This window comes from Conger conger, chromosome 4 (assembly GCF_963514075.1).
Source record: "Conger conger chromosome 4, fConCon1.1, whole genome shotgun sequence".
Classification (NCBI taxonomy): Eukaryota; Metazoa; Chordata; class Actinopteri; order Anguilliformes; family Congridae; genus Conger; species Conger conger.
The window spans coordinates 59222010-59294098 of record NC_083763.1 but is presented as its reverse complement, the minus strand read 5'-3'; the positions used below and the strand labels follow the sequence as shown (position 1 = coordinate 59294098).

Genomic DNA, 72089 nt, shown 5'->3' with positions numbered 1-72089 from the left:
AATCGTCCCAAATCAACCTTAACTACTGCATCTATCTGTCTTCCCTTAGCTATGCCCTTCTCATTATAATATTGTCAGTCACCAATTTTGAATGATATGTTCCGCATAGGCAGTGTTCTGTTTAGTCATACACTTGGTGACCAACCGATGATGGCCCTTGGTACCTATTCTGTTAGGATTGAGATAAGCCATATCTTCCAAACATGTAAAGACCTTCCATGTTGCATTTTGCAACAAAGATTGAACTGGTCATGGGGTGAGGGCAGTTTGGTCAGTGTCTGTCAGGTTGGGGAGCTGCCTCACCATTTTCTTTTTTTCCATCAGAACACAGAACTCTCATACACAAGTTTAGACCTATATTGGTAATGGCCAGCTAAAAAAAGGAACCATACTGCTCTTTTACTCTAGGTTGTATATCTGTACATTAGGCTAAAGGTTGAGATGAGATTAATAAAAATAGTTTCACATACAAAAGCACACCCCAATCTACATAAAATGCTCGACATCCTCAGGACAGAAAATAACTCCCTGTACCATCTGTACATCCCTGCATGCAAACCCTAAAGAGGAAGCAATTCAAGGATACATGGCGCATTCAGGTATCAATGCAAGCTTGTTACGGCGGGGAGGACAGAGGAACCAGAAGCAGACACAGGGGTGTGGAAAATGGCAAGTTTACTCACAGGTGATGGGGCAGACAGAGCGTAGTCACAAAACAAGCCAAGGTCAAAATCCAGGGGGTCAGTCCAAACAGGCAGAGGTACAGAATTCCACAAAACACAAAGAATAGTCCAGGGAAGCAGGCAGGGGTCAAAACAAGATACAGATAAGCAAGGGCAAGGGCAAGGGCAAGGGCAAGGGCAAGGGCAAGGGCAAGGGCAAGGGCAAGGGCAAGGGCAAGGGCAAGGGCAAGGGCAAGGGCAAGGAAACAAGGAGGCTAGAACTTGGGGAAGGAATCAAGGGCTCGGGAACAGAAACAGGACAAGACGAACTAGCAGCGTGCAACTGAAAAGGACAGGTATAAATACACAGGGAAATGAGACAAACTAGGCGGGGCATGGGAGTGAGGGTGGTCTAACAAATGAACATCAGGTGAAACGCATGAAAGGGTAATAGGACAATAACGAGGGGGAAAACGAAAACGCGGACTGGATTCACAAAGACACACATGTAAAACAAACGGCTCTGGACTAGAGAGTAGACAATGCATAGATTGAAGATGTAGTGATAGTTAAGAGACAGGTGCGAACACTTCGCTGAAACAAACGAGTAATAAGGGATAGCATAGGAAGGCGGAGTTATAGAACAGCGCAGAAATGCTAAGAGATGCGTTAGTGAGTTAGTAACGTGAATATTTCTAAACTACCCAATAAAAGTGATTGTTAGTTAGTTAGAGAGACAGTAAGTGTATTAATCGGATTAGTACTGTACAAAACCTAGATTAGTAGTGGTTAGTAAGAATAGTGCTTTACAACATTTAACTATCAAGAAAAAGCAGGAAGTAAGAAAAAATGTTGAACCCCGAAAACTACCGTAACCACCCGAATAGTGGGGCACGCAGACAGTGGGAGTGACTCGACTGGAAAACATTCAGACGCAGACATAACAGGGGAGGACGAGTGCAAAGACTAATGAAAATAAACAGAACCAGACATGAAATATGAAAAATAATAAATTACAAGAATAAATAATACTAAACAATGATACACTAACACACAGAACACAGGAACATAACAAAGCTATCATCATGCCAACCACTGTATTTGAGATAATCTATGGAGCAGTTTTAAATCAGCATGGGTAGGAACTGAATTTACATTCTAGAGTGAGAGTCTATGCTGCCCTCCATTCCTAATGGAATAGGACCACTTTTCATTGACAGTAGGGGTTAAGAACACTGCATCATAAATGATGCAGTGCTTTTTTGGGGAAGTAAAAACAGCCTTTGGCAATGTCACAGTTTGGGAAGACAGCATTTTCTATGGCTTTGTTATCCAATGCGGCAACCAATAACCTAAACAATAAAGATTGAAAAAGCTATGTACCTCAGCCCTTAACACTCTTTCTTGCAGAGGTAAATGGAAAGTGAAAACTACAGTGTAATGTCACACCTAGTAGATTTTGGTTCAAAATCACTCTGAGAACATAAGATTTGTTGATTTAATTCCACAGAATGTTACTGCGATTTTTATCTGATTGTGTGGTTTTGTGTATGAGCTCTGTTAAATATTAATCACAAAAAACTAAGTTTTAACCCTCCTTTTATGTTAAGAGTTTAAGACCACTTTTATGTTTGGGGAAATACACTTCAACATTAGTCAGAAAGCAGTCGCGGCTTCATAACCAGGTGGGATATTTGGTTCCATGAATATGTCTGTATCAAATAATTTATATATTTTGTATATATAACGTATATTTCTGCCAAAACAGACCAGACATGCAATATAAGTGAGCTAAGAGAAAAAGTGTTTTTTCATGCACCTTCTGAATTGTATATTTCTGTTCTTATATTGAAACATAGAAAAATGGTATCAAGGATTGTTAAAATATTGTCTGAGTCTGTGGCGAGGTGAGGGTTGTAAACCGTGAGCATTGCAAGAGCAAGGCTGGAGTTTTAGTGCCCTGTTTTGCAAATAAGAGGCTGATAAGCATCTGTTAGTCTCCGGTCCACAAGTTTTGTTCACCAGACAGAACTCTTGCACTTATAGACACAAATCAAGACCTGCATTGGATAGTTTCTGAATTATGTAGAAGCAGAGGCAATCTGTTGCTCTGCATCCCTGCTTGCTTACAAGCATTAGAAGTCATAGCAGTGGTTTATAGTTATCACTGCTATTAACCAATCAAGTTGCAAGATTTGTACAGCACCATGTAGGTGTTATTTAAGCCATTTTTTTCTCCTTCATTTTGATCTTTGATATAAATAAAAGATACAGATCTGTATGCACATAATGCATGAAAACAAGGGAAACCCTGAGCTGTAGCAGCACAGATGCTCCCAGCCACTGCAACTGATGTGCAATAAAAGAGGCCATCTCACTCAGTTGGGATTCAAATCTTCTATGTTGCACTCCTGTACTGTTACACTGGTATTTTATTATGTTCTTTATCTGGGAATAAGGTCTTCTGTGAGACATATCATTAAACGTAAAAAGATTTGAGTTATTTACATGTTTGTGTGAAGTTCAGTACATTCATTCTGTCACTGTATCTGTACACATTCAGATTTTGTCACTGTAATTTGTGGACAGCATATTATTTCCAGTACATGTATTTTCTAGAAAAGAGCCTAGATTTTCAATAGCATATTTCTGTCAGAGCGTGTGTGTTTGCATGTGTTGGGACTAAGACATGCCTGATTGCCTGTAAATATATCTACTATATGAGCTTTCTATTGTAGCCCATCCTTGGCTTTAACAGTTCTTGGTCAAAAGAATCATAAAGCGACCTGACTTCTCACTGACTATTATAAACTGAATGCCATTTCAAGGTCCCAACATAATTGTGTCTGAAGCAAAACGCTGCTCCTAAGGCTATTATAAATTGTCTCATATTTTGACAAGTTTTACTGTTATAATTCAAGAAAAAAACTAAATGACTACCTCTGCAGAGGTTAAAGCAATCAATTGTACATAGTTCATTCTGCCTTAATACTGCAATGTGGTACTGAATAGATGTAGATATTCTAGAATTATAGCAGTAAAAATTTTTTGTGGCAAATGAGGATTACTTGGTGCAATTAACAATCATGACTCTGAAATGTAGCCTTATTAATCAACAGATACATCAGTGTAATAATTGTATTGCCGATTTGAACCAGAAATATAATATGCTGCCACATTACATTTACATTTACATTTTATTCATTTGGCAGACGCTTTTAATCCAAAGCGACTTACAAGTGCATAGGTTCTACCACAAGTCAAAGCATCACATCCAGAACTAGAAAAATACACCTGGACTGCTGTTCTGAACATATAGTCGTCATATAAGTGCAATATATTTTTTTTTTTTTTTTTTTTTTTTTTTTGGGGGGGGGGGGGGGGGGTTAGACAGGGATAGGGGTATCAGAAGGGGGGGGCGGGGTAAATCAGGAGGGGGGACTAAGGTAGAGTTTGAAGAGGTGTGTTTTGAGTCTGCGTCGAAATAGGGGGAGGGATTCTGCTGTCCTGACAGTGGTAGGCAAGTCATTCCACCACTGAGGAACCAGAACGGAAAACAGGCGTGAACGTGCAGCTCGACCGCCAGGTGCCCGTAGAGAGGGAATCGTAAGGCGACCAGAGCTGGCAGACCGGAGTGGTCTAGCTGGGGAGTAGGGAGTGATCAGGGATTGTATGTAATGTGGGGCAGTCCCCTTAGCAGCCTGAAATGCCAACACTAGGGCCTTGAATCGGATGCGTGCGGCAATAGGAAGCCAGTGGAGGCCAATGAGAAGCGGGGTGACATGAGCCGACCTGGGCTGACTGGTGATTCTGGACCAGCTGGAGGGGCTTGATGGCGCACGCTGGGAGACCGGCTAGGAGGGAGTTGCAGTAATCCAGGCGGGAAATGACGAGCGCCTGGATTAGGAGCTGGGTGGCTTTCTCCGTCAGGAGATGACGGATGCGGCGTATATTAAACAGAAAGAACCTGCAGGTTCTGGCAGTGGAGGATACTTGTGGAGCCAGGGAGAGGCAGTTATCAAGAGTCACCCCAAGATTCTTTGCCGTACGGGAGGAGGAAACTACAAAGTCCTCCACAGTCAGTGAGAGGTCGATTGACGGAGAGGACTTAGCAGGGATGTAGAGAAGCTCAGTTTTGGCAAGGTTGAGCTTCAGGTGATGGGAAGTCATCCATGCAGAGATATCAGCCAAGCAGGCAGAGATCTGTGTGGTGATTTGGGTGTCAGGGGGGAAGGAAATGAAGAGTTGGGTGTCATCAGCGTAGGAGTGATAAGAGAAGCCGTGGGAAGAGATAACAGAACCAAGAGACATGGTGTATAGCGAGAAGAGGAGAGGCCCAAGAACCGAGCCCTGCGGGACTCCAGTTCGTAGGGGTTGAGGGTCGGAGAGTGCGCCCCTCCAAGTCACCTGGTAGGAGCGACCAGAGAGGTAGGAGGAAAACCAAGCGAGTGCAGAACCTGTGACACCCATCCCAGACAGCGATGAGAGCAGAATCTCATGGTTGACTGTATCGAAGGCGGCCGACAGGTCGAGGAAGATGAGGACAGAGGAGAGGGATTTTGCTTTAGCAGAGTGGAGTGCCTCAGTGACCGCGAGCAGGGCGGTTTCAGTGGAGTGGCCACTCTTGAAGCCAGACTCTTGAAGCCAGCCATAGTTATCTTTCATAATAATATTTGTTAATGCAGCAATGATATGCAAGCCAAAGCAAGTAAAGATGTATGCAATGAACTTTTCTGGGGTATAAAGTGTTTAATCTCTTAAATTTAAAGTTTCTTCTCAGTTTTGTAACCCAGCTGACATCTGTAACCAAAAAAGTTTGCTATGCTGTCCTGTTCTCAAGCAAGAATGCTCTGGTGAGCTCAGCAATGGCAAACAACCTGGTAGACCACTAAAGACTACTGAAGTGGATAACTAAGCAATATTTTCCATTGCGAAGAAGAAGCCCATTTCAATAGATCAGCATGCAGGCATAGACGTGTCAAAGACTACCATAAAGAGTCTACCATAAATCCCATAAAACTACGTGCCACTGGTAAGTCTCTAGAAAATAATGGCCAGGTTAGATACAAAATGGAATAAAGTCATATGGAGAGATGAGATAAGCATTAACTTGTACCAAACTGATGCAAAGAAGAAAGTGAGGGGAAAGTAAGGAACTGCCCATGATCCGAACCCACCTGCTCAGATCCAACCTAATGTCTGAAAACACGTAAACATACTGCTAAAGCAACCACGGTGCTCTTCCAGACTAAGTGCTCTTGACTGTTTAAGTCAGGGGTGTCAAACTGAATTCCCTGGGGGCCGCAGTGTCTGCAGGTTTTTGTGGTTTCCTTTCAATCAGCTCTCAATTAAGTACTTGAGAACAAGGTGTGTGGATCCTTTAGCCAATCAATGATTTGAATGCACCAAGGTGTCGAGAACAACCCAAAATCTCCTGTGGACACTGTGGCCCCAAGTCAATCAACCAACTGAACATGCGTTTCACTTTCTGAAGACAAAGCTGAAGACAGAACAACTTAGAAACAAACAGGAAGTGAAGATGGCTGCAGTACAGGCTTGACAGGGCATCATCAGGGATTATATGACTGAGGTCCACCGTATTGGGGATGTCTATGGGTCACAGGCTTCAGGCAGTCATAAAATGCAAAGCATTCACGCCAAAGTGATAAATATGCTGACTTTATTTCAGATTATGTTTACTTGTCCCGTTAATTTTGGTCCCTTAAAATGGGAGGACTGCAGGGCCCAAAGTTTGGAGATAGATTTCAGAAAATGTATCTGTACTGTGAAAATTTGTTTTCATTCTGCGGTTAGTGTCCCAGCACTTTCACCTATATGCAGTCACTATGCTATGCAGTTAATTGCATCTCGCATTGGCTAACATTTCAGAAACATGTACATAGATTAGTGAACCGGATATGTTGCTTCATATTATCTGAGTTAATATTTCCCAATGTTCAGTGTGTGCATTTAAAAAACAATGAATTACTGCTGTAATAAATTAAATTGTTGGTAATAAATATGTCCTTTGGAAATAGTAGGTTGAATAAACTCATTCATGCACATACTCATACACATGCACATATTCACATACTGAAATAATGGTAGCATAATCGTAGTTATGCTATGATATGTTATCTACCGTCTACCAGTTATCTACCGTCCTCCAGGGCCCCTGGGAAACTTCCTTGATCAGCTAGACACCCTTCTCAGCTCCTTCCCTGAGGATGGCACCCCACTGATTCTCCTTGGAGACTTCAACATCCACCTAGAAGCCTCCCAGGCTGCTGCCTTCCTACCGCTAATCCACTCCTTCGGCCTCTCCCTGCAACACTCCTCCAACCCACAAGGCGGGCAATGTCCTAGACCTTGTCTTTGTGAGGAACTGCTCATGCTCCGATTTCACGGTTACCCCTCTGCATACATCTGATCACCACTTCATCTCATTCTCCCTCCCTCTTCCTCCCCATCCTCCTCCCCCTCCTCCTACCCACACTTCCTCAGCCCGCCGTAACCTCCACTCCCTCTCACCCTCTTCCTTTGCCAGCACCGTCACCGCCTCACTCCCCCCTCTCGAATCCTTCTTCAAACTCCCCACTAACTCTGCATCTGCCACCCTCCTTTCATCTCTCTCCTCCGCCTTTGACTCTCTCTGTCCCCCTGTCTCAAAGCCACCTCGCACATCCCCTCCCAGTCCTTGGATATCTGACACCCTCCGTACCTCCAGGGCCAGCCTCCGCGTAGCGGAGAGGAAGTGGGGGAAATCCACGGACCCTTCAGACCTCACGACTTACCAGTCTCTCCTGGCGGCATTCTCTTCCGCTGTCACTGCCGCCAAAGCAAAATACTATCAAACACAAATTCAGAACTCTGGTTCTAACCCCCGGAAACTTTTCTCTATTTTCTCCTCTCTCCTCAACGCACCGTCTCCTCCTCCTCAGTCCTCCTTCGCTGCTGATGACTTTGCTGATTTCTTCGATGAGAAGGTCACAGTAATCCGCAGATCCTTTACAACCACCGCCCCCCTCACTGTGCCCTTCCCCCCCTCTAGGCCCATCTCTTCCTTTTCCACTTTCTCCCCCTTACAGACTCTGATGTTTCTCAACTCCTGCTCTGCTATCGCCCTACAACCTGTGCCCTTGACCCTATCCCCTCTTCTCTTCTCCAGACTATCACACCAGACATTCTCCCATTTGTCACCTCCCTTGTCAACTCCTCCCTGTCTTCCGGCTGTTTTCCAGCATCCTTCAAGAGGGCCCACATCATTCCGCTGCTAAAAAAGCCTGCTCTGGATCCCTCCATCATCCAGAACTACCGCCCGGTATCTCTTCTTCCTTTCCTTTCTAAAACTATAGAACGAGCTGCTTCTACTCAACTTTCTTCTTTCTTTTCTAACAACAACCTGCTAGACCCCCATCAGTCTGGCTTCAGATCGGGCCACTCGACAGAGACTGCGCTCCTCTCCGTCAGTGAGTCACTCCATGCCGCACAAGCAGCCCCCCTCTCCTCTGTCCACATTCTTCTAGATCTCTCTGCTGCCTTCGACACTGTGGATCACTCCATCCTCCTGTCTGCCCTGTCAGCAATGGGCATCTGTGGCACAGCCCTGGACTGGATTGAGTCCTACCTCTCTGGTCGCTCCTTCCAGGTTGCCTGGGCTGGTTCGGTATCGACACCTCAGCCCCTCGCCACAGGAGTTCCCCAGGGCTCAGTCCTTGGCCCGCTTCTTTTTTCTCTTTACACTCGCTCCCTTGGCCCTGTGATCACTGCACATGGGCTATCCTACCACTGCTACGCGGATGATACCCAACTCTTCGTCTCGTTCCCGCCGTCTGATACGCAGGTTTCAGCCCATATCTCTGCTTGCCTGAGGGACATCCAGAGCTGGATGGACAACCACCATCTAAAGCTCAACCCAGGCAAGACTGAAATTATATTCATCCCTGCTAATACCTCTCCCCATCTGGATCTCTCCATTTCCCTTGGGGATACCACACTCACGCCGTCACCCAGTGCAAGGAACCTCGGCGTGGTGATGGACAGCAGACTGTCCCTTTCCGAGAACATTGCGGCGGTGACCCGGTCTTGCAGGTTCTTCCTATACAACATACGGAGAATCCGCCCCTTTCTCACCCCCTACTCGACCCAGCTCCTGGTCCAAGCGATGGTTCTGTCCCACCTGGACTACTGCAATTCCCTCTTGGCTGGCCTCCCAGAGTCCGCCATCAGACCCCTCCAACTCATCCAGAATGCAGCAGCTCGTCTGGTCTTCAACCTTTCGAAATACTCACACGTCACCCCCATGCTTACTTCCCTCCACTGGCTGCCTGTCATGGCTCGCATCAAATTCAAAACATTGGTGCTAGCCTTCCAAGCAGTTAAAGGGTCTTCCCCAGCTTATCTACAAAAAATCATCAGACCCTACACCCCTGCCAGACCTCTTCGTTCAGCCTCCACAGGCCGCTTGGCACCTCCCCCTCTCCGAACCTCCACCTCACGCTCACGACTACTGTCTGTTCTGGCTCCACGGTGGTGGAACGAACTCCCCGTTGAGGTCAGAACTGTAGAATCTCTCCCCACCTTCAAGCGCAAACTGAAGACACACCTCTTCAAGCAGCACCTTTCTCCCTACCTCCCTGTGAACCTTAATTGTTGTCTCTGTGACTTGCTTTGTGTATCGGTATTTTTAGTTGGCTAGGTAAGCAGTGTTTGGATAATTAACTTTTGTCACTTTTGCTCTGTTTCTTTGTTTCTTTGTTCAAAAAAAAAAAAATGTCCCTCGTCCTTATCTTTGTTGTACAGGTAGCAGTTGAAATTGTACTTCCCTCTAGGGTCTTTCAGCACACTTATCCCTGGTTATGGGTATGCACTTTGTTGTACGTCGCTCTGGATAAGAGCGTCTGCCAAATGCCAATAATGTAATGTAATATGTTATGAGCCATGTTTGTTGGAGAAACATTGATATACAAGGAAATGCATAAACTTGCTTCCCCATCACTATAGTCTGCAGGATATGAGTCACAAAAACAAACTTGACTTTTGTTATCTGTTGCAGGCAATCTAGCCTTTGGGTGGGGCACTATTGTCTGATAACATACTGAACCACACGCAAATTTGGCTAAATATCTTATAATCTGCATAATCTATACAATTTCCCTTTTCATATGTGCTGTGTTTCTCCAAGCTAGTTAAATTTTAACTATTTGGGCTATTTAGCATAAACTACTTAAGCAACTTAGGAGAAGCCTAGATATCTATATCCTTGCCTTAGACAAGAAACAGTATATCCACAAACAGCTGTACTGGAAGACATTGAAATTAGACCAACATAATTGCTCACATATTATTGATGCACAGACAATGTATAATATATATGCTGTATATACTATACTATACTGTTTAATGTATAATATATAATGAGTGCTACAAGCTGCATGAGTATAGAATAAAAATGAGTATTAGAAAAATTATATTATCCTAATGTCTTTAGATTTTACAGGAGCAAATGTAAATAAATGAATTTCCATTCCAAAGTCTAGCAAGGCAGTGTTTATGAGGCAAACTAATGGCTTAATATGTAATACAATGATAAAGAAAAAAAATATATATATTCCATTTCCAATGTGTAGTTTTATGAATGACCCATGTAGAGTGGCTGTCTCCCATTCTAGTAATGCTTGTTTAATCAATAAAGAGATTTTTAAAAATTAATTCAAGGCCCCAGAGGAAACTGGAAATTAAAAGGCTACAGTTCAGTGCTATGGTATTTACAAAAATCTTCTACAACATGCTTTTAAATTGTTCCAGATATTATCAGTGCTTGTGGAGAGGGGTTTTTGAAGCAGTATGAATGTACCCTTTGGCTTGGTGATTATTATAGAATAGAGAATAGTGAGTTTGTTTACTTTATTTCGGCAGGGTAGAGACTCAACCAAGAGCCTTTCTGATGAATGAGTGACTTGGCCGAACCATGCATGAGTGCATTAGTGGTAAGCACCACTTGGAAGACCCAAATAAATCATTTTTAGAGTTCTATTCAGAATTTTAAATGTCATTTATTGTATGTATATGTGAGTGCTACGATACTTGCAAAGGGAAATTGGAAGTAGAGTCCAAATGCAAGGTCACAAAATGGAGGTAATGGAGAGAACTCATTTTGGAGTGAAAGTCATTAATGGAGAAAACTCATTTTGGAGTGAAAGTCATTTCTCTGACTGCTTGCAAATCGATTGAGAGGTGATTTGGAGATAATTTATGAATGAAAATACATTAAGAGTAACATGTTACCCTAGAAATAGGAAAAGTTAATTTCTGATAATTGTATATCTCTAGAAAATGCCTTGTATATGGTTATGTGTATGATGTGACATGTGAATGTTGTTGTTCAGTTCGAATGTTCTACATGCATATGCAGCCTCTCTGAATCATCCAAATGCGCGATCAAGTATTTATTTGCATGCTTAATATTTGTCCTTGAGACAGTTCTGGGGTTACATACAGGGGTACACAGACAAATGTTAGATATTGGATAATTTTGTTTTATTTCATAGTATGGATCTGCAAGCACAAATGGCAATGATGGTCTGGCTCTCCTGTGACATCTACTCCATCAGCAGAACAGACTATTTGAGTTATCATGACCACACTGAGAAAAGTATGCATGAGGCTTGCAGTCATTATAAAAACCAACAATGTTGTCTGAGAAAGGGGGAGACTACTGCTGAGTCAAGGTTAGGACAAATGGTAGCGGCGCATAATCATTTTGCCATCATCATCAATCTGAAAACAGTGTAAATAATTTTATGAAGCATTTTCTGCTCAGAAGGTTTTGTATTTGGTGCATTATTTAATACCTTCAAGAGACAAGCAAATACCCTTTCAGTTTCCAAGTTAATAATGTAAGTACTGAGTTAAGTTTTTAATACCACATGAATATCTCAAGCTATAAACATTTGTGTATGATTGCCTCAATTATATAGGTAAATGCAAAATTGGAAATACAGTGATGAGAGGGGTGATGCAATCCGTCATGTATGCTATTAAAAATATAAAAGCATAATGCAGTTCTGTTCTTTACAAGTTATATTTGTTTTGTAGTATTTCTGTTTGTTTTATATTTTACCAAACCGTAGTACATGACAGTACATGGTAGTAGCATCATACCTCAACTGTATGACCTGGCAGGCTGTTTCAGATAATGATGGCATTCCATTTCAAAACATAATGTAATATAGAACAAAAGCCTTCCAGGGAAGACTATGGTGAAATCATGGGCCACACCTGGCACAGGCAGGGTGAGGGTTTGATTCCAGGCCATGGGGTGCATCACTGCAGTGATCTGGATTGCCTTAGCTGCTCACAGGCCACAAGCTATGTTTGATAAAGCTAAATCATTGGCTGCTGTAAGAGCAGAAAAATAGCATCTGTGATATATCACTATTTTTCTACAGGAAAACATTCATTGAAAAATGGATGCAATAATTGAACTTTATTTTCTGTTCTGAAAAATTAATATTGTGTATAATAAATAATAGTCAGCCTTTGGCTTTCATTATGCGAATCACGGTCCTGTTAACCTGTCTTTGGCACCAGTCACTTTACCTTATCTAACCTTCCCTGCCCCTGCAAGTTTTACAGTAAGAAGTGTTGTCTTTCAACTCAGCTAATAAATCTGCAGCTGCCTCCTTGTGAGAAGCATGCACTGATATTATTGTGCAAGATTCAAACAAACAGCCTCCATTAGGAAGTGAATGGGATGAATGCAGTGCCATACATATTTCTTGTTCCAAGCCAGTATCCATACACTTTTGTACCTGTATGATCCTGTCACTCTCAGTACACAGCAACAACATGTGAGAGCAATGGCCATTCAGCCAACCATTATAGCAGGCCTGCAGAATCAGAAAACAGGGACTGTAATTGAACAATGTTGTGATGCAAAGAAACCACTGAACTGTGTATTATCACCTGGACAATGAGGAAAATAAATACAAAATAAAAATCAGAGGAATAAATAGCAAATTACCATGGCGGAATCCATGCACTACATAATAATTCACAAAAAAAAAAAAATTGCATACTCCTACTCAAGAACCTTGGGTGTAAAGGTAATGACAATAACATACTTATTGACATTAATTGCATGGATTTTAAAATATACATTCATTTAGGTTCAGTTCAGTTCAGGCTTATTGGCATGACCACTGTTAAACAATCTCTCTCAGACACTTTGACAAATTACTCATCCGGTCCAAAAGAATATGCACCCCTTGCTCCACTTGCACTGCTTTCAAATCCTTGTAATCATGGTCCTTTTAAGCAAATATTTAATTGGCTGTTGGTAGACCATTAGTAGTCTAAGCAAATTCTATTTTATTCTTAAATTTCAAAATATTTTCCAGCTTGAACTCTATGTGACCTTCAAAAAAGTATTTTTTAGATATATATTTTAGTATAAGTACGCTTGGTCTATGTACTGCATTGCATTTGGTATTTCATTTTGTCTGAAACACAATAGATAATGGAAAACAGCTGAAAACAGGAAAGAATAGGCAATTATATATCAGTAACAGGAAGCAAGCAAAGGAAATATGGTTGCAGTTTGTCTTTATTAAAAATACATATTGGAAGCCATTACAATATTCATAATCCTAAATATGGTACATTCCAAATCGCCAAAGTAAATTCTACTATTATAGTCTACTCGCCCTATTATCATCTAATAGTATAGTCTACTATTACTGATCGAGCTCTCAGCCAGAGCCCAGAGCACGCAGTATGGAGCTGCATACTGACGTTTCATCAACAGTCACGTCCTGAAAAGGAACAGAGCCTATTATTACATACTTCACAACACCTTCGGTAGGCAGGACCGTTGGAAGGATCTCGCGCTCTGCGCTCGTACAGAAGCTCCACACAGAACTTTGAAAGCCAGATTCCAGTTGCAGCATGTTACACATTTGGCATGCAGTGTCAAAACATAACTGCGTAACATCCATCTAATTTTCCGAACTGTTTTGGAAAACAATTTCTAATCCGCTGATGCGATATTACCCCCTTTGGAATGATGTGGACCTTTCACGACTGTGTTGGATTTGTTTTCGTTTCCAGTTTCTGTATCCAAATTGGATTCTCATTTGAAGGTAATCACAGTTATATCGAAATTAAATGTTTTCATTTTGCACTACGCGTGTATGCATGTGAAACCTTTTACTGGAATTTGATTATATGGAATGTATTTAACATAGGTAACCAAGGCTAAATAGTGTTTTCGTGGGAGGAGGAATGATGCATTTGAACCGGATGACGGGAAATTAATTAAGTAGCCAGCTACAACTGTTGAGTGTGGGAAAATACCACTGATGCAGCTGCGGTATGTGGCATTTGATGTTGTTTCTACCCATTGGCTGTATTCTTTTGTTGCGTTCCATAATTTTCGTTACAAAAGCAACTTATTTGACTGCACTGCAACTTGGATGACTGCACGTTTTTATTACGATTATGCCAAACTTGACATTTCAAAATCTGTTTCATGAAACGTGTATATGTTTGCGTTACACTAGGAGCAAATTGAAATGTAAAATGCTTTTTCATGTTTATAAATTCACGTTTTGAATGCGTATAGCTTAAGAAATACTCTCCTTGGCAATGGATGATTGTGCTCAATTGTCTTGACAATCAGCCCGAGCGTTACCATTTGACTTTTTTGTGCCAGCCTATTTTGAACGTCGCCTGTTGGCTACCATAAGTGGTCCACTAAAATAATACCACGCAGCATCTTTATCAGTGCTGTAATTATTTAATGCATCAAGTTTTCAATCAAAATGTATCATGCATAGTCACACAAAATGTGTCATGCACAGTCACGCTTGTACTGTGACATTGGACATGACAACAATGATAAAAAATTACTGCAATCTTGCCAACTTTTATTTTTTTCAACATGAGATAGACTATGTTCTTTTAACTGAGAAAAAAATACGTTCGTCCCCAATGCCATACGTTACTCTACGTGCACTTATGTGCCGATGTAGCGTTTACGTCGCAGAACGGGGAAAACTTTAAAACCAAGTCGTCATTTTTATTTATAAACTCACCTAATGGGTATTTACTGTTGAGTATCGCAGTTACAAAATAGCTACACTTGTGTGTCAGAGTCTACTTTGCGCATTGGCCGTGATAGACATAATGCCAACGTGAGACATAATTCAGTTATTGAGTAAGAATTTAAAGTGTGTGTTGTTTTATTTCAGTTGTTATTCTATCTGGTTTACAGGAAAGTTCACCGATCTACCCTCAAATATAACGGCAAAGGAAGGTCAGAATATTGAAATGGCGTGCGCCTTTCAAAGTGGAACGTCTTCTGTTTATTTGGAGATTCAGTGGTGGTTCATAAGAGCTCCAGAAGAACAAAACACTAGCGAAGAAGATACTGGCACACAGGTACAGAAATGCTTTCCTCATAACACGGTGCAAAACGGCGTTCTCAATATTACATTCGCTCATACTGTTCCATACTTTACTAAGACTAGCAATACTACAAAATGCATATACAGTGAGCATGAAAAATACAGCATTGTAAAGAGGACAATGCCCTAAATCGAATCATCTTTGTAACATTTTGGTTTCATTTTACTGAGTCAACATATTAATTTACAGGGAAATGTCTGAATTATATGATGTTTCTTGATGGAGGAAATACAATTACAGAAGTCGCACTACATTTTGATTTCCCAGTGACATTTTTATTCATTCAAAATATGGAACAATGTATGATCCCACAAACACCAGAATCATTCTGTATATTGCATGATGTGGTTTTCCTTGAGAAACAGAATTATGGAAAATGTTAGTGGCAAAGCAGTGCTTTGGTTAACAAGCTTTTTCTTTTTTGCGTATGTTTTCAGCATCTATAGACTAAATATTTAATTTTAAGAGTAATTCAAATAAATAATGGTAGCTATGGTGATAGTTAAGGTGTTGGACACTACAATGATTCACTTGGGTTTCTAAAGCAAATATATTTTCCAGCTGGGATACTAAGATGGCTTAAGCAGTGATTTCAACACGTCTATCTAGCCATACAGTCCCTTGTCTGTGGCTGGTCATACCTGGTCTGTGGCTTGTCATACCTGGTCTGTGGCTGGTCAAAGCTGGTTAAAGCTGGTTAAAGCTGGTTAAGCTGCTGGAGTAAGCTCAACCTTTCTAACCAGCTAGAAAGGCTGAGAACAGCTTAAACTAGCATGACCAAACTGGAATTGTCAGCACGGATAGCTGAACAGGTATGTTCAGTATGGTAATACAGTATGCATACGGACATATTTTATTTATCATGTTATTGCTCTTTCCAAAGCAATACCATCTTTACTTCTCACCCTCATTTAAAGTGGTGTATTTTCCCAATGGCCCCATACTTATGAAAGATTCAGGAATTGCTCCTCAGGTGAATAATTATGTGATCAGCTACAAGGTTTTTGCATCTACCCTGACTGTACTCTATATTCATTGTGTACGCTCAAGTGGGGTTGGGCAAGCTGTCATTGCTGTTATCAAACAGAAGGATGTTTCCTTTGATAAAAGATTTTTCCTCAGTAGTATCACAATAAGGAAAGGGCTCACCTTGGACATTTATTCATATGGCTCTTAAATGGCTTCAGCTGTTGCATTTCTGTGACTCATCTTGTCTATTGCCAAAACTTTGAACCAACAGTGTTTCATATCCCTCACCATAGCCTTCGTACTTTGTAGTTGATTTTGTCATATTGTACAAATAATATCTAGCGCAAATGGAAAGCACAAAGTACATCATGTATTTAGAAGCATCAAAGCACTTGGAAGATTATAGAGGTGGGTTCAGGTGATTATGGAGTCACATGCAAACATCACAAGGTACTTGTTTGGGGTATGAAAGGGCTTGATATTCTCTCCACAATTATGTTGTTGTACGTCACAAGAGTGAATGAGAGGAAGGATTGAGCATTGAGCAGTATTGAGTACTGACAAAAATGCAGTTGGGATTGATGAGATTATGTTAGATTATATTTGGTTTCACCCCATATAGTATACGACCCTTTAAGCTTTTACCAATCTTTAGCTTCAGCTTTGTCGCTGATCTAGTTATTCTGATTGGTCAGCCTCATGATGTTCTGTTTTCCTGGTGTTGACACTTCACTGGTCCTCCTGTTGAGGACAACAGCAAGACTAAATACAAAGGCCATGTTTAGAATAAACTCTAGACTTTTTGTTAGATTTGCTGCTTTGTTTTTCTAGCTTTGTGCACAAAGTAATGATGCAGCAACACACAACTGGCCAAAAAACAGCTGAGTAACCAACTGTCTAATTATTTTTGGTCTCCTAAAATCAGGGGATTATGTATAAAATGGGATGCTATTCCTTCTTAGACCCCAATATGGATCTGCATACCACTCTTAGCTATATTTAGTTACTACATTGTATGATTAGTGAAGTACAGTGCAGTCTGTAAGCTTTTGAACAACGATACAATTGTTGTTGTTTCTGCTCTGCATTCCAGCACATTAGATTTGAAATTATACAATGAATATGCAGTTAGAATGGAGACTTAATTTGAGGGTATTCATACGTAGGTATTCATAGGTATTCATAGGTATTCATATATTCATATTGGGTGATCTCTGTAATAATAACAGTCCCCTCCCCCATTTCAGGGGATCAAAAATAATTGGACAAATGAACATAATCTTAAGTAATTTCTTTATATATAGTACATTAATGATCCTTTGCATTTGATGACTGCCTGAAGTCAGAGACACATAGACATCAGCCGATACTGGGTATCTTCCCTGGTGATGCTCTGTCAGGCCTGTACTGCAGTGATCCTCAGTTCCTGTTTGTTTTGCCTTCATTCTTGTTTTCAGCCAGTGAAAAGCATTTTCACTTGGATTCAGTTCGACTTAGCCTGTCAAGATCAATCCACTTAGCCCTGAAAAACTCCTTGGTAGCTTAAGCAGTATGTTTGTGGTCCCAAACATTATGGTGCCCTGAAATGGGGAGAATATGTATATGTACGACATCATTTCCGTATGGTGAAACCAAAATGTATAAAATGTACCTTAGATAAAAGCTGAGACTCTGCACTGTGACCAAATGTGAAATGTTTCCTTGACAATCTAAAATTGTGGAGTACAAATCAAGTGCAAATCAAGATTTCTTTCTTTTCCCAAATATAATGGATCTCACTGTATATGCCTGTATTCTGGATTGTGTTCTTGTTCTGTTTGACAGTTGTAAAGGGTTTTTTAATGTTTTCTTTAGTCATCTGCTACAATTGTGTGCTGGGGTCTACCAGGTCATTTGCTATTGCTGAACTCAGCACTGGTTTTTGTTAGCTTAATATAATGATACAGCAACACGCAGCTGACCAAGAACCAGTTGAGTTGCCAATTGTCTAATTGCTTTTGGTCTCCTAAAATGGGGAGATTAGGCACAAAACAGGCTGTTATTCCTAAATAGACATATGGATGTGTTTGACCTCTAGTTAAAGATTCAAGTCTGCACTTTAACCTCGTTTTCATCGTTTAATTTCAAATCCAATGTACTAGGCTACTGAGCCAAAACAGCACAAGTGATTTCATTGTCCGAATACTTATCTTTCATATCTTTCTACATCGCCATGAATAGCTGCTCTCCCATTTAAGCCATAAAAGGAAATTGGAAATAGAAGTTTCTCCCATTCTTTGATACTTCACACTCACACCAAAGACAATTATAAGCCTAGAATCTACAGTAAGGCTGTAGATATAGTAGTGGTAGTTGTGTCAGCTTCAGGATGGATGCACAGCCAAAATCTAACTGTAAATATAGTGCAGTCTTAAAGAATGTGAATGTGGCAAATGGAAATGTTTTGATAGTCAAATATACGGGCATTAAGTGCAAAGTGCTGTGGATGGAAAAAGTGCAGCAGATGCTTCAGGCAATGCTAGGGCTGGTGCAGCAGCATTTCCCCTTGCGCTGTAAAGTAATGCAAGTCACCATGTTGTCTAGTTGCTGAGAGGTGGCTCTGTGCCTCTGCACATAGGCAAGAAGGAGATTAACAATGAATCAATTACAGGTTGAAGTACTTGTCAAGCACGTGTCAACTTACAGGCTCAAGGAAGTCACAAAGTCTATGTACTATAAATATACTAGTTAATACAAAACTAACACAACATTAAGATAATATAACTAATATAACCCTGAGATGCCTATAAAAATGAATTATTCACCCCTAAAACCATTATTCATTTTTATGGATGTATTCTACATGCACAAACATGAAAGTGGCATTTAACCATTCTTCAGCAGATACCACTGACTGGTTTCAAAAGCAAAGCTGTTTGTTAAGCCAATCAAGAGATGTGCAAATTTCACTCCTAAACCCTCCATAGTTTTTCAGATGTGTCAATACATGAGGAGAAACAGAGTTCTCCATTAAAGGTGACAGAGTAATTGAAATATGATTGCATATAAACTTCAACATGTTCCAGGAACTCTACAGACTACAGAGGGAGAGATTTTGAGTACTCTTGTAGTTTAAAGATAGAACCCTTTTTTTGATAGGAAACTGGTTTCCCTTAATTAAATGTCAACAAATATGTAATTGCAAATGCTTGAAAATGTGTCCCATACACAATCTAAAAATAAAGTGTTTCTTTAAAATGGCTGCCATCTCGCAGACAATCTAGCTGAAGCACTGATAAGGCACTGAGAAGGCATTCTCTCCACCTTTTAATTCCTCTTTCACTGTCATATACAATAAATGATCAGGCCCTGTCCCCGATATTATGAATAGTGCTCCCATATAAGAATGATGGACCTGAGTCAACTGAATGAATTTTATGCCCAGGAGTTGATGAAGCCTCGGCATATTTAATTTCTGATGGAATGGCATACGTGAATTCTGAAATATGTGAATAAGAAATCTTTGCAATGATCAAGGCTATCGTCATCAGGCATGAACAGCCTAAGCCTAATTCTTGCAGTAGTTGTCCTTATTAAGATAGCAATTTTCTGTGCAGTATGTAACTGCAGTGTAAGTAAGGTGATGATTTTTCCTTCCACACCTACTCTAAGGTGGTGTGGAAGGATTCCTGTTCTATAATCCTAACAGAGATGTTTGCTATCACATCATTTATAGAGCAAATCTTTACAATCCAGTTAACTGTTAATTATATTTGGTGTGGGATTTAAGGTTGTTAAGTAAAGCAGTCTTAGTGAAATGATAAGGCATTGAACCTGAAAATTATAATGTAGATAATCTGAAGTGCACTTATTTCAACAAGTATTTTCTTATTCAGTGGAAGAATAGAAAATATGTCAACGTTGTTATTTCAAAATAATGAAACTAATTTTCCAGACTTTCTTGAGTTGGGCTCTACTGTAGTGCGTACATCGATTGAATATTCACCATTGCTTTTTCAATTTAACAAATTGAAGCCCCTATTTTAGTCTTCTGAAAGCAAACATTCTAAAACAAACTGAGTCTAAAACAATTTATCTAATTATGTGTACTGCATTGGTGAGGCATCATAAAACGGAAAAGACAAGGCTATTCTCGTTATATCGGAGGAGTAACATGTCATGTGACACACTTATCATTCCAGGTGGAAAGCAGTTTGTTCTTGTGTACATCCCTATTCGTGAAGCTGAAATAAGTGGTCTGTGAAACGACCTTAATAGATGTTGTGGATGTCGTCAGTGGATGCTACTTTCCCCTTTTTTCCTGTGGCCATCTTTCAAACATTAATTTTGACCTGACATTTTACATAGTTAATTGCAAACCACAGACAGTGTTGCATTCTGAGTGTAGCTGACGGCACCGTTCCATTATTTTCATCCATGTGGCACATTCAGAATGACCAGATGTGTTTTCTGTAATTATGCTTGTGTGCTCTGGATAATGTCCAATACATTGTTTACACTGTGTTGATTATAGGCTGTCACTCTTTTCAATTGACTTTCAACATCAACAATTTAAACGTACATAGAAAAGCAAAACTATACTGTACGAACTTGGAGTAGTAGCGTTAGCTGGAATACTGAGATATACCACTTGCCTATGCACCCTTGCATCAGTGTAACATCCTCTTTCAGTTGCCCCAAAAACAAGTTCATATGTACACAAGTTCTAAAATAGAATGCATTAATTCAATGGTGTTTGCCTCAGCGAAAATGAGAAATCCATACACCTCTGTCTCCTTCAGTCCAGCCTTCTTACCAGTCCCTGCTATTGCCCCATGGGCCTTCTTCACCAACCTGCCAAAGATAATAACATTTAGACTCAATAAGAATGCCCAACCTTGATGACTACTATTGATCTTTGTCTCATTAAAGAGGATGTACACTCAGTGAACACTTTATTAGGTATTTATTAGACTTATTTTTTAGACTTATTAGACTTCTGCTGCTGTGGCCCATCCACTTAGAGGTTTGACGCATTGTGTTTAGAGATGCTCTTCTGCATACCACTGTTGTAATGACCAGTCTGGCCCTCCTCTGACCTCTCACATTAACAAGATGTTTTTGCCTAGCAGAACTGCATCTGGTTTTTTGTTTTTTGTTTCTTGCACCATTCTCTGCAAACTTTGGTGCATGAAAATCCCAGGAGATCAGCAGTTTCTGAGATACTCAAGCCATCCTGTCTGGCACCAACAATCATTCTACGCCCAAAGTCACATATTTGGTCTGAAAAATAGCTGAACCACTTGACCATGTCTGCATGCTTGTATGCATTTAGTTGCTGTCACATGATTGACTGATTAATATTTGCATTAACAAGCTGGTGTACATGTCTTCCAATTAAAGTGGTCACTGAGTGTATTTATAATCGATGTAGTGTTTGTTACAGAGATCATATTTTCGAGGTGTGGCTGTTTTCATTATGGTCTTCTGAGACATGGTTGAGTCAACTGTGGACTCTTTTTAAAAGTTTTTTAAGTTAATTTACTCCACAATGAAAATGGTACAGCAAAAAAGTAACACTAATCACTAATTTCACATCAACCATGTTGCATAGGCTTAGTGGACACCATAAAATGGCATAGATGTCATGGACTTTTTTAAAATGCCAGTTAATAGAATATAAATTGAATCCCATAATGGCCATGTGATTTGAGCAGTTCCTATCTCTGTGTGAGCAAGGGTGTAAAGCACAACCATTGCCAAGTGTCTCTGTACGACCTATATCAACCTATTTTTCATGAACCATAGTTATATTGACTATGTATAAAAGGGCTGCATTTCCTACATGTTCACCCGATATAGATATAAATACCCTCAAATTAAGTCTGCACTTTATATTAATTTTTTTATTTGGAGTGCAGAGTCAAAACAACAACAATTGTTTCTCAGTCCAAATACTTAGTAATGTACTAAACATAAAAATGTGAGTCATTTGTGATTGCTTTCCAAACTCTCCAAATTGTAATTGTAGGAAGGAATCCAGATTGAATCCCGGACACATCTTTACTGAATGAAAATGTTTCCCCATGGTCCAGTACTAAATACATACTGGACCAGTGCTGACTGTGGCCACCACAGCAGGCATAGGTGGATCTTCCAACAGGCAAACTAGGCAGCTGCATTTTTATTCCAATTTTAATTTAACACATGCACGCCAAATATGGAAAAAATATTTTAATATTAGTTGCACGCGAACCTCTGGTTCATTACGTTCAAATGTAGACGTTAGAAATGTCAAGAGACCCTTCTCAAGTTCATCTAGCTCAATGCTTTCAGGGGCATGTAAGAGGGAAAAAAACACGAACAGGCAGAAAAGAAAAAGTGAGACACTGTGATGGAAAAGTCTTCTCCCCTGGAGCATTGAAATGTTAAGTTAACTTTACAGAAAATAACCAGTACTCAATCGAACATGAGGCCTCCTTACTGTAAACACCCCAAAATATTCCCGTTATAATAGGTTGTCATTGGCCACTAGAGCAGTTTTTCCAGTCATTAAATCTGGTAGTCAATACAATGGTTCTCCATTCAGTGGTCCCTGGTTAAACATCAGCTGATATATCCATAGTGGCAGCCTCGTGTTCGGTAGGTTACAGGTTGACAGGCTTTTGAGTAAGGCCCTTAACCACACATTGCTCCTGGGGGAATCGTCCCTGGCCTAATCAAATCAACTGTAAGTAGCTTTGAATGAAAGCGTCAGCTAGATTACTGTAATGTATGTTATGACCGTCTTACTGCTGCCAGACATCCACAGTCTGCTTGTTCAAGCTGTACATACCTCCAACTCATATTTGTGGAAGTTCAGTGTTTGGACTGCCATGTTGGAAAATCTGTGGGTTGACATCATGTGTTCTGGAGGAGATAAAAGGATGTCAACACCCCCCCCCCCCCCCCCCCCCCCCAATGAGGCTGACCATGTTTTCCCACTGTGTTACAGCAGAATCCCTGTCCATCTTCCAACACAAACTGAAGACACATCTTCAGATTGCACCATGACTCTCTCCGAACCCACTTTAGATGTAGATTTATTTCTCTCTTTCTTTCCTTTTGGATAATGTTACACGTACAGTAAAGCTGTGTAAGGGTTAGCTGTCTAATCACACATTCTTGTTACAATACAAATTGTTGTGTGTTATGTTAACATTGTACTTACAAAGTATAATGCACCTCTGTGCCTTCTTGGTAATACTTCATTTTGTATTCCTCTGAGTAACAATGCTGTTCTTCACTACGTTCTACACTTGTTTGTCACTCTGGATACCAGCGTCTGCCAAACAATTCTAATACAATGTACTGTAATGTAATGAATTTAATTCCTAATGGTTGTAATTTCAATGTCTGATTATAATTTATTGTGTTTACTCTTTTGTACACATTTAACAGTAAACAGTCAACATGTTTAACATCTGCTTCAGATTCTTTTACAAGGCTAATATTTTACATTTACATTTTAGTCATTTGTCAGACGCTTTGAATCCAAAGCGACTTACAAGTGCATAGGTTCTTCCACAAGTCAAAGCATCACATCCATAACTAGGAAAATACATAGGAAGTGCTGTTCTAAACATATAGTCATCATAAGTTTTTTTTGTTTTTTTTTGGGGGGGGGGGGGGGGATGGTGGTTAGACAAGAGGGATAGGGATATCAGAAAGGGGGCGGGGGAAATCAGGAGGGAGGACTAAGGTAGAGTTTGAAAAGGTGTGTTTTTAGTCTGCGTCGAAATAGGGGGAGGGATTCCACCACTGAGGAACCAGAATGGAAAACAGGCGTGAACGTGCAGCTCGACCGCCAGGTGCTCGTAGTGAGGGAACCATAAGGCGACCAGAGCTGGCAGACTGGAGTAGCTGGGGAGTAGGGAGTGATCAAGGATTGTATGTAAGGTGGTATATACTGATTAACAGACACCTTTTTAGGAGTAATACTTTTTGCAGGTATCTTGCAGCAAAACATATTATTTTTATTTACAATAAGCAGATTATTACTATAGTGATAATCAGAAAAGTGACATAGTTCAAAACATCATAATTTGTTGCCAGGAGCAACCAATTTGCTTTGCAGCTGGTGCACTGCAGTCGAGTACTGAGTGCAATTTCTATGGAATAGTTCCATAAACAAAAATTACATTTTATCAGTTCATGTGGAATATACTTAAGGATTTTCAGAGGCTGCCAAACTTCAGCTGACGTGTAAGTACTGAAATAGTGAAAATATTACTGTTGCCTAACTCCATTATTGGAAATGGAAGATCAAAACACCCTAGCAGTCAAATGTAGTTCCAAATGAAATGGGGCCCAGAACACGTTGGAGTTAGAGAGAAACACCCGGTGCTGCATTACGGCTTTGTCTGCAGTGATTGACTCTCCAGTGTCCTACGTGGAAGAGAGGAGGAACATAACCATAAAGAGCACAAGGGAAGCTCCGCCGCTGCCAGCAGCCATGTCTGATTCAATTAACTGGATCAAAACAGAAACAGCCCGCTTTGAAGATGGTGGGCAGTGGGACTCTACTCACAATTAGAGAGTCATTATAATTTGATCTGCTCCTACTACTAGTGAGGGCACTGGAGAACACTTTAGCTGCAGTTTTTGTTTTTTGTTTTTGGTTTTCTCCAAGCTATGTATGTGCGTGCACACAGTTTTAAATACTTAGTTTAGTAATGCTTGAAAAGGAATGCACCTAGAATAGTGGAATAATATACATTATGCCTTTTCAGTTTTTTATTCATTTTTCTGATCTTGCAATTGAAATGAAACATTTGTAGAGAGGCACTGTAATGCATAAAGGTTAATACTGTTCCTGGCAGTAACAGCATATGTGTGTTTTGTTTTTCTGAAATGCTGATTTACTGCTCACAGGGTTGTGGTTTGTGATGACGACAGCAACCACAAAGTGGAAACTCATGCTGTGACCCCTGTGGTTAGAAAAAGGAAAGTGACGTTTTATTATTTCTGCTCTGATATAATTGGAAACAGCTTACCCAAACCTCAGCTCGGCAGGAAATTAAACTTGGAATGGGATGGTTGACATGTCCAATATATAGTGGTTTCGTGTTTCATTTGGTGCTTCTGCCTCCGGAGATCTTCCGGGCAGCGGAAGATTTTCCGTTTCTTCCACAGTAATTACAGTTGTTTGCACAACCGCCACCAGGTGGCAGATGTTAGCACACTAATCTACAGTATTGACGTACTTACAGGTTCCGACAGTAGTGGGGCAGCAGCGTCCTTTTTCATCATGAGAAGCTTGCATTGTCATGAAAGAGCTGGCAAGTCTGTTTCCAGAAGTAATACAGCACCAAACAGATATTTGAGTCATGGTTATGTTTTATTTTCCTGGTGAAATCACAGAAATTAGCTCAACTTGTAAGCGAGCTTCTTGTCGATAAACAAGCCATCTTTGTAAGAAGAGTTATAGTTCTATGGTAGTAAACAGTGATGAAGCCATTTTCACATTATGCTATGCTTTCTTATGATTTTTAAAGGTAATTTCCATTTCCATCATCAACATATGCCTATGAAATTACCATAATGAAGAATATTTCTGTCCAAATCACAGGTAACTATGGATGGGTATTTCAAAACTGGGCTCATCATTTTCGGGGTTTATTTTTTATTTCAAAAGCAGGTGAAAATCTGAAAATATGATCAAAATGGGTGAACATTGGATTTGGTTTATTTGCAGTCCATTTTTCACAGTGAAATTTTCAATCAATCTAGTTACAGCATGTATCATTTGAAAGAGATAAAAACAAACCTCTTCGATCTATCATTGTTTTAGTGACAACGGTTCTTTATTTTGTAAAATATTGGGTGGCAAAGCATGAGGGGACCTCACTTTCTATACATTTTGGAATTCCACACAATATGAATCAGGGTAAGGTCAATATAATCAAATCCACGTTTCTTTTTAATTCCAAAAACGTGCTAACTCAGAGAAACATCAACATGAAAAACATAAAGTTTTTCTTGGTAACATCCTTTTCACTTGCATCCAAGACAGCTTGTGGCTACTGTTGATACAGTATACTGTCTGTATATGGTGCTTCATCCTACACCAAGGCAATGATCTCAAACATACAACAATATATTTTGTCATATTTATCAAACTTATAATGGCTTCCATGGCGGCACAGTGGGTAGAACTGCCGCCTCACAGCAAGGAGGTCCTGGGTTCGAATCCCCGTCGGCTGGGGCCTCTCTGTGCGGATTTTGCATGTTCTCCCCGTGTCTGCGTGGGTTTCCTCCGGGTACCCCGGCTTCCTCCCACAGTCCAAAGACATGCATGTTAGGCTGATTGGAGAGTCTAAATTGCCCGTAGGTATGAGTGTGTGTGTGTGAGTGAATGGTGTGTGTGCCCTGCGATGGACTGGCGACCCGTCCAGGGTGTATTCCTGCCTTTCGCCCAAAGTATGCTGGGATAGGCTCCAGCCCCCCTGCGACCCTGTTCAGGATAAGCGGGTTCAGATAATGGATGGATGGATGGATGGATAATGGCTTCCATGACTTTACTGGCACAACTGGTCCTTACAACGTATGACGCAAATGGTCCCCATGTTGGCAAACTACTCCAAAATTACTCCAAAGCCAATCAAAAGCCTAGAACTAAGGCAAGGTAATGGAAGCTTTCTTATGCCTGCACTATACAGAGGTGAATACACCAGAATAATGAGAAACAGTTGAGAAGCCAACTGTCCAATTATTATCTTTATTACAAAAATTGATGTAATTCCAACACAGATCACCCAATATGCATGAGAATACCCCCAAATCATGTGAATACCCCAAAAAAAGGACAGTCTGTGCTTTGACCTCAAATAATTTCAAATCCAATGTGCTGGAGTTACAGTACTGAGCCAAAAGAAGATAAATTGTACCTATGTTCAAATAATTTCAGACTGCACTGTAAGTCAAAATGCACAACCCCCATGCATCGATGTCATCACACTTAAAAAAATACTTCATAGCTGCTCACCTAGAGTTTGGTGATTTCTCTTCATTTTCTTGAAAAATGTTCTGCCCACAGTGCGGTTTTCTGCTATTGATTTGCTTCACTTTTATTCACAGTATTGCATGTCAGTTTCATCAGAACACTGGGAAAGTTAGCAGTTAGGATACTTCTGAAGGGGCTGCTGGGTAGCTCAGTCAGTGAAAGTACTGCTGGAGTGAGCGCCGCGGTCTCGGATCAAACCTGACTTGTCACAGGGTCAGCTGTGGCTGGCAGCCCCACAGGGGTGGGGCAGAATTGCCTTTTGGTCGCTCAGGGATATGGGTCGGGATAGCAGCCGTTAGGGAGAGCCCACATTGTTCATTGCTTAAGCTCCTGCTGTCCAGTCAAGCTCTCAAAGGCTAGCTCTCTGTGCACACGTATGAATGGGTCTCCTCCTCTCCCCGCTTATTGATTGTTTGTGAAATATAATAGGATCATTTTGGGTCCCCTTTTCAGCATTTGAGTGGAGGCTAGATTAAATGAAAGTGTAAACTTGCAGTAACGTGTGTCTGCACATAGGGGCCTATTTAGCCACACATGCATGTCAGGATAAATTCTGCCACACAGGGTAGTACCTTCATTGAATGCTCATGCTCTTATGTCCTTGGTCACATGTCTAGTCATGCAGAACGCAGAAGACGCAGAGTCAATTATGTACCACTGCGGATGAACCAATGACAAACGCTTGAGCAGTTTCCAAAATAAGGCACCCTAGATTTTATGGATTTTTTAAGTATTTCTTGGGAAATAAAATCATCTATACCTTTGTTTGTGTGCTTGGGCCAAACAAATATTGTTATCGAGACTATTTTCTTGCTCACTATGACATCAGACTAGTTATGGTGCGCAAAAGTAACGGAGTTGTGAACATGGCTTTAGACTTTAAGAACCATATATCCTGACAGGAGACAGATGTGAGAACGGGCTTGTTTGCTGGAGACCACACTGCGTAACCATGCTCATTTCATGTAGTGGCGTGTCAGCTTCTCTCGTTTGCGATCCGGGTTTCTGTTGTTAAATTCACGCAGCCGCCACATTGGTAGTCAACCTAATACGAAACAATGGGTAGTTCTGGAGGATTTGAAAAATGCTTGTAATGTGTAGTCTTAACATTCTGTGTACACCCCCTGTCCTAAGGGTAAAAAATGACCCGCCTTCACTTAACCCCTAAAATAAAGCAGCTTAATTGAATTTCTATTTTCTTTTCGCATGAAGAAACCAACTTTGTCATGAAATTTCAAGTTGAAAAAAGATCATTTAAGGGGTTTTCGCTGTTGTTTAACATAGTGGCGGGTTATTTCTGACCCTTAAGACAACACAAGGGTAAAGTCTGAGTTCCTTTACCACCCCCAGTAAACAGTGTTTTAAAACTGCAGCAACATGTGAGAATGTAATTGTGGTTCTGCAAAAAATGCTCAGAGCTGCTTATATTCACACATGTATTGGAATTTATATTTTGATTCACATCAGTCTCAGACATACCTTAACCATTGTGACTATGTAGCAGTACATTGATTGGACAATTGTTATGGCCCCAAGGTATGTCCATTTCCTAACAAAATTGAAAAAATAATCCAGATTGTTTTACATAGGTTTTACATAAGTAGGTTGTGCACTTTAAAGGACAAGGTCTGTGGGAACTAGCACAATCATCCTTCTTTACTCTCTAATCTACGTAAGTTTATGAAGCTTTTTTATCAATACTCCTATGGCTGAACTTGCCAAACTATGCTTATGAAGAAAACGCTCTTACTTTTGCATGCAGATTTGAATCCAGTCCATAGTCTTGTAAAAGTTCTTTCAAAAATATGTTCAATATGTTGTATTTTTCGCCTGAGAGAGTTCAAGATTTTAGCAAACTTTCAATTAGTCACAGCTTTGGAAAAATAATTAGAGTCCCATGTGAGTGATGTTCATTACTGAAGGGATGTAAGCTGAGAAGTAGATATCATTCTCTAACTCTGACTTCATGCAACCTTGTGTCAACAATGTCATGGATTTCAAACTAGCTTACCTCTCAGTACATTATTTGAAGCAAGTTTATTGTGTCAGGTATATGGTTTACCCGTATATAATGTTGAACATCTGTTCAGTATACATAACTTTGACCTATATACACCTTTGCTCTGAGAATGTAATTGAGAATCAATTGCAAATGGAGAGTGCACTAGAATACAGTCTTTCTGTCTTTATATACACTCAGTCAGCTTCAACCAGTCTTGCCCTTCAGTTAATGACCTCTCTTATTAACAGTGCATTTTTGCCCACAGAACTGCTCAAACCATTTACATTTACATTTTTGTCATTTAGCAGACGCTTTTAATCCAAAGCGATTTACAAGTGCATAGGTTCTTCCACAAGTTAAAGCATCAGATCCATAACTAGTAAAAAAAATTTAGACAAGAGGCATAGGGATATCAGAAAGGGGGGTGGGGGAAATCAGGAGGGAGGACTGAGGTACAGTGTGAAAAGGTGTGTTTTTAGTCTGCGTCGAAATAGGGGAAGGGATTCTGCTGTCCTGACAGTGGTAGGCAAGTCATTCAGACGTGAACGTGCAGCTCGACCGCCAGGTGCTCGTAGGGAACCACCCTGCCTGTCACCAACATTCATTCCACGATCAAAGATCACATTTCTTCTGTTATTTGGTCTGAAAAACTGCTGAACACCTTCACCACATCTATATGCTTTTATGTATTTAGTTGCTGCCACATGTTTGGCTGATTAAATATTTACATTAACAAGCTGGTGTGCAGGTCTACCTAATAAAGTGCTAACTGAGGGCACATTCACTGATTGAAATTGGTTTATTGATTTTAAAAGTTCCTTATGCATGTTCCCGAATGTTCGGCACTAGGGAGTACTCAGGTTGCAGATGCTTTGTGCAGCAAGTAATTAAAATTATGTTAACATGCACTCAAGTAAATGTTGTTGAATACATATTTGTCAATAATGTATTCAGAGTGGACAGATAAATTAAGGCTTTTTGGATATTCCAGGCAGTGTGTAACAGTGTGAAATAAGCTCTGCCAGACATAAAAAGAAAATTTGGATTGAAAAGTGCAGGGTTTGAAGCATTCCTTGTGTTTTGTAGAAATAAACTGTGAAACATCCATTTGATAAAGTAGGATGAGCAGTCAGAAATGGCTGCCTCGGCTGAATGGTATATCCCATTCAATTTATAAATTGTAAAAACCGTGGATTTTTTAACATGGCCTACATGCTGATAGGTGCAGCTTTCGCTTGTTTGAAGGTCATTTGAAGCCATCTCTCAATGACGGAAACCAATGACTGTGGCCAGATATCAAGTTTAGTTTTAATACCAGCTGGTAAGCTGGTAAATGTAAAGGGGCTGGCAGGTCAAGGAAGACCTCACCATTATGAAGAATAACCCCATAACACCTGTACAACAGATCAGAAACACTCTTCAGGAGGCAGGCGTGGATTTGACAGTGACTCCTGTTCACAAAAGACTTCACAAACAGAACCACAGAGGCCATGCTGCAAGATGCAAACCACTAGTTACCTGCAAATAGGGGATGGCCAGGTTACAGTTTGCTCACTTGCCAAGATTAGACATTGCAAGCTTTCTTATACCTGCACAATGGAAAAATGTAATACACGTGACTGAATACCTGACTGTCCAATTACCCTAAAATGGGGGGATTATGTATAAAATGGATGTAATTTCTAAGCGGATCACCCAATGCTGATGTAAATATCTTTAAATTAAGGGTGGCAGTCTGCACTTCATATTCATTGTTTCATTTCAACCCCTATGTGCTGGAGCCAAAATAACAGACATTGTGTCACTGTCCAAATACTTACAGACTGCATCATAATTGTGCAAAATCATGGGAAATGGGAAAGGATTTGCTTAAAATGATAAGTGGGAAGGAAACGCCAATAGGGGCAGATGTACTGTACAGTTATGTTTTCTAGGCAGTGCTCCGGTCTGACTAAATCAGAGGACACTTATGTATGTGTGGGTCCAAGTGTGGAGTCAACATTTGCAAAACTGACAGAAAAACCTATTTTGCTACAATATCAGCATGGGTACAGTTTTAAGCAACAGAGCCTTTGGAGGTGATAAAGTATTTTTAAGAATAATTATTTAAAAACAGTCATAGGATGGTTTTCTTTGTTCTTTGCTGTGAATAAATATTCATGAGGCACATAACACCTTGAATTAACATTCTTAATATTTGTAATGCTGCATGTCCTTGTATGGTTTGTTTTTGCAGTATTCCAGTATGTGTATCATATTGCAATATGATTCCATTAGCATGAATTGGTTATTTCATTGTGTCTCCCCCACACACACTCACTGAGCACTTTATTAGACACTTATTCATGTGAGTGTCTAATCAGCCAATTGTGTGGCAGCAATGCATTGCTTACAATCATGCAGATACGGGTCAGGAGCTTCATTTAATGTTCACATTAACCATCAGAATAGGAAAAAAATGTCATCTCAGTGATTTCAACCGTGCCATGGTTTTGGTACCAGACAGGCTAGTTTGAGTATTTCTGTAACTGCTGATATCCTGGGATTTTTACGCACAGCAGTCTCTAGAATTTACTCAGAAAACATCCAGCAGTTCTGAGGCTGGAAATGCATTGTTAATGAGAGAGGTCAGAGGAGAATGACCAGACGTCGAAGCGGCAACGTGATCTTGCACTGATTTTTCATGCCCTGGAAATATACCAAATCTTACATAAGCGTCACCAACCGATTCTGCAATTGCAAGGAGAAATAAAATAGATGTGTGAAAATTGTAGCAACAAAGGTTATGGTTATGGTTATGGTTAAGATGTAACATTAACAATATTAATTGAGCATAGAGACACAACAAAGTTTTGTATGCACGCGTTCGAGTGTCTCAGCTTGGGTTGGGGAATTACAATGTACTACTGTTAGCTTCAGCCGCTAGGGGCGGATGTTCAGATATCGGAACAGAGGTCAGATTTCAGGCTGATTTCAGAGGTCAGAACATATGGTCACCTGTGAGACGCATTACAGCAGTGATATGCAGAAGAGCATCTCTGAACACACAACGCGTCAAACCTCTGAGTGGATAGCAGCAGAAGACTTGAAAAGTCTAAAAAATAAGTCTAATAAATACCTAATAAAGTGCTCACTGAGTGTATGGATCCAGAGATGAATTCAGCTGAAATACAAAAGTCTGGATGAAGTGGAATCTCTTCACAATTGTATTGTGTGTAAACTCTCATCTACATGTCTCCCATGGGAATTTTGAATGGAGTTGTCTTCAAAACACTCAGCGAAGCACAACATCTTAGCAATGCACCATATACTTTTACGATGCGTTTTAAGTTCAAGGTACTGTCATCCCCTGAAACAAATGTTTAGGAAGCCTTATTTTGAATAGCTTTACATAATAATTCTATTTAATAATTTGACATTCATTGCACATATTTACTTTCATATAAAGTAAAAGCAAAAATCGTGCCAACTTGTACATTTTGTCCATAGACAAAATATATTTGGTGTTTTTGTACTTTGCAAGTGAAAATAACCATTGGTATGCAATGCACAAGATTGTGTAGGTGTTCCTTGTAGTATAACACTTGCTCAGACTCAATGAGGAGATTTTACATAAAGTAATATTTTTGCTACAAGACCTGTATCGTTTTGGGTCCTTTTTCAATCATCTAGTCACCGTCAGGAAGCATATTGGCTTGTGGTCTGTTCATATTTGGACAGTATCACAATTTCAGTTCTTTTGGTCCTGCACACATTGGATTTCAAATACATTTACAGATATGACATTTTAGTGCCAACTGTCACCTTTAATTTGACATTAATTATATCCATATTGGGGGATCTGTATTGGAATTACATCTGTTTTCATACATAGTCCCCCTATTTCAGAGGACCAAAAGTGTTTGGACAATTGGCTTCAGGTGTATTCAATCACTTCCTGGTGCGGGTATAAGAAAGTTTTCGGAATCACCATTTGAGTTGTGCCAATGAAAGTCAAGGAAGCCATTATGTGGCTGAGAAAAGGATGCAATTCTTACAAGGATCACCTGATATGGATGCAAGCATCCTCCATTAATGCGACATTAATTTAACCTCATATTCATTGATTAATTTAAAATCCAAAGTGGTATAGTACAGAGCCAAAAGAACAGAAATTGTACCACTGTCCAAATACTTACAGTTTGGACCTCACGTTACATATGAAAAATAGACCAAGTATACTATTTGATTTCAGAACATACATTCCTAAGAGACTCACAGTCTCCAGTTATTAGTTATTCTAAATTAAGATTATTCATCCTGAAGAACACTGAAACTAAATATGTTCTCGCATTAGTTACTTCCCCAGAGTTATATGCAGTGCAGCAAGATTTAGACTGATATTGATGAATGTTGTTACAGTTGTTGGAAATATTACAGTAGCACAGTGTGCTTAACAGTGGCTTTGGTGTAGACAGTTATTGAGTTAACCCTTTACAGTAAGTTTCACCCCTGTTCTTAACACAAGCTTGAAAATGACATACCCAAAATAAAATGGTTGATATTCTTGAACCCTTTTGAGTAATCCTAGTCTCTTTTACAAGGTAACCCTTTGGTGTTTGTTTTCCAAGAGTCAGAATTACTAAAACAGTTACAGAAGCTTGAACACAGAGGTAGTGGATTTTTTTTTTTCACTGAAACGATGTTCTGTGTTTGAGTGGATACAGATTATTATGGCTGTGCCTGGTGCACTTCAAAAGATACCAACAAGTCGAGAAGATTATAAGAAATGTGTTGTGTATACTAGTATATTCATTGTCGTCCATTGATTTAAGTTTTTGCCAAAGACCCAACACCCATCAACAAGTCAAACACATTCCATAATTTCATATGCTATTTATTATGAAAAAACTGGCTTGCTCCTTATTTAAGCATACCAAATGATAATACAATATTTTGACAATGTATTTAGATGCTCACTGATATAAAGTGGGGTCAGATCACTGACAATGTCTTCTATTGTGGAGTCAAGGGTGTATCCACTTAATTTTATTTTTCATGAGACTTTGATCAGAACCAATTCAAATTATCATTTACAGTTATTACATGTTTAATGTAACATGATGTCAAAGTTTAAAATCTAGTTTTTAGTGTAACAGTATTACAGCAATAAAACATTACTTGAACTAATACAACTTGGTGCAAAAAATATTATTAATTTCTGTGTGAAAATAATTGCTAAACATACTCTATTGCATCTAGTCTTTTTTGCATATTTGTTTACAGTTTGTGTTTGTATACATCTATCCATCCATCCATCCATCATCACCCACTTATCCAGAGTCGGGTCGCGGTGGCAGTAGGCAAAGCTGGGTATTCCAGGCGTCCCGAGGCGTTCCCTGGCCAGGAGAGATATATAATCTCTCCAGCGGGCTCTGGGTCTCCCTTGGGGTCTCCGCCCAGTTGGACGAGCCCGGAAAACCTCCAAAGGGAGGCGCCCGGGAGGCATCCTGATCAGATGCCCGAACCACCTCAATTGGCTCCTTTCGACTCGAAGGAGCAGCGGCTCTACTCCGAGCTCCCTCCGGATGTCCGAGCTCCTCACCCTATCTCTAAGGCTGAGCCCGGCCACCCTACAGAGGAAGCTCATTTCGGCCGCTTGTATACGCAATCTCGTTCTTTGGGTCACTACCCAAAGCTTGTGACCATAGGTGAGGGTTGGGACGTAGATCGACCAGTAAATCGAGAGCTTCGCCTTCCGGCTCAGCTCCCTCTTCACCACAACGGTCCGGTGCAACGCCCGCATTACTGCTGACGCTGCACCAATCCGCCTGTCGATCTCACGCTCCCTTCTACCCTCACTCGTGAACAAGACCCCAAGATACTTGAACTCTTTCACTTGGGGCAAAGACTCGTTCCCAACCCGGAGGGAGCAATCCACCGTTTTCCGGCAGAGAACCATGGCCTCGGACTTGGAGGTGCTGACTCTCATCCCGGCCGCTTCACACTCGGCTGCAAACCGCTCCAGTGCGTGCTGAAGGTCACGGTCCGATGAAGCCAGCAGAACCACATCATCCGCAAAAAGCAGAGATGCGATTCTGAGGTCACCAAACCAGACACTCTCTTCACCTCGGCTGCGCCTTGAGATCCTGTCCATGAATAACAGGACAAGGGGCAACCTTGGTGGAGTCCAACACCCACAGGAAACGTGCTTGACTTTGTGCCGAGAATGCGGACACAGCTCTCACTTTGGTTATACAGGGACCTGATGGCTCGTAACAACGGCCCTGGTACCCCATACTCCCGCAGTACACCCCATAGGGTTCCCCAGGAGACACGGTCGAAAGCCTTCTCCAAGTCCACAAAGCACATGTGGACTGGATGGGCAAACTCCCATGACCCCGCCAGCAACCCTGCCAAGGTAAAGAGCTGGTCCACTGTTCCACGGCCAGGACGGAAACCACATTGCTCCTCCTGAATCCGAGGTTAGACCGTCGGTCGGAGCCTCCTTTCCAGCGCCCTAGAGTAAGCTTTCCCAGGGAGGCTGAGGAGTGTGATACCCCGGTAATTGGAGCACATCCTCCGGTCCCCCTTCTTGAAAATGGGGACCACCTCCCCGGTCTGCCACTCTACAAGTACTGTCCCCGACCTCCACGCGACACTGAAGAGGCGTGTCAGCCAAGACAGCCCAACAATGTCCAGAGCCTTCAGCATCTCAGGGCGAATCTCATCTACACCCGGCGACTTGCCACTGAGGAGCTTTTTGACTACCTCAGCAACTTCCACCAGGGATATAGGTGCAGATTCCCCCGAGTCTTCGGGCTCTGCCTCTTCCACAGAGGACGTGTTGTTCGGGTTCAGGAGCTCCTCGAAGTGCTCTTTCCACCGCCCGACAATATCCCCAGTCCGGGTCAGCAGTTCTCCTCCCCTGCTGAAAACAGCCTGAGACAAGCCCTGCTTTCCCTTTCTGAGTCGTCGGATGGTTTGCCAGAACTTTCTCGAGGCCAACTGAAAGTCCTTCTCCATAGCCTCCCCGAACTCCTCCCATACCCAGGTTTTTGCTTCAGCGACTGCCGAAGCCGCAGCCCTTCTGGCCACCCGGTACCTGTCTGCTGCTTCAGGGGACCCCCGGGCCAGCCAAGCCCGAAAGGCCTCCTTCTTCAGCTTGACGGCCTCCCTCACCGCTGGTGTCCACCAGCGGGTTCTTGGGTTGCCGCCCCGACAGGCACCGATGACCTTCTGGCCACAGCTCCTGCTTGCCGCCTCTGCAATGGAGGCTTTGAACATGGCCCACTCGGACTCCATGTCCCCAGCTTCCCCCGGGATGCGTGAGAAGTTCCACCGGAGGTGGGATTTGAAGACCTCGCGAACAGGGGCCTCCGCCAGACGTTCCCAGTTCACCCTCACTACACGTTTGGGTTTATCGGGTCTGTCCGGCAGCCTCCCCAGCCACTTGATCCAACTCACCATCAGGTGGTGATCAGTTGACAGCTCTGCTTCTCTCTTCACCCGAGTGTCCAAGACATGCAGCCGCAGGTCTGACGATACGACCACAAAGTCGATCATCGATCTGTGGCATAAGGTGCTCTGGTACCAAGTACACTTATGAGCTACCCTATGCTCGAACATGGTGTTTGTTATCGACAATCCATGACCAGCACAGAAGTCCAATAACAAAACACCGCTTGGGTTCAGATCAGGCAGGCCGTTCCTCCCAATCACCCCCCTCCAGGTTTCTCCGTCATTGCCCACGTGAGTGTTGAAGTCGCCCAGCAGAACTATGGAGTCTCCGGGTGGCACCCTTTCCAGGATGCCGCCCAATGACTCCCAAGAAGGCCGGATACTCTGAACTGCCGTTTGGTGCATAAGCACAAATGACAGTCAGAGCTTTCCCCCCAGCGACACGTAGTCGCAGAGAGGCGACCCTCTCGTTCCCCGGGTGGAACTCCAACACAGTGGCGCTCAGCCGGTGGCTTGTGAGTATCCCCACACCCGCCCGCTGCCTCTCACCTTGAGCAACTCCAGAAAAGAACACCCAGCCCCTCTCCAGGAGTTTGGTTCCGGAACCAGTACTGTGCGTGGAGGTGAGCCCAACTATATCTAGATGGTACCACTCCGCCTCCCGCACTAGCTCCGGTTCCTTCCCCACCAGAGAGGTGATGTTCCACGTCCCCAGAACCAGTCTGCGACGCCGAGGATCAGCACGCCCGGATCCCCGCCTTTGCCTACTGCCCGTTGGGCAAAGCACCCGACTCCCATGCCGACCCCTGCAGGTGGTGAGCCCACAGGGCGGCGACCCCACGTGACCAGTTCGGGCTGGGCCCGGCCACCATCTAGTTTTACCATATTAATTTTGTTTGGTAACAACTAAACTAAATTGTCACCTGTGGTCAATTCTAAAATTAATGACTTGTTTGAGCAGAATTCTGTCAGGGCTTATAGTTTCAATATCCCGCTTTTATTTCAATTTGCTAATAATGTTTGAAATAATCAAAATAACTGTATCCAAAACCCTTCTGAGGTTATAGTTCACCTTACTATACTATTACTATGCTATACTATTTACCAGGGGCCTGTTCCTCAAAGAAGGATTACTCAGATAGCTGGACGACTGCACTGAGTAAAACCCAGAAACCGTGGACTGCTCAGTTGAACTTTTTTTTTTTTACAGTTTTCGCTTAAAAAGATAATGCAAATACATTTTGTACTGGAGGATAGAATGAGAATACTGCTAGATACACCTTTGAAGAACTTGTAATAATGATGTGGACAATGCAATATTTTTATGTTTTGATATGAAATGAACATGAAGTGGCAGGAAGAACAGAGGTATTATTATTATTCATTAGAGTTATCTTAATGAGAAGAGTGTGACCTTTAGCTTACATTTAACATTTTTGTCATTTGGCAGACGCTTTTAATCCAAAGCGACTTACAAGTGCATAGGTTCTTCCACAAGTTAAAGCATCACATCCATAACTAAAGCTTAAGCAACATTAACTGTTTGCATATCCTGTGCATATTATGTGAAAGCACAAATTAACTATATGAACTTTTATTAAATAATAAATTATGCCTCTTCAGTCTATTATGTCGACTTTGAGTTTGGCTAATAAAATATGTCCCTATAGGGGAACAAACAATGTGCATGTTCTGTTTATTTTGCATCTATAAACTAAAAGCCTCTATGGGTATAGGCAGGCCATCCAGATTTAGTGGTGCCCTCAGCAGAATTGCTTGTTTAAGGCCTCAGTCTGTTTAGCATTGATCATTGTATTTAATTGGATCATTTCACTTAACTTTGCAGTCTTTCTGGCAGCTATAAGTTCTGAGTACACTATCTTTGAAGTTGCAGATACATTATAAGTTTCATTCACAATATTTATGAAAATATTGCTTTACGTGCAACTATAGCATTGATAGCTCTTATGTTTCCTATTTCAAAATACAAGAACATACAAACAAAATAGTTTGTAGGTAGCCACCATGAGCCATATATCTTTCATCATCATCATCATCATCATTGTTTTGGTTCATCACATTTGTTTTTACACTGTTCACACGTTGATTACACACATTAACCTTTTATATAACCTATGAGTTTTTAATCATAACTCCAAGTATAGGATTAAAGATCTAGTGAGAAACCACAAAATTGGAAGGGGAACAGTAAATGGTTTTGGGATGCTGAGTAGCTTTCAGCAGCTTGAAACAGAAAGACACGATAAAACATTATATTGCGTGTCATAGCATACAGAAAAATCTAATAGAACACTAGGGGTGAGCCAAATACTTGGCCAAAACAAGTATTCAGCACAATTAATATTCATTTCAGAGAGATATATGTTGTACGAGCAATTGGATCAATATCTGGGGATTATGGGTGTTGTATTTTTTCTGTTAAATTGTCTGAATGGTCCATGGTATGTAAGGCTGCTTGGAATAGTTAGTCCATCGGGGGAGGTTTGTTGTCTGCATTTTTTAAAAATTGTCTCAGAGAAAGATGGTTAGCTAAACACAGCTGTATTTTAATTTCATTTTGGTGCAGTGAAAAACTGAATGCCTCACAACAAAGACTCTTACCCTTTGCAGCAGTATACTTTGGGTTAAGGTGGGTAGTACCCCAATGTTTGCTGACAATGCCTCTGTCTGACACATACAGACTGACATGCACACACACAAACTGAAACAGCCTGAATACATTGCACAGGATCAATGAATATAAGGTTAAAGTGCAGATTGTCACCTTTAATTTTAGGGCATTTACATCCATATTGGGTGATAAATGTAGGAATAATGTCCTGTTTTTTTACATAGTCCCCCCATTGTAAGGGACTAACATTAATCCAACAGGCTTCTCAGCTGTTTCTTATTTGTCAGGTGTATTCAGTTATTCCTTGGTGCAGGTACAAGATGGCTTTCATTGTCTAGTCTTGTTCCTAGGCTTTTGATTGCCTTTGGAGTCTGTTATTGATGTTTGTCAACGTGTGGACCAGAGGTGTGTTAATGAAAGTCAAGGATCAATTATGAGGCAGAGAAATAAGAAAGAAAAACAGTGAGAGACATAGACTAAACAATAGGCTAGCCTGTCATCAATAAAACATAAAGCTACTGCTCATGTTGCTCAGCTGTGTCAGCCCGTGCCTTTCACCCTATGACTTCCATAATATTGACTCTTTTCTTATTCTTATGCTTTTGGCGTTTTGGGGCCTTTGGCCTGACTTTCCACCCAATTTGAATATTATTTTTATGCTATTTAAAGCATGCCAACATTTACAAAAATTTAACCTGATTTTAATGTCAAGTAGCAAAGCCCTTGAAATGCATTTTCTTATATCGCTTGTAATGTTCATTCCCTGTAAGCTATTCTAGCTCTAAAAGCATGTTTGCCAGTCATTATGCAAGTATGCTTGTGTGTAATTTAAGGGCATACTTTGCTATCTCGATGCAGCCAAGCTGGTTGATGTGGTGCCGGGTGGAAAACTATGTTTTCTGTGAGAAATGTATTGTTGAGTTCACATGCACACACAGCGGTCTACATTCTAAAGCTCCATTTTGCCCTCCCTACATGAAGTTACAAAACCTTGTAATCTTGTGCTATCACTTGTAATGTTACATCCCTGTCTGGATTTAGAAGTGAATATCAACAGCTAAATTCGGCTAGCTAACTTGTATGTTTAACAAACATTTGTTTACTGAGTGTTAAGTTAATGTTTGTACTGATGAGCTACGTACCAACATCCACATTTCTATAACGCTACTAGTTCCGAATACATTGTATTATTACAGACTTTCAATTGCAGTCTGGACCAGCTCCACCCTGCACCAGAAAACAATGATCTTGTTCGTATTTGGTTTACTGTCTTGGGAACTTGTGTGGGACAAAGTGAGGTTTCAGGGGTGCATTTCCCTAGCCTTTTTGACACTACGTCGTGCCTAAGTTGTACCTTAAGCTCTACCTTAACATTTCAGTGTTTTTCCCGAAACTTTCTTTGCTAAATATACCTTCTCTATGTCGTACTTTCGTAAGGTTGGTCTGGACCACTCTTAGCTATACTTTTGCGATGTTGTCAGTTCACTCCACTAGTGGCCACCACTTTTACGACCACAAGCCTCTGAAATCAGCTGTTGCTCTTAGTTACATCTCAATCTGTTAAGCAGTATGTACACTAATAATTCTATAGTTGTAGGTGGCTAATTATATTACTAAAATACCACATGAATGGTGCTGTTTTCATGCAAATACTAGGATGCATGTTGCACTTTATTGCACATGTTGCCTAATTGCCTTTTAAATGATATTCATAAACTGCCGATTTCCCACTCTCTCTGTGTGCTGGAGCAATGTTTTCTTTCTTGTTTTTTTTGGACACCGTAGTCCTAAAACTGGAAAATAATGTTTCTTTATTCAGCGCCACGTCTAACAATATCTCCATTTAATTTCCTGTGAAGCTGGGGACCATGTATTTCTTAGTTTTTTTCCACCATATCTTATGTAAAAACTTTTTTTTTAATGTTGCTTTCGTGTTGGTGCGTTTTGCTTGTTGGTGCACTTTTATTGAAAACGTCAGCTAATCAGAGAAAATAGTGAATTACACCAGTAATGTGATGGTACTTCTGCCAAATCAACCTTGATTTCAAAGTCATTTAAGGCACCATGACAAAGATATTCAAATAATGTCAATAAAATTTCTAGATGGCGTAGCCACAAACCGTATCATTAACCGTATATATAATTTGGCGAAAATTTTATATATACGGTTGGATAATTTAGTTTGTACGTTTTTTATTCTATTAATATGTTCCCACCAGTCATGATAAATGCAATATTCCTGTAGTGTTTTATTCATAAATAACACTAGTTTATCTCATAACGCAGTCAAACAGTCGCTGCAAGGAGTGCATCATCGATGTTAGAGCAAGTCGATGGGCCTAGTAACGTCGCACGCAGAAGTGATCGCGTCAGCAACCGCCTAAGTGATAGTTCGGGGAACACACGTAGAAAAGTAAACAACTTTAGTAAGGTATACCTTTGAGAGTCTTCGTAAAGCGCTAAGAGACACCGTTATCGGGAAACGCACCCCAGATCAGTTTGCTTCCCTGTCTTCATCCACCCCGCCCCCGCCAGAATGCTAATTTGTGTATTCAGCTGAATGACTGTATCAATGCTTGTGATAAGGAGAAACTTAAATTAACATGTGTCCCTTGTTCAAGAAAAAAACCATACCCTGACTTCTTGTAAGATAATGAAATGAAAGGTTTTATTTAGCCACATTGCAGACACAAGTTAGCAAGCAACATACTGGTTAGCCAAGGGATGTATCAAAGAGCCAACCAATCTAAACCAATATTTAAACCAATCTGAGGTATTTTATTACTATATTAATTAAATTTGGCCTTACTCCATTTCATTAATTTCATTCTATTTGATTAGTGAATCTAGCACTGAATCACTGAAAACTGAGCAATTTTTTTAAATCTTCCAGGGCTCGACGCAAAGCAATGTATTTTGAACTCTCATAATGTAACCTATGTTGTCTTTTACATCACATTAGCCTACATCCATGCACATTGCTGGCCATAGGCACAACGTTGGCAGTCAAGTTTTGGTTACAAACTTAAAACGTGTTTTTTAAATGGAATTGCCATTGCAGTTTCAGTCATTACTTTAATTTAATAACCACATAGATGTTTTACCAATGAATGAAAATAGACCTAAAGAAGTTTTTTTTTCTTCTTTATTGTTATCAACTGCCAGGAATGTACCTCTATTAAATCAATGATGAATGCTGAATTCAGTTTCTCAGGAATGTAACCCCATCGTAAATCGACGTATACCTGTACTTGGATTTATTTGCTTTCTCTAAAATGGCAGCACAATGAAACATTAAGTTAGATCATTTTTTCATGACTTCCCATGTGCTGTATATAATATATAATTGTTTGTGATTATACACTATAGCCTTCATTGCATTTACTTATGAAACGAGGGGGCAAATAAAGCTGTAAATATTGTAGGTAATTCCCTCACGACTAAATCAGAGGCGCTCATGAAGATAACATTAAACGATAGCATTAGGGCGGATTCAATTCAGTAATAGCTCCATAGCTCTTAAAACCATTCTCTGGGATAGCAATACAGAATAAAATGGTTGGGTTTTCTTCTGACAATGCAGATTCTATTTTTGATCTTACCGTTGCACTTTATTACAGCATATCAGCATTCCATTAAGCTGTTCTCACAACAGGGAAAGTGCGCTGCCTTTATAAAAGAGATATTATATACAGATATTTTACTAACTAATTGTAGTGAGGGCTTGACTGAAGGAATCACGTAGCTGGTGGGCTTGGTGAATTTGTGTGTTGTATTGCTGGATAGTAAACCTTCATGTTCATTCATATTAATGTATATCTCCCCTAAACACATCTACAAAGAGGCTGAATAAACAAGTTTATAAATAAAAAGAGATATGCATCCAAATTCATCACTGAGCTTCATAATTGTGTAAATATTGTTAGCCATACATATAGGGGATCTTGCAATTTTGTTAAATGAAAAAAATGCATTAATATGTTCTGTTGGGGCATAATGAAGTGAATTACCAGTGATGGCAATATGGTTGCAACCAATATATTATATTCTATGATAAAATAATGTTGACTGTGATGTATATGAAGAGTCTATGAGAGAGAATTGTTTTTATTTCAAAATATTAAGTTGTTTTCATTTCTCAAGAGGAAGTTGCAATGAAGATAATGAAAAAATCTTGTGAAAGCCACAACAAATATTATTATTCATGGTACTGTAATTTCTGAAGGGAAAAACATTTCAGCCATTTGAAATATTGATGTTTAACCAATTTTCTTTTTGGGTAATCCACAGAAAATAGATTATTTCCAAAGCAGTTATGATTACACTGGGGTGTTATTCATCAATCTTGCTTAAAAGCACATTATTATGATATAGTAATGAATCAAAACAAACATTCATGCATAGTTGGCACTCATGTGAAAATAGTTTTTTAATGATTTTTTCACCCATTTTAAATGTTATGTTCGCCCCTATGAAACATAGCCCTCACGGACTTACATCTCAGCATTAATCCAATGAAAAGAGTCATCAAAGTGAAATTATTATTGTTTATTAAGCCAGATCTCAAACTACAAATGCAGTAGTACTTATATGAGAGAATGGTAGTAGTAGTCTACCCCAACACCTCATCGTGTGTACCTTATTCTACACCAGTGTCAGGACAAGCTATATGTTGAGCCAAAGTGTTTTAATTAGTTCCAAGAAAAGAGGATATTCAATATGGGATAATACTCAGATGATGTATGAGACCAAAAGTCAAATAGTGTTGTATTTTTGCCCACAGATGTAATCATAATTTGATCACAATAATATGCATGATATTGTAAATAGATATGTAACAATAGCATCATCCTCATGATGACATATTGAATGTTGTAGATAACTGTCTGTCACCCTGTCATATACAGTGTATATGTTGTCTTTGATTTTTAATGATTTTAACTGCATTTGATAGGAAACATGCAATTGTATTCTAATTGCCTTTTGTTGGATGTCTTAAAACATCCATAGTTTTCTCCCTAAATATTTTCTCCCTAAATATTTTCATTTTCAGTGACTCCACAAATAGGTCCAGTAAAAAAAAAAAACCAAAGCCATACTTTTTGAAAAATATTGTGAACAGAATACATTTCCAAAATAACCTCAAATTACCTCTAAATTAAACAAAACGATTCCTGGAATTTCACAACCCTATTCAAAATACATCTCAATATAGAGTGCTTGCTTCAAAAAGGTGTCCAGCCTGCAGTAATTACTTAAATGCTTTCTCTCCAGGGTACTAGGTTGAATCCTGAATAGCCACCTTTAAGCTTACTCTTTGCCTTGGGTATTTGAAAGATTTTATTGTCCTTGATGTGCGTACTGTAGATGATGAAAATGAAATAGCATGGTTGCCTGCTGTAGCACTGCCGCCTCACAGCAAGGAGGTCCTGGGTTCGAATCCCGGTCGGCTGCGGCCTCTCTATGTGGAGTTTGCGTGTTCTCCCCGTGTTTGTGTGGGGTTCCTCCAGGTACTCTGGTTTCCTACCACAGTCCAAAGACATGCAGGTTGGGCTGATTGGAGAGTCTAAATTGCCCGTGGGTATGAGTGTGTGAGTGAATGGTGTGTGTGCCCTGCGATGGACTGGTGACCTGTCCAGGGTATATTCCCACCTTTCTCCCAATGTATGATGGGATTGGCTCCAGCCCCCTTGCGACCCTGTTCAGGATAAGTGGGTTAAGATAATGGATGGATGGATGGATGTTTCAATACTACAACAGATAATACAATTCTAAATTAATAATCCCTTAACCAACATACACCAACCGTGCAATAATGTACTTCAGACTTAAATTAAGGACTACAATTTAACAACTATAATCCAGATCATGTGGTGTGGTCTCATTTGTCAGATGACCAATTTCACTGACATATGGTCCACACTTAATCAGGCCGGGGTGAAAATATGGGGCTGAGGTTAAAAAATCCACATCCCAGACAGACTCAGAGTAATTTTATTTGATTGATTTTATTAGATGGACATGGTTTTTTAAAGGACCATCGCCATAATGATAATGTTCATGAGCAAGTCCTTTGTAGCATGTGTACATGCAAGTATTCATCTCCTGCGCTGTATGTATTTGGCATTTGGAACCCATGCATATGCTCTTGCTCTTGACAAGCAGGCTCTTGATGCACCCATAGAACATGTACAGACACTGATGAAACTGCATTATCATACACTCTGTACTTCTCAGGACTTTGCTGGCCAGGAATATTAGCAGACCTGAAGATTTGTGACTCTTTCTATCTCTTTGACCAGATCTGTGTTATCATCAAAATGCCTATGCACCGTAGCAGATGTTCTTTTTTTTTTACTGTTTGTTTGATCAAAAATTGTATTAATTTCTTTTACACAGAACATTCAAACGGTATCCACCCCCACTCCCCAAGGTTGGGTGTTACTGATCTAGGCAGAAGTTGCTATATCATAATGCATTTTCATGAAAGTGGGGTGCACTACTTTCACTATGTTTGTAGGTATGGACAGTTAATATATTACTGATTATTTATATGTTCTTTTTCTAGGTGGAAATATTCCCAGACAGTGACCCAGATGATGAAGGGACTAAAATAAGTGTAAGTCTCTCATGCCTCAGCAGGATCATATTAATCAAACGCATGTCCTAATGCATGTGTCTCTGGTAATATTAAAGTATAAAAAGTAAGTAAAAGTATGAATCATTCCCTAATCATTTCCTAAGCATTTGAATGGTAAATACCACTTTTAAAAAGTTTAATTTTAATAAATTGTCTTCTGACCATAGGTCAATAAGACATGAGGAATACAGTAGGAAGGTCCTTCAGAGAAGACCTACTGTGCTCAATTGTCTTTTGGTGTCATTGCAGACAGTCAAGGTGCAGGGAAACGACATATCCCATAAACTGCAGATATCTAAAGTTTCCAAAAGCGACGAGGGCTTATATGAGTGCAGAATCACAGATGCCAACTATGGGGAACTACGGGAGTACAAGGTCCAGGCGTACCTTCAGGTGAATGCCACCACCCGCCCACGCAACAAAGCCACCAAGAAGACCACACCTTTGCACCTGACAGATAAAAAGCCACGGAAAAACACCTCGGCCATGGCGCAAGACAGCGGAAAGAGCTCTGACCAGCGGCTCCACTCTACCTCCAGTTCCCAAGCCACACCATCCAAAACATCAAAACACAGCCCTGGATCAGGTAGGAGCTGTCCTTCACACCTGTCATGTTCTTCAGACTTTTCTTGGAGATGATGATCTTACATAAATAAAACTATTTCATGAAGCTTTCAAGTTTACTAATTAACTCCTGTTGGGTATAATTGAATACTTGGGGCAGAGAACAGAACTGAAAAAACTGGTGTGCAAAATGTAATAGTGCAGAGGTGTTTTATTTGAAAACACAGAAAACCGACAAGTATACAATAACAGCCAATGCTAATTAGAATGGTTTTAATAATACATATTCCCATGGATTACAGTAAAGAGATCAGAGTCTCTCAGTATGTGCTGACTCCAGTGTTTTCTGAAGTTGCTGAACTTTCTGTGAATCGATCTGTAAAGGCTAAGAGGCCTAGGGATCTACATAAATAATGGTGTCATACTGCTATAGGGAAGTGTTTGATTGAATACAGGTATTGTGAATTGGGTGCAGTTTAGCATTAGAATCTGGAAACTGACAAAGGCTGAGAGTTAGTTGTACATCACTGTAACAGAGATGTTTTCGATAACGACTCTCTAGATGATAAGTTCTATTACTGCAGAGGATGCAGTTCAGTAAAAGTTCAGCAGTATTCATATTATCGCTTGACATTTGTCATATGCCTACTCATCACAATATTGTTCATTAGCACTGAAAATAATAAAGATGGAATAACAATGTTAATAATCAAAACATTATTAAGATGTACTATAACTTGTTGCAATCATATGCAATTTTGTATGCAGTAAATGGCCTTCATCCAGTGCCTTTACTTCACAAACATATGACTGTATTACTAACTAAAAATCAAATGTAGATTTCACATTCTATTCCAAATTGTTTGACAGGACAATAATATCAAAAGCAAGTTGTAAAAACTCAAATGTCCATTGTGTGGATTGAGATAATGGTTCAAAGCAGCATCTAAAAAGTCTACATCGACACATCAGTCTAATGATAAAAACTACCGGGAAGAAAAGGAACAAAAACTTGTTAGTGTAAGTACTTCACTAAGAAGCCTGCCAAAATTGTCATAACATGGCTGCATCATAATAAAAATTCTTCCCAGCCTGACAAATTGCAAGCTAGACCTGTCAAATAAGCAATGTTGTTGATCATCAAATCAGAATATTAAGCTTGAGCCAAGGGACTACCTTCAAGGGATCATTATGTAATTAAAATTAACATGTTATGTATTCCGCAAATTAGAGCAAATAAGACTACAAATGTTGATTAAACAAGTTTCAAAAAGGTGCATGAGATTTACTCGTTAGACTTGAATTTTCCAATGCATAACTTTTGAGGATAAAATTAATGTTAGTAGCGCACGTTGAAATTCATTCTTGCTGCACTCCACCAGCCCAATAATAAAAGTTATTTATATTTTAGCTCTGATCTACTTTTTTTGGAAAATACTGCTTATTACTGACTCTCTGCAGAATTTTATGAGTAGAGGCCACAGTTGCATAATGAATTCAACAGTGCATCGACTTTAGGGAGTCTTATAGCCATTAAATCTTACAGTGAAAAACATGCTTTTTGCTTGCATACCACCTCTTTTAATAAATGGCTGCATCATATGTATTTATTCATAGTAAGAAAATTCTAACTTTTTGGTTGCCAATTTATTTATAATAATCATTATTAAGTTCAACCTTCTTAGTAGGATTTTGTATCTGATTATTATTTGTTCATATTTATACACATTTATAGAGTATGGATTTAAAAAAATTCTACTTTGGAGTAAACACATTTCAGCATATAATTATTTTATATACTGTTCCTTTTCAAGTAAATAGTTACATGGTCCCTCAATAGGCAGTGAATCTGGGTAATAGAAAAGGAGAATCTATGCAATATAGAGCTATATTCTTAAGGGTAGGGTTATGGTTTCAGAAACAGTACATTATGAAAATAGGTAGATATGTAATGTTTTAGATGACTTATTATATATATATATATATATATATATATATATATATATATATATATATATATATATATATATATATATATATAGATGTCTTGGATGTGTTCTGGAAATATGGATTCTGCATACTTGATGTTTCTAGTTTTTTCAAGATAATGTAATGCTGTGTTCAATGTACAACATAGATCATAAATCCTGAATTCAATGTCCATATCATAATTCAGGGAATTCGGGGGAAGGTGGCTTGCCTTTGCAGCACGCCACTGTATAATCTGAAATAATGCATCATTGTATTCTATCATCTTGGTTTGTTAAGCAAACTGTCAGAACAGTACTTAAACATGGGAGAGTGCTGTGAACGCCTGCTATTGTTGAATCCCACAGGGGCCCAGCCAGACACAGCCTGCTGTTGTAATTCATTGGAAATATCCCGCAGCTAATAACATCATAAAGGCTGTCAGATGGCATTTGAATAGTTCTTTTCCGATGGTGGAAAATAGCTTTTCTCATTCTCCGCACTGTGTTGCTCATGCTCACCATTGTATTAACAATGTAAAGTGGGCCAGGTGCATTCTATTTTCTTTAGTGATCACACTGAATTAACTGGGTCCACCTAGGTGTTTTCAACAGCATGATCGCCAACTTCTCTCACAACAAACTCAGATCAAATCAGTCATTCTGCAATGAAGCCCATGGAACAAGTTGTTGGGAGGCAAAAATCTGGAGAAGATTGTGAAATTGTTTGCGATGTACTGAATCTTCCTAGGTGCATCATTGAGTCCATCAGGGGCCTTCTCCAGCGATGATAGAGTATAGAGCTCATTGTTTATGAGGGGAGAAACTGTCTAGAGCTCAACAATCTCTTTAGAACTAGAAGGCACTTCTCTAAGTTTCCTACTTCTCTAAGTCATGTAAGAGGCCCTGACACCCTCTGGAATTAGATTTGTGGTCTGATTTTTAGGCCATATAAGTGTGCCAAATAATGACAAAATGTATGATATATTTATAGCATTCGGATATCCAGTATTGAATTGGCATACCTTTCCACATTGGGCAAGGAAATTAAGTTCAAAGTAAAGTATAGTATGCCAACCCAACTGCTCTGTCTATTTCTCCTTAAATACATGCTGTACAAAAATACCATTTGGAATAGTTCCTTTTATCCAACCTCTGCCTCTGCAAGTATGATCCCTTTCCAGTAATCGTGTTGTCAAGCCTGGTTGCAGTGTACTTATGCCAACCAAATGCTTCTGTTTAATTATTATCACAATGCTGCAGATTTTCATGATGTAATCAATTACCCTTTCAACTGACACTTAATAAGGGTCAGGTTTAGAGTGATTGTGTGCTTGCTGTGGCAGTACATCCTGAAGTTCAACCAAAATACAAAAGTGCATCCCTGCAAAAGAAATGCACACATTAATATTTGGTTCCATCAAGCTAACTGGCTGCCTTGCTTTGTAAATGTGTGTGACTACAAATGAGCGTAACCTTCATATATCTACATTATTTAACCCTCCCATTATGTTAAGATTATTTTATGACTGGTTTTACGTTTGGGGTGAAATTGAGCCCAACTGAAATTTTTTGTAATAAAAACATGTGACACGTTGTGTGTCTCCAAAATTCTAGCTTTTTATTAAAACGAATTGAAAAATCATCTCATTTTAGAGCCCAATGAACAGTAAGTGAAAGTTTGGCACCTGTATGGGAAAGTGCCAGAATTCATACAGAAAGACAATGGTTGTAAAAAATGGTTGTATATTTTGTTACATTTTATACAGTTTTATACAGAGGGTCAAAATAACACTGCACAACACATTTGCATGCCAAGTTGGTACAGGACGTTGCATAGCATTTTGTTTATTGCATGTTTACTATTTAATCCCACCGAATTAGAAAATTAGAAAAATCATACGGTATCAATATAAAAAAGATGAACTGTTTTTTTAGAGATGTCAAACACTGATTGAAGTCAAATTGATGTCCAACATAACCAGAGGGTTTATTATTGAATTTCTACAGAGGTTCATTATTTCCTGATTTTGTTTATGTTGCTATACCACATTTCCAGCCAGGTTGCACGGAGCATCCCAGCTCAGGATGTGGCATCATGCACTTTTTCTATTCACAGTAGTTAAGTTACAATATACATGTTGTGTTCATTTACTTACAGATACTGTACATAATACATTAGCTTAAATTGCTGAAATTTTGTATTCTCCCAAAGTTAAGGACAGAGAATCATCATTTTACTGACTGTGCTAGACCTGAAATCACCCATAGATACAATTATTTCTTGTGATGGCGATTCTCCATCCCGATTACCTCATTTAAGGTGATAGCAACCCCATGTTGTATTCCTGTTCAGTTGATCAGCTGAGACCAAATGAAACCTGACAGGGAAGAACACCAGGTCACATGCATCCATTTTTTTACATATTGAGCTTGGCCAGACGAAACTGTCCCCAGACAGTTCCCCTCTGAGAACATCGCTATGCTTATTCTGATGGAAAATCTAGTAAATGTCACTGTGATTTAGTGAATTTTTCATTTTCCATTCCCTGAATGTTACTTTCTATCGTAGCAGTGTATTCCTGTAGGCCTTCATTCGCCCTTTCTGTCTCCACAGATACAAAAACAAGTTCATTAGAGAATCTGATTTCTTTATAATGTTTTAGAGCTTGTAGCTCATTTAATTGAAGTATTCAAAGGAACTTTTAAAAAGATATATGATATCCATACCCCAGTATTCTGCAGTGTTCCATAGAGCCAATTAAAAGTAGACAGCACTGATCAATGATTCAAACTCTACTTCTCTTCAAGGCATGCATGCTATCTGCCTTGGTAACTGCTCTTATGATATTCTTTAATTAGACTGAAGTTTCTCAAGGAATTAATTTCTTTATTATGTAATTTGTCAAGACAGCACTGGCATACCTATCGATTTAACGATGATAATAATCATAATAATACGAAGAAATACTTTATTTTTAATTTTATTAAATAAATAAAGCACCATGAATAAATAAACACCAAATAAATAATAATAAACACCAAATAAATAAATCCAAAAATAGAAGTCTTATCTTTTATGCAAGCATAAATATGTTTGAAAACATAAGGATTGGTGGACTGTACATAAGAACTCCTTCTGAAGCGTTTTAACCAATGCAGTGATTTATCAACATTTTAACATTGTAAGAGTATGCAATATAACGCTGTACAAGTTTCTGCTGAGATCTGCTGATGAGCGAATGTCTTCTAACTTCTTTCACAGGTACGAGGACAGCGACAAGCCACGGACTTGCAGTCCTTCTTCTTGTGTATGGCTTTGTGAGAGAGGCTGTACTATAGTTTCAGGTGCTGACTTTTTCCAAAACCACTTTCTCCTCTTAAAGCCAAGAGAAAATTGCCTGCTATTTCCACAGAGCGGACAGCACAGCTGGCCCTACCTTCCAACCACCACTGCTCCCAATGCATTCGAATGACCTACACCAGAAGTACCTTTATCCAAAGGCAAATCAGAAGGATGGACTGTTGTACAAAGCATTATTTTCCCACTCCCAATAATCAACATACAAGAGAATTTGCAATGTCTACAAATTATTTGAAACCTTTCACAAATGTATTTATTTATTTATTTAATGATTTGTTTATTAATTATTTTGCAGTACATATGCATTACTATGCCATCTTTCAGTGGTTTCAATGTCTATGTTGTGTTTAATTATGACTTAGGTCATATCAAGCTCTGTATTGCCAAATATACTCATGACCAATTGTTATCCACATTTTTTACTCTTCAAAATAAAAAATGAGTATGTATTGTGGTTCAAACTGTTCAATCGCTGATTACTTTTTGCTTAAATGTGAGTTGTATGATATGTATTCTGCAATTACAGTAAATAATCTATGTTCTTTCAGATGTATTCTGTGTTAATTGCTTTGTCGTACATACTTTGTTTGGGTCAATACTTGATTAAATGAATGTGAACCTGTTTCTTAAGAAGAGCATTTATTATTTTTAAGTGAGCATTAAGATGATCCGAATGATTTGGATTCATACATGTTATGCAGTAAGTTTGTTTTGTTTTATGCTAAAATAGTTGTCATTTTTGACAACCAATTATATAAAAATGAAATTCAGTTATAGTGAACCATTCCTGAGTTAATGTGAATAGTCACAGGGAACATGCAACATAATTGTCACTGCAGGTTATTTAATGATTTAACCCTGGGTTCAGTGAACATGTGCCATGATATTTGTCTCACAATTAAATGTCTTTCAGTTAACTTCCTCGGAATATTTGCATTTATTTATAAGTAAAAGTCAAGGTGATATGATGAATCCAGGGAATATCATCAAAAAAACTGAACATACAAATGGTATCTGTCGCTTGGCTTTGAAGAACATTGCACAAACATCATATCAGATCTATAGCAGTTTTCAACATTTTCTGTTATAGATGTTACGAGAATGTACATTAAAGAAGGGGCCTTAGTCTTGGAATGCTTGATATTGTAATATATAATAACAGTAAGTAAGTAGTGTGGAGGGTAGGTCACAGACAAGAGACAAGGAAGTAATGAGACTGTAGACAGACAGCCATGAACAGTTGATCATTTTCCGGACTACATTTTAATTTGTAATTGGATTGCCTGAGGGAATGCCTTTTGCATTTGCTCTAAACATTGAAACTCTCATTTATGATAAAAACATAAATGCTATTTTCATTATTTTCTTTTGCATTATTTCACATGTATTTATCAGTTATCTATCCCCTGGTCAGCCTTGGTAAAAAAAAAAAAAAATTATATATGGAAATCCGTACTCTCTGTTTTGGTTTGCCAAAGCCGATTGCAAAACTGGCGGTACGGATTGCGAAACCAAGAGTACGGATTTTCCCATGTACATTTTTTTTCACCTAGGGTGACTAGGATAGGTTTGCCAAAATATATATTTTACATTTCAACATTTATTAAGTGAAATGTGTAACTGGCTAACAAGCTTGCATTAATAATTTCTTCATTAACGGTTTTCAGAGGCTGGCTAAACATTGCAATCATGGAGTTAATGTGCAATACAGTATGTCATTAGTGGAATGAAATCATGTGATTGCCTAGCATCTTTGGCATGGATGTCTGAATATAGTGATGGACTGATGTGTTTAATCAGTTAAATAAGGAGTGGATGATGCTGGACATGAGTCTTTCCATGCCATTAATGCGTAATCCATCAAATATATCATTTTATGGATAAAAGTTATCTCACCAGTATTCTGCATTTTGCTGGCCACACCTTTAGCTAGAAACTTACCTAGCTACAATGCTTGTAAAAATCTGTCTTTCTTTATATTCCGTGCCATTCTTCAATGCCAAAATATTTATGTTTTAATGTGAACATTATCTGAAATTAATAATTCATGTAATTCATGTAATCAATTTTTCTACTAATTGAAATCTGTTATGTAGGTCATTGAGATTACCAAGAGCTACTCTCATTGCACAATTCTAACAGATAGTGAAGTTATTCAGGGTGTTGGGATATGAAGGATGAAATAAGAGGTGCAGTAAGGAATTATGTCTGTTTTTCATATATATGAAATAAAACATGGTAAACATTTATTTAAGCATTTAAAAATTTTGACAACTTGATTCCTGCCAGTACGCTACAGCATATCAAATGTGTCATACAATAAGCAATATGAGAGCACAACAGTTTATGTCTCAGCATTTTACACCACAATATATGACTTCATTTATATATTCAGCCTGATTTATGTTCATCCATAACTTTGACTAATGATTAAATTTAGCTTTTGTTAGCTCTAGTGTTTGCGCCAATACAGTTTGTGTGAGAACAAAATTCAATAAAACAAATCAAAATATGATTGTTAAAAACAGTGTGTGAACTGTATTTGACGAATAGACTGGTCAGTGTGGGTTTTAATTTTTAGACGTGGCAAATATAGGCTTGAGCAAGAATATGTTTTATTTTCTTGCTTACATTTGTGAGTTTTATAATGTAGATACAGTGGACACTAACCTGAGTGTAAGAGATTAACATTGGGTTCAATCCTAAAAATGTTCATGTGAACATATTCTACCACAAAAGGTTATTTATAAATTATTATTATAAATTAATGTAATGTAATGCAATCTCAAATGTAAAACTTTTAATAATTCAAAGTTACATATATTGAATATAATTACTATTCACCCTGACATTTCAAAACAAATTCAATATGATATTGGTAGATTTATTTAAACTTTGTTCAACCAAAGACAGTTGGGAATAAATAAGCATTTTCAACATCTTTACAAATATTTGTATTCTTACATGTTGTGTTATATTATTTTATTTTATGACAGTGAGACATGGCTTCATTGATTGTAGTTGAGTTGTAGTTCACTGAAGTTAAGCTGTCTATTTTGACCTTTTTCAAATACACATTTCCTAATTAGTACATTCCTCCAAATGTCAAGTATATATCACAGAATGACAAATAGGACAATGTAAATATGACTGTTATTTCACAGATACATTCATTTTAAGTGATTAATTGGAAGCTTCAATGTACTGTATGCATGCACAATTAGCATGGGAATGGTAATGAAAATCATTAGTGCTCCATCTGTCACATAAAAATCCCCAGGTAGGAAAAAGAGCTTAGCTTTTCTTGTAGTTTGATACATTCTAGTTAGACTGTAAAGATCATTCCTACCCCTTAGTGTTCCTTAAGATCCTGCATATCTCAGTTCAGGAAATGCCAAATTATGGCAATGTTGGCAAAGATATTGGCAGATTTGTGCCACTAGAGTGCTTTCAAGAGACCTTTGATCCATGCAGCTACTTCTGATCAGCATGGCATACTGTTACTGTTAACCATATCCCTCTCATAGATCACCAATGTAGCGCCTTTGGTAGGCTCAGGAAGAGCAGAACCTTTGCAGGTAAAATTGAAACACACTTTTGAATAGATTTAATTAGATGCCTGTTAGAACATATTTTGCAGAAAGCAAATACAAGGTGTACTCAAAATTACATTTCAGTCGGGCTTTAGCATGCATTACATCTGTGAATGCATTGTTTAGTGGTTTCACTCTGTGGTTTGGCTCAGAACCAAACCCATGTAATGTATACATGTTACTGTAAATGTGTAAAGGATGTCAACTGCATGTATTTTTTAAATATAGGAATTGTAAAGGCAGAAATTTCTGTCCTCGTAGTGATGGTGAAAAGTATTAAAGTTTTGTCATATGCAGATAGACACGGGATCCAAGCTTCAAAACCTGACCACATTCAACAGTCAGGTTCAGCATCTATTAAGCATCTGCTCTTGTATGGCTGCACCCTTGTATCTGCAACAGCTCCATCATGAAGAATAGAAGGCAAGAACTCTAGAGCATTATTTCATCACCCGTCAGAGGACAAGCTTTCACTTCCAGCATGATTGGTCTCACGATGTGACCGCATCATCTGCCAAAGTGATAAGGAACCGGAGTGCTTATGAAATAGTCTGGACCCTCACTGATATCAGAAGCTTTTTTAACTGCAAGTCTGTTCCTAACAGAACATTCATGAAAATTCCTCTCTGATGAATGCCGTAACACACTGCAGAAAAGCATGACATTTCAATATTAAACATGTAAATTAATCTAAAGGAGTACCAACTACAATGTTATTTCTGTGATTTCTGTTTGTGCAAGTCCCATGACAGTTGGCTCAATTTGGGTTATACTAAGCGTACCTTTCTTTAGTCTGCGAATACTACGTGAGGATAATGTCATTACAATGTTGGTTATCATAACAACATAAAATACAATGAAAGTAAATAATGACATTGTATGGGGAGGGAAATTAATGTTTTCTGTAGTTTGTGGACAATCCAGTTTCTTCAGTGAAAAAGATATCTTCAACTTTTCCTGTGTTTGAGCATCGAGAACTTTGTTTCAGTAATATTTAGAGTAATTGGAAAACAAACCTGACTCTTGAAAAACAACCCCAAAGAGTTACCTTTCAGAAGAGACCAGGATTAGGCCTGAAGTCAAAAGGGTCCAGAATAGTAAGATACGTTGAGTATTACATTTTTAAGCTTATGTTAAAAAAAGGGGTGATACTTAATGGGTTAAGCTAAATGCAAAAGTATTCAATTGATCTTTATGTGTATGTGTTATCTGAATTTTTATTTTAAATGTCAGCAATAATAGAATGAAATTTAATAGTTTACTTTTCTGGATATGCAATGCCTTGTTTCACTGCTCTCTGCATGAGCATACGGCTGGTTCTGTTTTCTGTTTTTACACAACTGTCTTATATTGAATTTTATAGCTCAGGTTCAAATGTATAAAAAGCTGGATAAATATGAATGAGTGCTTAGTCTTGTCAATCCAGATCTATAAAGCAGTTGAATAAATAGTGATTAAAGGCAAAGATGTCTGATCAAACATAAATTCCTGCTTCTCAGTGCACAGACATTTGACATTTTCACATTCAGAAATGATAAGTGGATATCAGAGGCATCAAAGTTGTTAATAACTAAACTCTGTGTTGCTTTTGAACGCTCGTGTCACATTTTTCATCAAATGCAAATATCCAATTATGTATCCAAGGAAGCAGAACTGTCAACGCATTAGGGTACATCCTGTTAAGAAATAATGAAATTGTGTCAAATAGTGAGGCTGATATGCTTCCTAGTTTTCAACTTATGAGATACCATGATTAAATCTGCGTGGAAACAGAAAACAAAATACGATCTACATTGTGAAGTGGCAGTGATGCTGGTAGGTGGCTCAGGAAGATTCTAAAGGTTCTGACTGACAGGAGCCCTAATGAATTGTGCTGTAATTGTGCAGGGATGGGTGGTGGGACCCAATGTGAGTCATATATCTTCTGTGCATATTCTGTGTTGCATTCTTGCAACTATCAATGAGCTTTTACTTTCAATTTCACGATTTTAAGATGTGTAGTTATTTTGATGATCTGCATTTGAATTTGCCTAATTGGTGCATTATGTATATTGTTTATTTTGATGCCCATTTGTTGTTGCCAAAGCAACAACTACTCTTCCCAGTGTCCACATATGTATACATAAACAAACATAGACCTACCCATATACATACACACATACAGCACACCTGCTTGCATGTGAGGTACAAGCACAACAGATTTGCTCTGGTCAGAGCCATTAACACAGTCAGCACCCTCCCCAAGTAGGCCTCCCACCTTAGTGGTTTGCGTAGCAAGCACAGCTACAACATTTGAGCAACTGAAAGAGCTGTTGTTGCTGAGGAATTTAAGAACTGCATTCTTGTTGTGCACATAAAAGAGCAAAAGGCTTCCATGTTATGTGAGGCAGGCGTTCTTGATGCTGTGTTCGTGCATATGGCCTTACACACAAGTGTTTGTTTTTTAAATCATGGTACACTGATGCGTGTCAGAACTTTCAAAGTGATTCATCAAATAGAGGTAACCACATCATCAGCTGCTTTAAGTGAGTTCCACAAATGCTTGTATTGTCACAAAGTCAGTCGCCTTATTGCTGCAAGCCCAGCACTTAAACAGAAACAGCAGAAATCCCAGTCCTCTCCTAAAACTGGTGAAATAATTAAGACAATGAATTCAGTTGTTTTCTTCCTCTGTGGACTTTTGAGCCCTTTATCTCAGATGGAACAGTTTTTCAGCATTTTCTGAAACAGAGTGCCAAAGCCTGTTTGCTTTTTTGAGAGATACAGGAGCAGCACTGAAAATATCATTAACCCTTTCCACTTTACCCTCCTAGAGGGCAATTTTTGCCTATTTTGTACTAGTCCTATATAAGGGTCAATATCTCAAAAACGATTTACTGCACACACATGGTTGAAGACTTGAATTACAGAAGAGGCGTGTACCAATCTATGTCAGAGCATGTACATACATACAGTGTACACAAAAGATACACTAATAAAAAAAGTCAAGAACCAATTCCGCCTAACAACATTCTCATCCATTTTACCCAATTTACAGTATATATTCAATAATAAGGTGTTTTGGATATAGCCTTGCTCTTTGAATTTGCTCATGTCCTGGATTGTGGATTGGATTACTTTGACTTTGTGTGTTTGACCTTATTTTGTTTGACTTTTGATTCTCATCTAGGCCCTTCTGATTTGTTTGCTGATTGGATTTTGTGTTTGACCATTGCTTCATTCTATTCGACTCTGATTCTGGCCTTAGCCCTTTGGTCTGATTGCCAAGTGAATTCCATGTGCATTGGACCCTAGTTTGTTAACTTTGACTCTTGTTTCCCCCCCTGCTTGCTATATAGTGACTCTGGTTAGTTAGTGTTCCCTGGTGGATTACAAATCATTCCAATGGGATACTAATTTGTTATTTTGCCTTGTTATTTTTCAATCATTGTTTTTGAAGGTGACTCTGGGTGGACATTTAAATCTCCATTGGGGGTATATACTACTCAGACTCCTGATTGTAGCCTGCAGATTTGACCAAAGCATGATGTAGTGAGAAAGTCTGAAAGTATCTCCTAAAGACATTTTCTCAACATCCTGAAACTAGCGGTGAGATTCTAAGTATTGTGCGTGCCATCCATTTGTACTGATAGAGGACAAATCAATTGGCCTAGTGCAAATACTTGAGCCAATATAAACTAATTTAAACCTAAACCTTTATGTAAAACTATTTCCACCACACTACACTCTCAGAAAAAATGGTCCCAAAAGGAACCTTGCCATTCCATAGAAGAACCATATAGTTCAAGCATTCTTTGTCAGGCCAAATTGTTAATTGTCTGGGTGATTTCACAGTTCACAACACTTTTTTCCTGAGAGTGTACCATAAATGGTTTTTCAGAAAGTGATCTTACTGCTTCGGTAAGTAAAATTGTTGTTAAGTAAAAAGATAATCAAGAAGCCTCAGTAAATTAGTGTATTGTCGCATTTCAATTATGCTGAAGAAAGAACAATTTCTTAGCAGAAACTTGTTAATGTCATTTTGATTTCGTATTCATAAGTGAAGGCTCTCTTCTGGTAACTCATAGAACTCTTGAAAAATGAGCTGTCTTGAAATTGTTCTCATGTTGTGCACTTTGAAGACTCGTCGGCCTGTAGGTTTAATTTCCATTACCCATTCCCCACTCATTTCCGTATCCTTTCCCCTTTTACGGTTTGACCTAGACCGGGTTGTAACAATAACCATATATCTTAATGAAACCCCAGGGTTTCACTATAATACCCACTTATTCATCTTTTATGATATACTCAAGTTAATGTCACTGCAAAAGTCACTTCTGTGAGTGTAATGACTGATACAATGGCATGGCTTCAAAAGCGAGGACAAGTGGGCTTGGTTTTTAGGTTTTCAGTTGCTGGTGTGGAACAGCTTATTATCTGAAACCATTAGTTTGTTACTCCCCTGTCATCTGTGTTTGAAGACTTCATAAATTATTTAATCCATTCCCAAATTATTCATTCATAACAATACAATTATGTGGATACAGAATGTTAAATATGAATAATTAAAATATTCATTGAATTTACTATCCAATAGGCTGTAATTTGTGAAATAAACTTAATATACTGGGCTAACTAGGTTGCCAGCCACTTTGAAAATATTAATGTGAGAGTCTGGAAAGCACCTTATCGTTGTTCTTGGTGATCAGTGTTTAACATGTTTTAGTGTTTAAGGTCACAAAAATAGGGAAGGGAGTAGGGAAGGTAGGGAAGGAGTCACATGAGCACTGGAACACAGTGGCTGACATGCCTAAAACCTGCTGCTGCCAAAACTGCTCAGGGTGTCCATTCTGTGCCTGCATGATGTCAGTTATGTGCCTGTGTGAACACGATAGCTACACACACCAATCAACAAAGGCAAATGCAAAAGAAGCAAAAACATTGCAGAAATCAAATGTGCAGATGAAGATCCACGATACACCAGCACTGCAGTTTGGACAGTAATAACAACTTACATAAGAGACCCGATGAGCTGCATGAAAATTCATTACTCTCCTCCTTAGTGAAACAACTGCATTAGCTGTCCCTCTCTCAGCTCAAGTCATCTGTTTTAATATTTTCCCCCAGATCCATCAGAATGAGATGGGAGAACTCTTCACACCAAGAGTGATATCTGAAAAAGTTGGCAGGAAAGATAGCGTAGAACTGTTTTTTACTGCAAAATGTATGTGGAGGATTATTGCTGTACTGTATCATCACAGCCATTTGTTCTATTTTTGTTATGAACATTTTATTTATCTGGAAACACTGAAGAAAGTGTACAACTAATCAGCATATGAATGGTTCTAAAAGGCACTGTCTATGAGTTCAATAATTTTATGTAGTACTGACATTCTTTAATCTGGATGTTATACACACGTTAATGATGTTTGTGAAAAAATAATTATGCTAAATCATTTCTGGTGAGATACAATTACTGAAGTATACAGTAAATTAGTTCATTTGGCTTCCAGGCAAGTTTCAAATATGAACTGAATTACAGCATTCTTTCAAATAGTGTGAAACAACATCTTGATTATGTGAGAGTAGCTTGTGATTTTGTTTCCTTTCCTTTCTAGTAGTTGAATGAGCTTCATGGCATGCAGAAATTACTTGACTGCAGTTGTGCCTGACAATATTTCTATATTGGATGTCCCTGGCTTCAGTGCTCTCATTGCCTTACTGCATTAAGAACAGAAGGCCATCTTACATTTTTGCTGGCACAAATCTATTTAACAATGAATTTCTACCCCCTTTCGTAAAATGGCATTGGCCTTATTTGCAAGGGGAGATTTTATTCACAATCAGGAGAAAAAAAAGAAATGTGTTTGGATATTTTATCTCCTTGCTGCTCTCCACTCACCCTTCATTATAGCAGGCATTGCTATCTCTTTCCATTCTGTCCTTTTTCCACTTTTGTTATCCGTACGCCCACTCATGACTAACAGCTGTTTTAAATCCCACTCCTCCTACCACTGATGCAGATATGCATATGGAATTATCCACCACCCTATAGTGTCAACCATACTAATTACTTATGGGGGGAAAAGTTTACAACCTTATTTCTAATTCACAATTAATCACTTGTATATATTTTACACACACACACACACACACACACACATACATATACATTTACATATACATATACATATACACACATTGCACTAGCAATTCCCTATATTGCCTTTAAAGGACAGAAAGAAAAAACCACTTGCAGAATTTTTTTTACCATGGTTCATTACTGTGAAGGATTTCTGAAATTCCCATTAAAGAGCCATACATCAATGCCAGCGTCAATTGATTGCATTTAATGAGTACAAATAAATAATGCAGGAATCTTACAATAGTTTGCATGCTTGAAAAGTTCCATGTCCTTGAATCATACAGTGTAAGCAGCACATATATTTACCCAACCATTCTCCCACATGTTTAAAAAAGGTACCTTTCATCAGTCTACGCATCTACACAACAAAACTGCACTGAACACCAATCTTCATAGCCCTGTTTCAAAATGTTCTGTATTCAAAACCTTACTGTAGCTATTGATTGCAGCCTTTGGCAATGCTATGAGATACAGAAAGAATGTCTGGCTCAATACTGGAGATGTCTGGTAACTACTGAATAATATTGTGACAATTATTTAGAAAACAACACAATGTTGACTAATTCATTTGGCCTAAATACAGAACTTACAAAGCAAATAATTCATCATATAATGATACAATGTGCTGTTGTATTGAATACTTAAGTATGTTTATGCAATTGTCGCTGAGAGACTTCACGAATTGGCATAACCACTATGCTTTGCACAAAGAGGTTGATTTATCTCAATGAGATTAATAAAAGGCTACAGTGCAATACTTTTCTGTTCTTTCAATTACAACCAATCTTTTCCTTATTGACTTTTAAACGAAGATCCTAATAATGTCTGCTTACTTATTGACAAATACTATACAAATGTTCACGAGGGCCTACATTTCAGCCCTATGACTGTGCACATCCCAGAGTTATGTAGTCAAAGGTCAGCCAAAAAATGACTTCAAAGTAACAGCTTGTCACTTTTTTTGAATATAGGCAGTGTGCAAGGGATGACAGGCCCCTGCGGCCTTAAAAATAACTCTCATTCCGGCCTCAGGGATATTGTCTAATTAACATTTTAATTAACACATAATATTGTTAACCATGGGCCATTCTCAGAGCTTCATCTCAGGCAGAATAATTAAAGAGCAGTTAGCTTAGACTTGGCCTAACTCCTGCAAATTTTCACCAGTGTATTAACAGTATTGTGATATTTGGGAAGAAAATATCAATCACAGAAAAGGCTGTTTTTTTAATCAGTAAATTATGTTTTTTGTTCAGCCAATTTTTTGGTATGGTCCTCATGCTGACAAACACCAGTAACAGACTCCACTCCACGGGCAAATGCAAGCCTATAATAAAGAGTATATGCAGTATTGAAAGCTCTTATACCTGAAGAAAGGAAGCAAAAAGCTAAAAGCTAAAATGGGGAGACTGTGTCTAAAAATGCTGTAATTTAATATTCTTTAATAAAAGCTAGAAATCTGCACTTTAGCCACATTCAAATGGTTTCATTACAAATTTAAAATTGTCTAGTACAGAAAATCAAATCAGAACAAAATAGGCCTTTTCCCCAAGACTTACAGTATGGCGATCACTGTTTATTTATTTATGTATTTATTTTTGAAGCAGGTGAGGCTGAAGATTAAACCAATGACAAACCTGTTAAGGAACTGGACAACAAATCACAATGGGTATACAGTATATTGACTGTCTGCTTTTGAAATAAAACTATGTTGTGTAAATTGAGTGTTGAAATTGAGACTCTGCACTTCAAAATAACAGATGGCAATACAAGAAGAAGGCTTTAACTCGTAATGAAGTGTGATATGAAATATGAATTGATAAAAAACTGTGCAGAGCATATCTTAATGAGATTGCAGTTAATGTACTGACGCAGCCTCATCTAACATATGACATGAATATCTGTCAATTTTTCTTGTTTTGCTTGAAAAAAGGCATTTCATTTCATCAGCATATTGTATCTGTGTGGTTGCGTGCATGTGTGCATGCATGTGTGCATGTGCCGGGACTATTTACAGTACAAAAGGTTACAATAACCTATTCCTGGACCTTTTTTACACAACCAGAAAGGGCATGATTGTCATAACCTTATATTGAGTATTCACCATACGCCCACCGTAAGATTGAATACATTTTACAATCTATTCTAACCATTCATACTTCAAGATCATGTAATACTTACCTTAGAAATGAACAGCTGTGCAAACTGGTTTGTTGCTTCGAGGATGTTACATTGACTTCATAGGGGAATTGGTGCAAATTGCGGAGTACTCAAGACAGATCAGAAAAGCTGCATAGCTTCCCACACAAGATGTCCCTGTAATTTGTGACCATATTGCAATTGTAGCTGATTGCTTTGCTGCTGCTCCTATGAGAATTTGTTCTCTGTAAGCCATAAAATAGCTCCTCAAGGTGTTTCTGACGGATCCCTGGTGAAATGGATGGGTTTCCAGATCAAAGGGAGGCACAGTCTGTGCTGGAATATTTATATTCAAACTAGCACTTTCTCTCCACCTCCCCTGATATCTTCTCAGTCCATCATGGGTGACATATTTATACAGCTAATACTGCTAATAAGTAGTTCCCTAGCAAGGATTCATACATGCAATTGATATAGTCTACCTAAATACTACACTACAGTCCCATAGGATAAATATATTCATGGGGGGGTATACCATGTATGTCACAAAAACTCATGCATGGCGGATATGGAGATTGTTTATTCAAATGTTGCACACAGATCCATGTTCTAAGAGCTGTTTTTATTATTTTCCTTGCTTCTACAATTTGCAGTCTGGATGATTTGTTAGAAAATATGCGGTTAAACTTTAAGAAACTGGTGATTATTAACTCGACATCTCCTAGACCAGGGGTCGGCAACCCTGGTCCTGGAGAGCCGCACAGTGTGCTGGACTTCGTTGTCCCCGGTCCTAGGCAATGGAGCACATTAACAGGTAAGAAAATGCAACAACATTCCATGAACACTCAGATAACACAACAGCAAAAAGTCAAACAATACAACATCTTTCGGAACAAATTAACAAATGTGAAAATACAATGACAAAAGAAATGAATCAACATCTGACAAAATAGAAAGGGTAAGCACCAGCCATCTCATCCAAGTTGTTTATCTGTCTGATCAGAAATAGTGGAATCTAACGGATCCACCCAACTCATGCTTGGTCTCAAAATGGCTGATCTGTGTGCATTTGAAATCATATAATATTGGCCTATGTTTTTAGCCTTGCCTTTTTTCAGCAAGGTAGTTGGATATAGTTACGTAGTTCCAGTGGGGAAACAAATACTTTGTGTGCTTTCTCGTATCTGATGTTATTTAAAGTGTTATGCTATACTTATTTGACGTGTTTAACCATATTACATGGGGTCACTGGACACATCATTTCGGAAAATAGTTCAACAGTCCAATACTTGCCAATACAGTCATAGTCCAATTACTTTACAATACCTCAATACTGCACATCAGTTGCTCTTTATCCAGAGTTGTTGTTATTACTATGTATAATTAATGAATGGGAGAAATATTGCTTCAATGTGGTGATTACTTCCCCAGATGATACTGTTTCAAAACAACCTTTTTCCAGCCTGTGTTGTGTTCATCACTTCAGGCGTATTAGTCTTATTCAGTTTCAGTTTTGACTAAAGATAAGGGCTGTGATGAATTAATGGAACCAGATTGTTTGTATTATTTCTTCCCTGAAATAATACTGCTGCTCTCTGGATTTGGTTGATTTGATTACATTACATTAATAGCATTTGGCTTCCAGAGCGACATCAAGTTGATTAGACTAAGCAGGAGACAGTCCTCCACTGGAGCAATGCAGGGTTAAGGGCCTTGCTCAAGGGCCCAATGGCTGTGTGGATCTTATTGTGGCTACACCGGGGATGAACCACCGACCGTGCGGGTCCCATTCGTGTACCTTGTTAATAATATAACACCTTGATAATCGCATGAAAAAGTAGATGTAATAAAGTTAAAATGTTCCTAATAAAGTGCTTGTTGAGTGTAAATACAAATATGCATGTGTATGTGTGCATGTGCGTGTGTGTGTAATGTCTTTTGAAGTCAAAAGAAAATAAACAGTACAGATTCCACATTGCAGACAACTCTTGCTGGATTTGCCTGAACTTCAAATGGTATTTTTAGCGTATTATTCCTGTGATATCTCCTCTCAGTTAGAATTTGTTTCACACTGAGAATAGAGGACAATGTAAAAGGTTCAGAAGATTCTTCTTCAACACTGAAGTTGAACAAACAGACCTCCCCGCAACCCCTACCCTGAACCTTGTGGGTGGTGGGCCCACATGGTGAACCCAACCCAGTCTTTTCGGGCTGAGCCTAGCTGAGGTACACAGACCAGGCCTGGCTCCAGGGATGGGTCCGGGTAACCCTGTTCCAGGCAGGAGGAGGAGGAGATCCAGGGGCAGGCCTAACACACTGGAGGGATTATATCTCCTGGCTGGCCTGGGATTGCCTGGGGTTGGAGTTGGAGGAAGTCGCTGGGCAGTGGGATGTCTGGTCTGCCCTGCTTGCCCTGTTGCCACTGTGACCCAAACCAGGACTATGAATGGATGAAAATGGATGGATGTATAGATATAAGTTATAATTTAATCAATTCATAATGATGTATACTCTATAGTGATACTTTTAATGACATATTTATCATGCTAAATACAAAATGACAAGCTAACCAGAGAAAAGCTCATGGTTCATAATATGGTGAGTTGTACTGTTGGTGTTCATTCTGCTTGTTATTTCTGTGTTATTTGCAATGCGTCAGCATCATTTCAGGAGGACGGTTTTCAGTGGGTAAGGTATTCTCCACGTCATTGGTCTTCTCAGATGAGTTGAGGGCCCGTGATCTGCCTCATCAATCCATATCAGTTGTATACTCCACCTTAACTGATGGATCACAGAGTGAGAACTAGTGGCAGCTGACTGTGACCATTAAGAGGACGAGTGTCTTTAGTGACAAAGCAATTGAGGACATTGGTTGACAAAATAAGGCAAAAAATATATTAAGTAAAAAACAAGTAAACCACATTTTTGTTTTGGAACATTGGACATTCATCCTTTTTCATTATTACCATTTTGGTGTTGCTTTCACAGTTGGTGTTTGTGTAATAGTATTTTGTTCATTTCCAGTTTTCACTTGTTTCCAGAATGGTTATTAACATTCATTTCCTTGAGGGAGTGAGTACTTTTAAGCCAGGAACCAGAAGTTTCTGTTGCATTTTTAGATTCAGTTTTTTATAAATACATTAAATCAAGTTCAATCGTTTTAAATTATTCATATGCTATTATTTTATTTCTACTTTTAACTACATCTCATATTTCTTATGGACCATGGCTTCTCTAAACAGAAAATTCAAGCCTAAAGAAAATTTTATTTCTATTACATTGAATTCTTGGTTACTTACTTTGAGTCATTAATTTGAAGGGAAATTGAATTAACCACGATCCCAGATGTTGCTGCAATTAACTGCTGATTAAAATATATCAATAAAATCTACAAGGTGCAGATCTCCTGAACTAAACTTGGCACACATGTAATATAACCTTGGCTGTCATTGTAGGGGTGAATCAGTGAGCCAATTTGAACAAAATACTGATATATTGGTTCTCATCGTGTTATGATTAAATATAAGGGATCCTCAGTCAAAATAAATATTGATGATGATTGAAGTGATCATTACTAAATTATTCACAGCTATCAAAATACTGGACCTATCTGAGCTGATCATATTCAAAAGGAACAAACAAATCTGCCTCTGGAATTGATACACATACCATATGTGCAAGAGGCCTTGGTGTAAATATTTAATCAGTTATTACAACCAAGGGTGCAACATTAAATATAAATTACACGGGAGGTCAATAATAGAGACTAGAGAGCATAATTAATTTCAAATGAGCAGGGAAAATATCTACGGATATAATACAATTAGACTTCAAGTTTTCATAAAAAGTTTTCAGTGTTGAATCAATGCCCCTGGAAATTATCTATCCAGTAAGGACAGCATATATATGGCAACAGAGTTAAAATTACTGCATCAAATTAGATTTTACAACAGATCACAAACAGAGCTGATTGAGGTAGTATTGTTATACGAACACAAGGAAACGGTTTGTTTTGTCAGAGGATTAGCATTAATTCAAAACCCTTTAGAATTACTGATCAACAAGTAGGAAACACATTTTCATTGAGGAGATAAAATGTATAAAATATGCTTCCATTTATAACTGCTCACTTTATTGTTGGTCATACACTGTAAGTGTTTTTATCGGGAATTAAATTGTTTGTCTTAGGAACTTAGGAACAGCCAGGACCCTACACAATAAAATCATTGTTAGTTAAACTCTAACAGGCTAAATATGTGTCCACAGCGGTAATCAGTGTAAAACAGTATAAAAGATGTGTGCCATAATGTGTCAATTTGTTTCGCTTCTTTAATCATTTTCAATATTTCAATACATCCTTGGAATTCTTCACTTCACTGTGTCTACTCAGTTAGGGAATCATTCCCAAATGTTTTATTCCTGAAGGAGCAGAAGCTCATTGTGTATGTATAACTTTGAAAAGGTCAGGCACAGACCAGATGAACACTGGCTGAACCCTGCTGAACTTGTGGGAGACAGATGAGCCATGCAGGGGGAGTTTTATGAAGAAGATGAGGATTCTTTTTTCCACAAGGCCACTAGTGTACGTGAGCTCTGGGACAGAATTAAATGAAGAACATGGCTGGAGGTTGGGGGATGTAGGAGCTTAGTTATTTGAACAGACCATCCATCGTATTCAACTCATATGCATACGCATACTGACATACGGCTCATCGGAAGTCATGGCAAACTGGCCAGTCCGGTAGATTTTGATTAGTCTGTGGAAGAACTACTGTAAGTGTTATTCTCTGCAGTGGTTCACATTCTTCAGAAATTACTCAGACCCCTTTCACTTTTTGCACAGTCTGTGTGCTGGTTTTTGTTCCAAACAATTACCTTAATTTATTTATTTGACAGCTCTAGAAATTATGCTGGTTCATTCCTGTACTTGAGCAGAGTAAAACTTGCAGTCTGCAGCTGTAGCTGGGACATATACAAATGTCTGATCAAGACATTATTTAGCTAATTAAATAATTAAGAGCAGAAGTTCGGATCGGAAACAGATCGGCCCTCGTTGTGCACCCTTGATCTAGCCACTCTACCATAAAGGCCTGATTAATGCTGAGATGATCGTCCTTCCGGCAGGTTCTCCCATCTCTGCAGAGGACTTCTGAAGCTCTGTCAGAGTGACTGTTGGGTTCTTGGTCGCCTCCCAGACCAAGGCCCTTCTTGCCCAGGTGGTTCCAAATGTATTCATTTTATTAGTGTTATTTCCCACGTTAGTGGTATGGTAATAAGTAATCCCAAAATCCTCTAATGTACAGTAACTAATCTCTAGTTGCTAAATTACAATGTGCAAACTCAAAGATTATGTGAATCCTATGTAATTTGCAGTCTGCACAACATAAACTGCTCCATATTACTTGTGAGGCTTTAGTTTCTCTGTCATTACAGCTGTAAAAAGTATTTCTGTCACATCGCAAATGTCTGGGTGGCAGATAAAGCTGAGCAAATAGAGGGAGAGTTGATGAAAGTAAGGCATATCTGCCAGAAAGAGGTTAAGCCTTTCATAAATTGAAATCCAACTGAAAAGATAAGTCTGCTTTTTGTATGCAGGATAATCTCTGAAGAGGGGGTTCTTCTTTCATTTAAAGACACAGTAAACTTGGGCACAGTCCTGAAAATTTAGTAAAGTGAACTTATATACAGTTTAAGTGCACTTTTGACTGTAAATGCTACATGTAACTATGTCGATGACACTTTTTTTATCTCCACGGATTGAGCTTCCATGTACAGTAGAATGCACACAGTATGTACAATATCAGCTGGTATTAATTGGAAATGATAATTTCAAAAAGTCATGTTGCATGCAAATTATTGGCACCCTTGATAAAGATGACAAAAAAGGCTGCATAAAATAAACAACAGAACTTTAAGAAACATGCAATTGTTCAGAGAAAAATAAAAAGTAGAAGTAGAAATGTTCTTTCCCTACAAGATAGGTGTCAAAATGATTGGCATTATTAGTAGTTAGAGCAGTATGGTATAAATTAACTACAATTTCACCAAAGCAACAGGACAGCACAACTTTAATTATTCAGGGGCAGTGCAAACAAATAATGAATTTAATCTGAATGCTATTTTCATTTTTGTTGTTTGTGCTAGCACTGAATGGGTGGAATGGAGGCTTGATCAACTATTTGTGTGTGGAAAGTATAGGCGTACTGAACAGTAGGATTTTAATGGACAGAAACAACAGTAGCAGTAATAGTAGTAGTAGTAGTAGTAGTAGTAGTAGTAGTAGTAGTAGTAGTAGTAGTTGTAGTAGTAGTAGTAGTAGTAGTAGTAACAATGTAATCAATAAATGGGAATTGATTATACTGAAATATAGTTGTTCTACAAGTATTCTCAAACACAATATTGAAATAAAGTGATGATATGCACCTTGATAACTCCTTTATCGCACCTTGAAAACCTAAATTAAGTGAGATGGCATAAAGCATAGCGTAGAATGTTAATGCTTCTGAATTTGCAACGCAGTTAAAAACATGTCAGAAGAATTTAAGCTGTGACTTCTGCAGTTGTTGTGGGCCTCTGACATATTGGACAGTGCTCACTGAACAATTTCAGAGTGAATGGATGCAGCTGTTATAAATCAAATTCACAGACACTGCTGATATTATCAAAACTTCACTCTGTCAAAACACCAACAGGATTAAGCTTGCTATACACTGCTAGACACTGACTTGCCTCAAGTATTTTGTATTTAAACTGGGAGTTTTTAGTATCTACCAAGTTGCAAGTCATGCAGTTGTGCTAGTTCTTAAAGCGTTTGAACAGTGCCTGGAGAGATTGTATTCATATCTAAATTGTTAATTTTCTTGGTTGTATCACAGAGACTTGAAAAAGACACAGGGCACAAATATATATGTATGATAGCACAGCCCTCTCACTTTAAATGATAAAAGGAAATCAATGAAGACAGGGGCTATGATTTGAGCCAAGATAATGAGTTGATATGGATCAGGCACCTCAAAGCCTGTCAAAATCCTCAAGAGAAACTCAGTTAATTGGAATTCAAGGGGAAAGGCTATGCATGTGTTCTTTGCAGCTTTGGGAAGAAGTTTTCTGATACAACAGGAAATAACAATAAATATATTATTTCTCTCTATCTCTTTCTCTCTCCCTCTTGCATTTTGTTTTTATACCTGTGCATACTGCGATAAGACAACACAGCAGACATTGCCATAACCACTTGTGTATATAGACAATTAAATTAGATTGAATTTAATTGATCCATCAAAATAAATGTTATGAAAATAAAATCTTGCACTATTGATCAGCGAAGTGAAATGGCAAGGCATTCATTTGGGATGAGATGGGAATTAATACAGATTTTTGTTATTGGAACACAATGTTTGTTACTTTGCCTGTGGCCAAGTCATGTTCCATTCAAGATTCTTGTTATTTTCTATGACTCGCTTCAGTGAAACAGTGTCAGTAATGCATAATTGAGAACTTGATTTCTGACATATAAGTTTGGTTTTAGACTTTAAATAGGCAGCTACAGTATATAAACAAATATGATAAAAATGATCTTTGATAGAGCAAGCTCATTTATTTTAGCCCATGATGAACAAATATGCTTATACATCTGTGATGCACAGAATATGTGACTAGACACGGTGAAGTGGGTATCATCTCGCAACTCTCAATTTTTGTTTTAGTCTGATGTCAAAGATCAGAGCTACAAAATGAGGCATCACTGGTTTTGGAGATATGGCTTGTAAAAGATTGTCACAGATTCTCACCTAGAAGTTACCTAGGTGTAAGCACTGGCCCATCGAGGTCAGAGTAGCATAAGCTTTAGGTAAATGGTAAATGGGCAGAATTTATGTAGCGCCTTTATCCAAAGCATGGAACAAGACATGACAGGAAAGATGACCAAACTCAGCTAGACTTTATATGTTGACATATTTTTCATATTTGCATGACATATGTGTGACACATAATGGATTTAGAGCTGAATGGTAGACAAGTATGTCAAGTTTCCAGATCTGCGCTTATCACATTTTTTTACCAAAATCGAATAATCTTTTTCAGAATCCTGTAATCCGCGATGATACCTCATTTGCCGCTTCGAGTCATATATGGCAAAAACTATTTTGGAAAATGGAAAAAGTCTTATTTTCCCTCACAATTCCATATTGTCTTTAGGCCCATAATTCCATTTCTGTTTTTGGAAGCTTGACTCAGCTGAATATAATAAACCCAATAAACCATCTAAGTAACCTTTTTCGGGGAGATGACTTAACACGTCGCAAATACCATCAATGTTCACCCTGAGTTAGACTATGGAAGTGCAAGCAAATCATTCCATTTGAATCTGTCATTTCAAGGACATTGGATTTGGAGAGCAATGGGAAAATGTACATAAAAAAAGTGTATTCACTTCACTTCAGCCTAACCAATATATTTTATTCAATAATGCTGTGCCTCAGCAAATGGAAAAATGAGATGGA

At 38.9% G+C, this 72089-nt stretch overlaps 1 protein-coding gene across 2 annotated transcripts; it reads left to right on the top strand.

Moving 5' to 3' along the window:
* Positions 1-13463: 13463 nt before the first annotated feature.
* Positions 13464-52649, top strand: vstm2a (V-set and transmembrane domain containing 2A). 2 transcript variants are annotated; one of them, XM_061240573.1, is made up of 5 exons: positions 13464-13804; positions 14938-15104; positions 45766-45816; positions 46087-46423; positions 51634-52649. In XM_061240573.1, exons 1-5 carry the CDS (start codon positions 13726-13728, stop codon positions 51708-51710), a joined length of 711 nt encoding a protein of 236 aa, XP_061096557.1. In that variant the 5' UTR covers positions 13464-13725; the 3' UTR covers positions 51711-52649. The 2 variants fall into 2 exon arrangements, with proteins under 2 accessions (XP_061096557.1, XP_061096558.1); XM_061240574.1 differs by lacking the exon at positions 13464-13804 and adding an exon at positions 13997-14034.
* Positions 52650-72089: the final 19440 nt, after the last annotated feature.

What these genes read in the sequence shown, in the direction of transcription:
- vstm2a (XM_061240573.1), top strand. Translation starts at nt 13,726, where the DNA reads ATGATGTGGACCTTTCACGACTGTGTTGGATTTGTTTTCGTTTCCAGT. An exon ending in ATGAAGGGACTAAAATAAGT is followed by an intron (nt 45,817 to 46,086) that starts GTAAGTCTCTCA and finishes GTGTCATTGCAG; the next exon opens with ACAGTCAAGGTGCAGGGAAA. An exon ending in AAAACACAGCCCTGGATCAG is followed by an intron (nt 46,424 to 51,633) that starts GTAGGAGCTGTC and finishes CTTCTTTCACAG; the next exon opens with GTACGAGGACAGCGACAAGC.